General features: G+C 39.7%; 4 protein-coding genes and 2 pseudogenes across 4 annotated transcripts; 5 read left to right on the top strand and 1 right to left on the bottom strand.

Annotated features, from left to right (window-relative positions):
• Positions 1–5,277: 5,277 nt before the first annotated feature.
• On the top strand, positions 5,278–6,274 carry LOC128626027 (olfactory receptor 1J4-like; annotated as a pseudogene).
• Positions 6,275–11,755: 5,481 nt separating this feature from the next.
• On the top strand, positions 11,756–12,688 carry LOC119064713 (olfactory receptor 1J4-like). The gene has a single exon (XM_037166604.2). The coding sequence runs from the start codon at positions 11,756–11,758 to the stop codon at positions 12,686–12,688; it is 933 nt and encodes a 310-aa protein (XP_037022499.2).
• Positions 12,689–21,001: 8,313 nt separating this feature from the next.
• On the top strand, positions 21,002–21,999 carry LOC128626026 (olfactory receptor 1J4-like; annotated as a pseudogene).
• A 12,686-nt stretch (positions 22,000–34,685) lies between these two features.
• On the top strand, positions 34,686–35,621 carry LOC119064653 (olfactory receptor 1J4-like). Its single transcript, XM_037166479.2, has one exon. It carries the CDS (start codon positions 34,689–34,691, stop codon positions 35,619–35,621), a length of 933 nt encoding a protein of 310 aa, XP_037022374.2. The 5' UTR covers positions 34,686–34,688.
• Positions 35,622–54,954: 19,333 nt separating this feature from the next.
• Positions 54,955–55,902, top strand: LOC119064565 (olfactory receptor 50). The gene has a single exon (XM_037166380.2). The coding sequence runs from the start codon at positions 54,964–54,966 to the stop codon at positions 55,900–55,902; it is 939 nt and encodes a 312-aa protein (XP_037022275.2). The 5' UTR covers positions 54,955–54,963.
• A 6,047-nt stretch (positions 55,903–61,949) lies between these two features.
• On the bottom strand, positions 61,950–62,891 carry LOC119034865 (olfactory receptor 1J1). The gene has a single exon (XM_037126050.2). It carries the CDS (start codon positions 62,889–62,891, stop codon positions 61,950–61,952), a length of 942 nt encoding a protein of 313 aa, XP_036981945.2.
• Positions 62,892–72,089: the final 9,198 nt, after the last annotated feature.

The following is a 72,089-nucleotide window of genomic DNA, read 5'->3' as shown; positions in this document are numbered from 1 at the left end:
GGAACACACCCTACCCTCCAGGCCCCTATAGATGAGTAGATAGAGCAGCCCCTTCGAAGGAGCTTTGTGTTCCAGGGGAGGTCTGTGTCATGTTGTGGGAGTCTGCTGAAGCCCACACACTGCCTGGGCCATGTGCTGCTGTGCAGAGATGCTGAATCATGACAAGATGCCACAGGCGCCTGGGCCCCTCCCCCTTGCCATCTGGAGACAAGAACCCTGAGGCACCACTGACATTAAAAACATTCTTTCTTGTGACTCCAGTTGCAGCTCAACCCCTCTGGACCCCAAATAGTCTTCTTCCCAAGGGCCCGGGAGGAGTTGGCCAATATCCCAAGTGGACTGCTGCTCTAGTCAGGGACCTGGGGATGTTTCCCTCTGGGGTCTCTGGGTGTAAAAGGAGATCTTCTGCCGGTCATTTTGAAGATGACAAACAGACATGAAAATCAGCAGCAGTCCTTGGGCCACTGTGGTCTGCTCTCTCTCCTTTAATCCCAAGTCTGCTGCACAGAAAGTGAGGATCCAGGTAACAATACGAAGCACAAGGTATCAGAATCATAGCACTGGTATACATCAGAAGGGGCCCAGAAATAGGCACAGTTTTGTGTGTGTGCATTGTATGACTTTGTGTGTGTGTATGTTGCTGATTCACACACTTAATGCCTCCACCCAGGACCTATGTAAATCAGGGGAGGCTGGAAACTTCCTCAGTGATGTGAGCCTTCATTATACTTGTGTTTTGTTGTTCATGTGCTGTCTGTGAGACCTTGTGCGTCACTTGTGATTTGAATATGTGTGTCTGCTGGTGATTACAATGTGTGTGGTGGAGGATGCTTGATAGTTCTCTGTGCACTGTGTTACACGTGTGAGAATGTCTGGTGTGTGAGTTTTGCGCAGGTTTCTGTGACGCTGACCCACACTGTGAATGTATTTAACTACCCTGGGTATAAACTAGAGAGAGAAGTCTGTACGTCTCCTTTGGTAAGTGTGTGGCTGTGAAAGTGTGGGAGTGCTTTTGTGTGTAACAAACTCACACCTTGACTTGATTCACACAGAAGATGTGTAGGATAGAGACTTAAAACCTAGATACAAACACAAAGGGCAGAAAAAACACCTTTTTGATACATTTGGACTCTGTACTTGCTACAGACCTGAATCCACAGGCAGCTCCAAAAATCCCATTTTGAAAATCTTTTGAGGGCCATTTTTCAGTGATTTGAATAACACAGGAGGGCCCCCGGAAGCCCAGTGGTTTTGACACTCTTCTGCAATTTTGTTACATGGTATAGATACTAGATGCTCATTTCTGAGGTTGCAGGTGTCTACATAAACTCTTGGCATTTATTCCCACTTAAAAGGTTTGTGGCTTTGGCTTTTGCCTGTGTTGCCCATCAGCCTCCACTGTCAAATGGGAATAATTTTAATCGCTATAGAATTCTTCTAGGTAGTTCAGGGCACACTGCCAGCACTTAGGAAACTGTAGCCTTGTAGAGGTCAAGCCAGCTGACTGTCCATTTCCTGACTTCTCATGAGATGAGACTTGGTACAAAGATAGGAAAATCAGGCCCATCCAAAGACTCTCTCCCCAACCTCCTGGTAGCAGGTTCTCTTCTTCATGACACAGTGTGTCCCTAGTCTCCTCTTTCACTTGTGGCACTGAAAGAATCTGGCAGCACCTCTGCACTGTTCCCTTCCCTTCAAATTGGGTTTGTCCAGGACATGCTGAAGATCCCAGTTATTGCCTGGTGCACTTACCTGGTCAGCTACTCACAATCCATATAAAGTTCCTCTCACAAGCATGTGGACATTTTAATATTTAACTTTCACTTAATGTTTTTCCTCCCATGGGAAGAAATGGGTGGATTCTCTTCCTAATGACAGAGGATGAGAAAATCCACCTTTGAGTCCAAGCTCCACTATGTGATGTGTATGTGGAATTCTGTAAGCTATTTCACTACTCCTGATAGTAAATGAAAGAAAAAGAATCAATGTCTTCTCTGTTTCTCAGACATGGAACAAACTCTGTCAGTTGATTGAAAGTGAAGGTACATGCAACCACTTGCAAACTAAAGGGCTGCAGGAACATGAGTGGCGACCATCACTGGAGCAGAAGGACTCCCTTAAATCCTGAAATGATATTTCTTAAGGCCCTGGATCTTTTGTATATTTAAAGAGAGGGAGAAACTGTAGGATCAGAGGAGCAAGAATTCCAATAAATTTAAGACACAGGAAAGAATTGTGACCATAGCAGTTACTAAGGTCTTTGCTCCTCCTGATTATGTATATAATGAAATTTTAATAACAGCTCCTAGGACTACTAAAAATTTAATAAGGTAATAATGCAAAAAATGTATTTGCTTGACATACTATTCATTGAATGCCAATTATTATAAATGTGAAGATCAGTTCTGAGAAAGGGTGATGGTCAAGCAGGTAACTGAATTATTTCAGGCACTTCCCATGCTTCAGTGTTCCCAGTGCTCAATTGCAGATCTCAGGTGTCTTGACGTCTAGGATTACTCATTTCTAAGCCTACTCTAGGCAGAGTCAGAGAGAGATGAATGAACTGAAGTAATGTTCATTTTTTGGCAAACAGATGAATATGAACTTGACATGTTATCACCAGGGTAGGGGATTTACCCCAATGACAGCTATGAGCTTAGAAACTTTCCCAGAGGGTGAGAGCTTAGTTAAGGCAGCAGCAGCTGACCCTTCATGCTGACCTCTCATACATCTCATGTTGATTAAATTCCTGCATTGGATCTTGGTTTTACTTGGATAGTTATCCTGTCATATAAACAATTACTAAAATTTTGTGTTTATTTTATATAGGGCACTGTTCAGACATTGATGTGTCTTAAATTAGAATACTCTAATTAATTCTACAAATGTGTGGTATTGGAATCGTCACATTACATTCCTACAAGGTGAGGTCATGAGAGATTCGGCTGCTCAAGTCATCCACCTAGAAAGTGGTGGGGCCAGATTAGCAGCACAGGAAATCTGGCTGCCTTGCTTACTTTTAGTCACTACTGCCAGTGTTTCCAGAGAGCTGGCAAGCTAAGGGAAGAGCTCCTGTTAGTCCCATTTCTTCTTGCATCTCCAATGATTAGCATAGTGCCAGGAACTTGGTTGATTAAAACAGTAAGAAGAATGAATTTGGGACTTCCGCCAAGATGGAGGCATAGGTGGATGTGCCCTGCCTTCTCACACAACCAAGTTTAGAGACAACTAAATATTAGCAACAGAAAACACAGCCAGAACACGGAAAATTGAACTTTTCGGAAGTCCGTTAACAACAAATTCTTCAGACTGACCGGTAAGGGGCGAAACCAGCAGCTGGTGAAGCGGGATTGCACAGGTCTGGGTCAGCCGGACTCAGGCGCGGAATCCAGATGCAGGGTTGGACCTAGTGAGCGACCCAGCGAGCCACCAGGCGAGCGACCGCGGGGGAGACAGCAGGGGAGCGGTGCTGCGTGTTGACTGTGGTCGCGCATTTGTGCGCAGGTGGACAGGCAAGGGAGTGAGCGGATGGACCAGGGCCTGGCCGGTCCCTGTGGCAAGTGGCAGTGGAGAGCGCGCGCCATTTCCCTGCTCTGACCCCACCTCCACATGCAGCGTCATAACCCAGCGACTCTGAGTGGCCCAGCCCAGGTGAACCACCGAAGACGCTAATCCTCACCCAGCTGTGAGAAACAGCAGAGGGGGTCGCCATTTCCCCGCTCTGACCACGCCCCCACATACAGCGTCACAACCCAGCGACCTGGGAGTCCAAGGCACCCGCTTCTCACACTTAAAGGGCCCGAACAGACCAAAAATGTCGCAAGATCTCAAAGCCCCAGAGCCCATAGATCTAAGCGATGAAGAAATAGCAAAACTCTCAGACGCACAGTTTAAAACACTGGTCATCAGGATCCTCACAGAACTGGTTGATTATACCGACAAATTAGACAAATATATGAAGGCGAAACTAATTGAAATGAATGGAATTGCACAGGACACCAATAGCAATGAAAAGGAAACTGGGACTCAAATCAATGGAGTGGACCAGAAGAGAGCAAATAATGGCCAAACAGAAAAGAGTCAAGAAGCAAGAATTCAAAGAAATGAGGAGAGTCTTAGGAACCTCCAGGACATCTTTAAACGCTCCAACATCCGAATTATAGGGGTACCAGAAGGGGGAAAGGCACAGCCACCAGTGGAAAACTTATTTGAACAAATAATAAAGGAGAATTTCCCCAATCTGGCAAAGGAAATAGACTTCCAGGAAATCCAGGAAGCTCAGAGAGTCCCAAAGAACTTGGACCCAAGAAGGAACACACCAAGGCACATCATCATTACATTAGCCAAGATTAAAATGAAGGAGAGAATCCTAGAAGCAGCAAGAGCTAAGGGGACAGTCACCTACAAAGGAGTCCCCATCAGACTGTCAGCGGATTTCTCAAAAGAGACCTTACAGGCAAGAAGGGGCTGGAAAGAGATATTCCAAGTCATGAAATCCAAAGACCTACAACCAAGATTGCTCTATCCAGCAAAACTTTCATTTAGAATGGAAGGACAGATGAGGTGCTTCTCAGATAAGATCAAATTCGAGGAGTTCATCATCACCAAGCCCTTATTATATGAAATGTTAAAGGGACTTATCTAAGAAAAAGAAGTTAAAGAAACATGAACAGTGAAAGGACAACAAACTCACAGTTATTAACAACCACACCTAAAACAAAAGCAAATTAAAAGGACAGCTAGATCAGGAGTGGAAACATAGAGATGAAGATCTCAAGGAGGGTTAGCAACAGGGGAGTGGGAGGAGGAGAAGGGGGGAGAAGGTACAGAAAATAAGTAGCATAGACAGTAGATAGAAAATGGATGGGGGGCAAGAATAGCATGGGAAATATAGAATCTAAAGGAATTGAGACACATGGTCATAAACTAAAGGGGGGGGTGACGGTGGGGATGGGGGTGTAGGGTGGAGGGGAATGAAGGGGGGAATAGAACAACTGTAACAGCATAATCAATAAAAAATAAAAATAAAAAAATTTAAAAAACAATTACATGCTCAATAAAAAAAATTTAAAAAAAGAATGAATTTGGTCTGGTTTCTTGTGAAAGAAATCATGCTGGGCATTGAGAGTATGATGCTTGCTTCGGCCCCACTAGTCAATGATAATAATGGAAGGCACTACTTTTTTCAAGAGAAAATAAGTAACCTTACTGTGGAGGACAAAAATCACTCTTCAAAAAAACTCTGCCATTTTTCACTGTCCTTTCATCCCCAGCAGACAGAGGAGGACCATGAGGAGAGACAACCAGAGAAGCATGTCTGAGTTCCTCCTCCTGGGGCTGCCCAACAGGCCAGGAGAGGAGGGTGTGTTCTTCACCCTGTTCCTGGGCATGTACCTGACTACAGTGTTGGGCAACCTGCTCATCATCCTGCTGATCAGGCTGGACTCCCGCCTGCACACGCCCATGTACTTCTTCCTCAGCCACTTGGCCTTCTCTGACATTTGTCTGTCATATGTCACTGTTCCTAAGATGCTAATGAATATGCACACATGGCAACAATCCATTTCCTATGTGGGATGCATTTCTCAGTTGTATTTTTTCTTAGTTTTTGGTGGTCTTGAAAATTTATTTCTTGCCACAATGGCATATAACAGGTATGTGGCCATCTGTCACCCTCTACACTACACCACCATTGTGAAGAAGGAGTTGTGTGTGCTGCTGGTGGCTGGATCCTGGATTATCTCCTGTGGCAACGCCCTCTTGCACACAGTCCTGATCGTCTGACTGTCCTTCTGTGCAAACAAAGTCATCACCCACTTCTTCTGTGACCTCATATGCTCCTGAAGCTCAGCTGCTCAGACATCTCCCTCAATAAGCTGGTCATCTTGACAGAGGGAGGAATGCTTTCTTTCCTGCCTTTGGCTATTGTTTTGGTCTCATATATCCATATAGGGACCATCATCCTGAAGGCTGCCTCCACTAAGAAACTCTTGAAAGTTTTTTCTACCTGTGGCTCCCATCTCCTAGTTGTGTCTTTATTCTATGGGAATTTTGGAGGTGTTTACTTACTGTCCTCATAATGGGATTCCAAAGACATAATTGCTGCAGTCATGTATACAGTAGTTACCCCCATGCTGAATCCCTTCATCTATAGGCCGAGGAACAGAGATATAAAACAAGCCTTAGAAAGATTGTCTACAGGGCTAACTTACTGAAGTGAAAGTCATTAAATCTTCTTATATCAGTCAGGAGCACAGTGAGGTACATGTCCTAACACTAGTGTAAGGTCAACATCTCCCTACAGCTTTAACAGGATATGCATTCTATTGTCCCATATTAGTTTGTTAATAAGTCAATGAGGTCAGGTTTGCTACTAGGATTATTTATAATTCTTTATTCCTAATTACACTTTTCACTTCTTCATCATCTCTTATAAGATATGTGTCTGGCATGAGAGCAACAGTTAGGGGGCAGCTTTCTCCCAGAGGACTGTGAAGGCAGAGCCCATGTTTTTTGGCCATGTACTGTCACAATAAAAAGAAAAAGCTGAAAACAAAGTCTTAAGCTATAGTTAGTGTGTCACTAAAAGCAGTATGACTTCAAGATTCTGACACTACTTGCCATGTATCCAAAGATTCAGAAAATAAGTAAACACTGAGGAAAAGGGAAGTGATGCCTTATTCTCACAGGAAAAGTGTTATATGCATGGAAATGGAGAGGCTGGAAAGAACTCTCTGGTGTCAACCTAGAACTGGAGATATCACTTCAAACTCATGGGTTTTAAAAATTATAAATAGAGGGAAATTTGAATGTCAACATCTATACTGTTCCCATCCCTCATTCTTCCTGATCCACCTTCTATGGGTCAACATTCCTTTAGTTCCCTAGTTCCTAGTTATTACTTGTTCTGTTTCTTTTATGTATATTTCCTACATTGCTCTCTGAGATCATTTAGAATTCTTAGAAGCAATGAACACACCTAAAGCTTCAAAATGAACTGAATAGTTGGAATATAACTCAAAGCATAGGAATCCATGAGTTTATAATAAATAAGTATGTAAGTAAATAAACAAATAAATAAAGGAAATGAGTGGGGAATAAGGGGAGGTTTCTTCATATAAGAAAACACAACTAATAAAAATACAAAAAATGAAGAACAGGCAGACAGTGACCAGAGGGGAGAAGGAAGGAGATTTCAGAGGAAAATGGGAAGGATTTACAGGAACTAGTGTAAAGGACACATGGACAACAAGTAAGGGGGGTGGAAATGGGAGGGAGGTATGAAGTACTGGGAGGGGGGTGGGCTGGAATGGGAGTAAAAGAAAACTGTACCTGAACAACAATTAAACTTTTTAAAAGTTGTAATAAAAATAAATAAATAAAAATAAAGATACAAGAAATGATAGAATTGGAAAAATCACCATTTGGTGACTACATCTGCAAAATTTGTCATGTAAGAATCACCAATGAATGTTAAATATAGTTAGTAAAAGGTTAAGATGGACAAAACTATGATTATCTAGTTTCAAACTACCCAAATGATATCTATTAATTACAAGGTTAAAATAATAACTTTAAAAAATGGTAAATTGGCAACAGAGAACCTAGCAGACACTATCTTAGCCATTTGATCAAGGATAAAAAAACTAAGTGGAAAAATTAATATGATATGGTTTCTATTAGTATGCATTGTGGTATATCTGCTCAAACTCTAATAAACCTGAAACATACATACATTAATACATACATGCACACAGAGGGTACACATAGTAAAACCTTAAACATTGGGGAATGTGGGTAAGGCCTTTCCAGAAATTCTTGATACCATTTTTACAACATTATATATCTTTAAAATCATTTCCAAATGAAAAGTTGAAAAGTCCTTTGTCTCAGCTGGCACATGACCAAGAAGAAAGGATTCCAGGCATCACTGAAATCAAGGACGCTGTCCCCTGGGACTCCAGCCACTCTGGCTCCTGGACGCACAGCTCCCCAGAGGGCAGGCAGAATTAGCCAGAAGCTTGGGGACTGGGTGTCAGTCTCTCATTAGTAAGGGTAATTTTTGAGTCATTTCTCTAGAGCTGTTTAAACAAAATGAAAGTCTGTACAAGTGCCAAAGCCCCAGACATTTCTTCTGTTTATGAAGAAAACCCTTCAACTGTGTTGCCCTGAGGTGGCAACAGTGTGGAGCAGGTGACTCAACTCAGCAAAGACGAGCACAGGTCAGAAGAGCTGGATGTCTGAACTTGGGACATATCTGCCTGTATGCTGGTAGGTTCATGTATGAGAGTCTGTGTCCATGGCTCTGTGTCTCTGAGTCTGCATGTACTGTGTATGCTTGTGTACATGCTGTTGGATGGTTGCATCTGTGTGCACATGTGTGCACATGTGCTTGCTATGTGACTCAGACTGACTCTTTTCCCCAGTTAGACCTAACCTGGCCCCATTTTAGCCCATGTACACCAAGTTATCAGCCTCCTGCCTGTGATTAGGGACTGGATTCACGCCTATGATCAAAAGTACTTGCTTCACAGCTGAGCATTGGAGGTGACATTGTTGGTTCTGCTGCTGGACAAGAAGATGCCTGACTTCATGGGAGCCAAGGTCAGGTCAGAGAGGGCTCACACCTCTGCTGAGCAACGTGTGCTAGTGCATGTGTGAGCTGTGCCTGTGGGTGACACGCTAGTGTGTGAAAGCAGGAAGATGTACTTTTTTTGTTTACTCTGTGTGTATGTAGGGTATGATGTGTGTGACCATGTGCATGGGATGTTGGTGGTGGTTTAATGAGTGTACCTGTGACTGAGTAGGCTTTACTGCCCATGCTGATGGCCTTTCTCCAGAAAGGGGATGGGTCAGAAGTGGCAGAATCATGCCCTCATTTTTAATAGGAGGGTGTGTGCTGCCTATTATAGAGTGTGTGGCTGGTGTGCACATGTGTTATTTGTGTGTGTTTCTGGTGAGATTTTTAAATTTGTTGTGGTTGTTGTGGTTTTGGTGATGTGTGTATAGTGTCTGAGTTTTGTATGTGTGGTGAATTGAGTGTTTACCAGATGTGTCATGAGTCATGTGTGTTGATGTGCATTTCCAGTGTGTTTGCACTGAATGCAGGTGAATGGCCCATCACTGTGTGTTGTGTATGTCTCATTTTGTGTTACTTATGACTTGTATGTATGTATTGGGTTGGCCAAAAATTCATTTGTTTTCTTCCATAAGATGGCTCTCATTGTACTTAGTTGTCTTTAACTTCATTCAAACGAGTTTTGTTAGATTGTATTGTGACAGCTCTCATGCCAGTGTGCATTTTAAAACTGCTTGTCAAAGTCGGTGAATTTTTCAGCAGCCATTTTAATACTGAAGATGGGAGAAAATACCCAACATTTTCAGCATATTATGTTGAATTATTTCTAGGAAGGTAACGATACAACTGAATGAAACACACACAAAAAGGATTTGTGCAGTGCATGGAGAAGGTGCTATGATTGATTGGAAGTGTCAGAAGTGGTCTGCAAAGTTTCTTAGTACTTTTGACACTTTGGCCAAATAATTCTTTGCTGTGGGGGCTGTCTTATGCTTTGGAGGATGTTTAGCAGCACCCCTGGCCTCTATAGACCAAAAGCCAATAGCAAGAGATAGCCAACATACTCAAATATCCAAATCAATAAAGTTATTGGTGAAAATAAAAAATGTCTTATTTTACAGAAAAAAATGTAATGGACTTTTTGGCCAACCCAATATGTGAATGTTTATGAGCTGAGCCACATATTAGCTCTCCTTCCTTTAGCATGGGAAACTGGTCACAGGTAACTGAAATTTGCAAATCACCACTGTGTGTGTGTGTGATCTGCATCCATGTTCTTCAGTGTTTCCTTAAGTGTCCTCATTCTGGGGTACCATTAGCTCAATTAACCAAACTCTAAGCAAATCCCTGTTTCATAGAACAAACTGGCTGTTATTTTCATGTAGCTGGTATGCTCAGAATTTTGCAACCCTTTAGTTTTATTAAACTTCGAGGCCCCTCACCCCAAAAGAAAGAGAGAAAGAAAGAGAGATAGAGAGAAAGAGAGGGGGGAAGTAAAGAAAAATAAAAAGAGGAAAGAAAAGGAAAAGGGAAGAAATGAAAAAAAAAAGAAATAAGAATGAAAAGAAAACCCCTCCAGACATCCTGTTGTGTGAATGTGTTGTGCAGAATCACCATCAACTGGTCGTGAGATCTTGGAAAGTTACTTTAATCCTAGGCCTCATTTTCCACATTCATGTGGGAAGAATTATATTGGCATTTTGAATCTTATAGAAGCCCTGAGAAAAGAGTTATTGCATAAACAGAAGATCATGTATAGAATTTTTTGGCAGTTGAAAAGTATATAAAAATGAAAGAGTGAAGTTATGTAGTAAGAGGATTAAGAAAAGTTTGGACAACTTTGGGTCCTCACAGCTCATATTGTGCTTGATGCCCCCCCCCCAAACAATAAATGGGGAGATTCCATGTGAAATGGTTCTGAGGATGCGTTCTGATCACACGGCTCTATTAGACTGAACCCCAAGAGGTAGCTAATACACACTAATTTTTAATTCATAGGAAATAGGAGGCCCTGGCTGTTGTGGCTTAGGGAATTGAACACCAGCCTGTGCACCAAAAGGTTGTTGGTTTGGTTGCTGATGAGGGTGGGCCAGGTCCCTAGTAGGAGGTGAGTGAGAGGCAACCAATTGAAGTATCTCTTTCATATAATGTTTCTCTCTCTCTCTTTCTCCCTCCTTTTTCTTCTCTCTAAAAATGAATAAATAAAATCCTTAAAAAACTAAAAATGTGATTATCAACTATGAAAAGAGAAGACACAAGTATGCATCAAGTTTATATATTATATATCACCTGTAATATAGACAGATACGCACATGTGTGTGCACCATTTTGTCCCCCACCCTGCCATTGTGTGCCTCTAGAATTGGTATCATTTATGTTTCTATTTCTTAAAAGATAAAATATGTGAAAGACCACAAATTCTTAGTGCAGCTGTGGAGAGGTCTGAAATTCTGGCAATTTAAGTCAGGTGTGTGGATTGAATCAGGAAACGTAGGTAAAATCAATCCAGTACCCAGATATTCACCAAAATGTTCAGCACTTTTATGAAAGACAGTTTGTGGACTTTTCTGGTTTCGGAGCTATTGTGGCATCAATTGGCTTTAAAAAGCCACCAGTTCCGAGAGTGTCCCTGAGGTTACAGCTGTAGATCAATGGGACTCAGCAGATTCACAGGCAGAGTGTCACATTGTTCCAACAACTCCTCAGCAGTGGAGTCTCATGTTTACTTAAGGCACACACAACTGATTCCAGTTTTCTGGGCTCATCTTCCAATTCTGCTGCAATGAATTGTGTATTCACTGGCTGGTGTACAAATCATCCCACCATGCTCACTGAGATCTAAACTCCCAAAAATGGGGAACTTGCTTTTCCTGTTCACTGCTGCATCTGAGTACTTAGGAGAGTCCCGACACAGGCTCTGTGTTCAGTAAGCATTGGCTGAGTGAAATGGTAAACACCTCCTGCTTCTGTGCAATGAGATCTTATTGGCTGCTTATGGGTTTCAAAGATTTCCAGGGACCACACTGGGACACAGTGAGGATGCATGCTTTTACAGGTCTAACAAATTAATAAATGTGTAGAACAATTCAGGTTTTTCTTCAAAATTGTAGTATGAGATGTGATGGTCTCAATCCTGAGATTCTCAAACCTTCTTCATCTTCGGCAGACACGAGCAGCATGAGGCCTGAGAACCAGAGCAGTGTGTCTGAGTTCTTCCTCCTGGGGCTCCCTATCCCTCCAGGGCAGGAGGGCATGTTCTCTGCCTTGTTCCTGGGCATGTACCTGACCACAGTGCTGGGCAACCTGCTCATCATCCTGCTCATCAGGCTGGACTCCCGCCTGCACACACCCATGTACTTCTTCCTCAGCCACTTGGCCTTCTCTGACATTTGTCTGTCATCTGTCACTGTTCCTAAGATGCTCATGAACATGCAGACTCAGCAACAATCCATTCCCTATGTGGGATGCATTTCTCAGTTGTATTTTTTCATACTTTTTGCTACTCTTGACAATTTTCTTCTGGCAGTGATGGCATACGACCGGTACCTGGCCATCTGTCACCCTCTACACTACACCATCATCATGAGGAAGGGGCTGTGTGTGCTGCTGGTGACTGCCTCCTGGATTATAACCTGTGACCATGCACTTTTGCACACCCTCCTGCTGGTCCAACTGTCCTTCTGTGCCAACAATGTCATCACCCACTTCTTCTGTGACCTCACTGTGCTCCTGAAGCTCAGCTGCTCAGACAGCTCCCTCAATGAGCTGGTCCTCTTCTCTGAGGGAGGAATGCTTTATTTTCCACCTTTGGCTATTGTTTTGGGCTCATATATCTGTATAGGGACCATCATCCTAAGGACTCCCTCCACTAAGAGACTCTTCAAAGTGTTCTCTACCTGTAGCTCCCACCTCCTTGTAGTGTCTTTATACTATGGGACACTTGCTGTTGTTTACTTTTTGTCCTCATCATGGGATTCCAAAAACATAACTGCTTCAGTCATGTATACAGTAGTTACCCCCATGCTGAACCCCTTCATCTACAGCTTGAGGAACAGAGATATAAAGAAGGCCTTAGAAACGTTTGTCAACAGGGTTATCTTATTTAAGTAGAAATTACTAAATCCTCATTGAAGTCAGGAGCACAGTAAGGTACATGTCCTAACACTATTGTAAGGTGGGCATTTTCATATATCTTTAATAGAATATTCACTCTGCTGTCATATATTAGTCTTGTTAATACATCGATGAGCCATGTTTGCTACTCATATTGTCCATAATTCTTCATTCCTAATTGACAATTTTTCTTATCATGTATTCTAAGCAACATGCAAAATCTTATGCCAAATACACTGCAGAACTGTAATTGTCCATTTGTCTTATTCTCCCTTTAAATATGTCAGTTTTTGCTTGTGTAATTTTACCCTTAGTTATTCAGGACACACTGATGTAACACCATGATCTACTCCTGATGAATTTTTTTTGAACTGATTATTTTATGCTGGCTTCTGTTGGCTTCAAGCTGATTGTGCACATGTATTCTCAATGTAAATTCAGTAACATCATATTGGTAAAGTGCAATCAGCCATGATCAGAGTATTTTCTGTATGAAAATTGGCATGTGGTATAAAGTAAATGAATGGACCTAACAAGAGACAGACTTTAAAAAATACTTGGTACATTTATGTGATCGAATACTACTTAGCAGAAAGAAAGAAGGAGCTCCTAGCCTTTGTGACAGCATGGCCGGAACTGGAGAGCATTATGCTAAGTGAAATTATCCAGGAAGTGAAAGACAAATACCACATGATCTCACCTTGAAGTGGAACCTAATCAACAAAACTAACAAGCAAGCAAAACATAACCAGTGACATTAAAATCAAGAACAAACTAACAATAACCAGAGAGGAGGTAGGAGGGGATAATGGGGGAAAAATGGGAAAAGGTTTTCAGGAACAACTATAAAGGACACATGGAGAAAACCAATGGGGGTGTGGAATCACGAAAGGGAGGTGGGGAAGGCTGGTGTGGAAACAGAGTAGTGGGCAAAAATGTATAAACATCTGCACTTCAACAATAAAATTTTTAAAATAAATAATAAAAATAATAACACGTATTGAACAGTACACAACTTTGTTTTTAATTCAGAAATATTGCTACCAAGTGGGGGGTGGGCTGGGATGGAAGTAAAGACAGAATACTGTAATTGAAAAATAATTAAATTTTAAAAAGAAATATTGCTAGCAAGTGGTCCTACTGTAACACCTTACGAACTTCTCACATTGGTATAGGTACCTTATATCTGGTCTTTATATATATGAGTGTGTGTGTGTGTGTGTGTGTGTGCATACACACACACACAGATATAGAGATAGGGATACTCCATCTCAAAGGTAGTAAGGACTCCACTTCCACTCTCTTGTGGTTAGTATTTACATGGTATTTCTTCCCCCTCACTTTAAACTTTTCTGTGTTCTTACATCTGTGAGGTGTTTGTTGTTAAAAGTGCAAAGTAGGAATTTGCTCTTCTTATGTACAGCAACAATTATTTTATTTCTGGAGAAGTTCATCCATTGACACCTGGTGTAATCATAACATAGTTGAATTTATATTTTCTGTATTTATTACTAGGTTTTTATTTGACACATTTGACATTGATTCTCTTTCTTTTCTTAAACATATCTTGTTATTCAATCTCTTTTCTCTTATTATTCACAAATTATTATTATTATATCATTCTCTTCTGTGCTTTATACAGAAATTACTTATTACCTTCTCTTTAATTTTTTAATTGTAGTTTATTTTACAAAACATGAAATTGGCCATTTTGGACATTTGAGGTACACAACTCAGTGGCATTTAGGAGACTCATCACCAGTATATCATTCTAGAACCCCTACAGGAAACACTACATAACATCGCTGAAACTGAGTATTTTGCACCCACGGAAAAGAAACAACAAAGATATCTATGATTCAATATAGAGAAGTAGCAGGATATATTGTTAGATGAAAAAAGCAATGTGTAAAGGAGCAATTATAGCATGCTACATTTTTTGAAAAAGAAAGGAGAAATAAAATATACACATGTCTGCCCATTTGAGAAGAAATAAACACAGGAAGGATAAATCAGAAATTAATAGAATATTTATGTACAGGAGTGGGAACAAAAGACATGGAGAGATTAGTATAATTATTTGCATAGATTTGACTATGTTGTCTATTGCCACAAAATCAAAATAGAAGAGGCAGTGGATAAAGCAAAATAGAATAAAGAAAATGAAGGGACCTAACTAAATTTCAAATTAATATTATAATTAAATGAAAAAATAAATTAAATGATTAACAAATAATTCTTGAACCCAGATTTTTATGTTTACACTAACACAATAAAAAAACTGGAAAAAAAGTCTAAAACTGTACCTAGTGTGTCACTAACAGTGGCAGGAGTTCAAGATCCTGAAACAACTTCCCATGTATCCAAAGATTCAGCAAATAGGTAAACACTGAGAAAAAGGGAGTGACTCCTCTTTCACAGGAAAGTTCCTGTGTACAAGAAAAAGGAGAGTCTGAAAAGAACTCTGTGGTGTCAAACTAGAACTAGGAACATCAATTTGAACTCATGGGTTTAAAAATGTATACATAGATACAAATTTATATGTCACACATCGACAAGTATACTGTTCCCATACTCTGCTCTTTCTGTCCCTCTTGTGACCCACCTCATACAGGCAAACATTCCTATAGTTTCTTAGTTTCCAGTTTTTCCTATTTGTGTTTCCTTTTTTTAAATTTATTTTTTGCTTTTTTTCTATTGCCATTTATCCCCTTATATCCTCTTCCACCTCTATCCACCCCCTTCCTTCCAACAATCACCACACTGTTGTCCAGGCTCATGAGTCATTTTTTCTTTTTGCTTGACCCATCTACTGCATACCACCACCTGCCCAAGAGTTGTCATCTTCTTCTCTATCTGTGAATCTGTCTCTATATTGCCTGTTAGTTTAGTTTGTTCATCTCTAATATTGTCCTATAATTTTTTATCAACTGGAGCTTTAAATGAAATTTTGTGCATTGGGCCTTTATGAGGCTTTCTGAGTCTACAGCTGTCACTTCCTGGCATATAGAAACCTTGCTGCTTTTCACAGCTGGATGGTATCTAGGTTCCTTAATGGCTATGGTGCTGTAGGCTGGGGAGCCCACCTTGGAGTCTGAACCCTCGATTCTCAGGGGAACACCCTGGCCATTGATATATCCCTCCAGAATTTCAGCCACTGCCCATGGGAGCCCAGCCAGCCCTCACAAGCCTTCTCTACACTCCCTACCAGTCTCAGTGTGGTGAAGTTATTTCTTCTGTCTGTCTGTGGTTGTAAGGCTTCTTTCCAGCTCGTGTTCAGTTGCTTGCTCAGGACCATTTTCTTTAGTTGTAATTCAGATTGGTTTTGGGAGGAGGTTAGTGTAGCTACCACTGACTCCTCTGCCATCTTGAATCTATGGACCATGATTCTGTTTCTGTTCTGCTTGTTTATGTTTTTAGATTCAACTGTTGATAGTTATGTATTCATTGTGATTTTAATATTCATAGTTTTGATCCTTTTCTTAAATAAGTCCCTTTAACATTTCAAACAATAATAGTTTGGTGATGACGAACTCCTTTAGCTTTACTTTCTCTGGGATGCACTTTATCTGCCCTTCTATTAAATGATAGTTTTGCTGGATACAGTAATCTAAGTGTAGGTCCTTGCTTTTCATCATGTAAGTGTGGAGGCCAGGAGTCCAAAGTCCCCAGGGTAAAATGCCAGCCTGTAAACAGGGGAGAAGTTGCAATTTGAGGCTGAAGGCAATCTGCTGACAACATTGTCTCCTCTGGGGGGTATCAATCTCTTTTCTATTGCCTTCAACTGATTGGATGAGGTCCTCCTACATGACAGAGGGCTGTCTGCTTTACTCAAGAGTCTACCACCTGCAATGTTAATCCCACCCAAAATGAAAAATACCTTCATGGAAACATCTAGAATAATGTTTGACCCAATTAACCAAGTATCATAGCTGAGCCAAGTTAACACATAAAACAGACCATCATACTAGAGTTTTTGGGATTCAGTCTGAGTAATTTGAGAACCCACTGGAAGGTACTTGATAGAGAAATAACAGGAGCAGACTTAATTTTCTTACTGTTTCTTTAACAAACATCAAGCTTTTTGGAGGTATCAGTGACAAACAATGGACCAATTTGAACAACTCTGGCATAAGGACAGACCCATGAAACCATCCCTACAAGGTATCAGGATCATGAAGTTTCCCTAAGCCTATGCTCTGCTCCTTCTGTGCTCCGCCTGCTGTGGCCCAAGGAACCACCAATCTGTTTCAGTCATATCAGTTAGTTTGCATCTTCTAGAAGTTTCTCTAACTGGAATCATACAGAATATATCCTTTTATTGCTGCCTTCTTTCACTCAGCAAAAGCATTTGAGATTCACCTATGTTGTAATATGTATCAATATATCTTATATGCTTTTCCTCACTAGTTCATTCTTTTTATTGTCAAGTAGTACTCCACTGCATATATATACCACCACTATTTTGCCCATTCTTTTGTTGATGGACATTTGTGATTCTCCAGAGTTCCAAACCTGACTTTTTATCACACACTACCACTTTTTGCCCTTTCCCTACCATTTATTTTGCATTAAAAATGTTTTCTGAACTGCCTACTTGAATGTCTGTTCTCCAATAAAAATTTCTGTCTGTTTTATTCACTGCCATGTCTCCAGAGCATATACAACTGTCTTACTTTTGTGAAAACCTTACTAATTAATTCAGGGAATGAGTGACTGAATGAACAAATGAATTAATTCTACAAGTGCCCATTTAAACCATAGCTGATCATTAGGGATACACAGACATTAACAATAACCTCAACACTAAGTATTCTTTCACTACATGCTCATTTACCATTCCTCAACCTCACATAGATGCTACTATTATTGTTTCCACTTTGAAGAACCTGACTCTCAGAGAACTTTGATCAATAACTCAGGTGTGCTGCCTTAGTACTGGGTTGGGGGAGCCCCAGGCACATAGACTCAATCACCTTACTCCAAGACAAGGAACACAGCCTACCCTCCAGGACCCTATAGAGGAGTAAAGAGAACAGCCCCTTCGATGGGGCTTTGTGTTCCAGGGGAGGTCTGTGTCGTGTTGAGGGAGTCTGCTCTAGCCATGTACACACTGCTTGGGCCATGTGCTGCTGTGCAGAGAAGCTCAATCAGGACGAGATGCCACAGGCACCTGGGCCCCTACCCCTTCCCATCTGGAGACCTGAAAAGAAGCCTGAGGCATCAATGACGTGAAGGACACTCTCTCTTGTGACTCCAGTTGCAGCTAACCCCCTCTGGACCCCAAACAGACTGCTTCTCAAGGGCCTGGAAGTAGTTGGGCAATCATTCCAAGTGGACTGCTGCTCCAGTCATTTTGAAGATGACAAACAGACATGAAAATCAGCAGGAGTCCTTGGGCCACTGTGCTCTGCTCTCTCTCTCCTTTAATCCTGAGTCCGCTGCAGAGAAAGTGAGCATCCAGGTAACAACACGAAGCACAAGGTATCAGAATTATAGCACTGGTATACATCAGAAGGGGCCCAGAAATATGCACAGTTGTGTGTGGGTGCATTGTATGACTTTGTGTGTGTGTGTTGCTAACTCACACACTGAATGCCTCCGCCCAGGACCCATGTAAATCAGGGGAGGCTGGAAACTTCTTCAGTGATGTGAGCCTTCATTATACTTGTGTTTTGTTGTTCATGTGCTGTCTATGAGACCTTGTGCGTCACTTGTGATTTGAATATGTGTGTCTGCTGGTGATTACAATGTGTGTGTTGGAGGATGCTTGATAGTTCTCTGTGCACTGTGTTACACGTGTAAGAGTGTCTGGAGTGTGAGTTTTGCACAGCTTTCTGTGACATTGACTCACACTATGTATGTATTTAACTACCCTGAGTATTAGCTGGAAAGAGAAGTCTGTACGTCTCTTTTGGTAAGTGTGTGGCTCTGAAAGTGTGTGAGTTCTTTTGTGTGTAACAAACTCACACCTTGACTTGCTTCACACAGAAGATGTGTAGGACAGAGACTTAAAACCTAGACACAAAAACAAAAGGCCAAAAAACATTGTTTTGATACATTTGGACTCTGTACTTGCTACAGACCAGAATCCACAAGGCAGCTCAAAAATCCCATTTTGAAAATCTTTTGGGGGCCGTTTTTCAGTGATTTGAATAGCACAGGAGGGCCCCTGGAAGCCCAGTAGGTTTGTCACTCTTCTGCAATTTTGTTACATAGCTTAGATACTAAATGCTCATTTCTGAGGTTGCAGGTATCTACATAAACTCTTGGCATTTATTCCCACTTAATAGCTTTGTGGCCTTAGCTTTTGCCTGTGTTGCCCATCAGCCTCCACTGTCAAATGGGAATAATTTTAATTGCTCTAGAATTCTTCTAGGTAGTTCAGGGCATATTGCCAACAATTAGGAAACTGTAGCTTTGTAGAGGTCAAGCCAGCTGACTGTCCATTTCCTACCCTCTCATGAGATGAGACTGGGTACAAAGATAGGAAAATCAGGCCTATCAGAAGACTCTCTCCCCAGCCTCCTGGTAGCAGGTTCTCTTCTTCATGACACAGTGTGTCCCTAGTCTCCTCTTTCACTTGTAGAACTAAAGGAATCTGGCAGCACCTCTGTACTGTTCCCTTCCCTTCAAACTGGGTTTGTCCAGAAGATGCTGGAGATCTCAGTTACTGCCTGGGGTACTTATCTGGTTAGTTACTCACACAACAATATCCATATAAAGTTCCTTTCCCAAGCATGTGGACATTTTAATATTTAACTTTCACTTAATGTTTTTCCTCCCATGGGAAGAAATGGGTGGATTCTCTTCCACTATAGTGACAGAGGATGAGAAAATCAACCTTTGAGTCCAAGCTCCACTATGCGATGTGTATGTGGAATTCTGTAAGCTATTTCACTACTCCTGATAGTAAATGAAAGAAAAAGAATCAATGTCTTCTCTGTTTCTCAGACATGGAACAAACTCTGTCAGTTGACTGAAAGTGAAGGTACATGCAACCACTTGCAAACTAAAGGGCTGCAGAAACATGAGTGGCGACCATTATTGGAGCAGAAGGACTCCCTTAAATCCTGAAATGATATTTCTTAAGGCCCTGGATCTTTTGTATAATTAAATAGAGGGAAAAACAGGAGGATCAGAGGAGCAAGAATTCCAATAAATTAAGGGCACAGGAAAGAACTGTGACTACAGCAGTTAGTAGTAGGTCTTTGCTGCTCGTGATTACACATATAATGAAGTTTTAATAACAGCCCCCAGGACTACTGAAAATTTAATGAGGCAATAATGTGAAAATAATGTATTTGCTTGACATACTATTCATTGAATGCCAATTATTATAAATATGAAGATCAGTACAGGGAAAGAATGATGGTCAAGCAGGTAACTGAATTCTCATAGGCACTTCCCATGCTTCACTGTCCCCAGTGCTGAACTGCAGATCTCAGGTGTCTTACCATCTAGGATTACTCATTTCTGAGTCTACTTGAGGCACCAGATTCAGATAGAGATGAATGAACTGAAGTAATGTTTACATTTTGGCAAACAGATGAATATAGACTTCACGTGTTATCACCAGGGAAGGGGATTTACCCCAATGACAGCTATGAGCTTAGAAACTCCCCCTGAGATGGTGAAAGCTCATTTAAGACACCACCAGCTTACCCTTCATGCTGACCTCTCATACATCTCATGTTGATTAAATTCCTGCATTGGATTTGGCTTTATTTGGATAGTTATCCCATCATGTAAACAATGGCTAAAATTTTGTGCTTATTTTATATAGGGTACTGTTCCTAAACATTGATGTGTCTTGAATTAGAATCCTCTAAGTAATTCTACAAATATGTGATATTGGAATCTTCACATTACAGTCCTATAAGGTGAAGTCATGAGGGTTTTGGCTGCTCAAGTCATCCATTTAGAAAGCAGTCGAGCCAGATTAGCAGAAGAGTGAATCTGGCTGCCTTGCTTACCTTTAGTCAGTCCTGCCAGTGTTACCAGAGAGCTGGGGATCTAAAAGTAGACCTCCTGTATGTCCCATTTACTCTTGTATCTCCAATTATTAGCATAGTTCCAGGAACCTAGTTGATTAAAACAGTAAGAAGAATGTTTTTGCTCTGGTTTCATGTGAAATAAATCATACTGGGCATTGAGTGTATGAAGCCTGCTTTGGCAGCACTAGTCAATGATATAAATGCAAGGTGTTATTACTTTTTTCAAGAGAAAATAAGTAACCCTACTGTGGAGCTCAAAATCACTCTTCAAAAAAACTCTGCCATTTTTCACTGTCCTTTCATCCCCAGCAGACAGAGGAGGACCATGAGGAGGGACAACCAGAGCAGCGTGTCTGAATTCCTTCTCCCGGGGCTGCCCAACAGGCCAGAGCACTAGGGCGTGTTCTTCACCCTGTTCCTGGGCATGTACCTGACCACAGTGCTGGGCAACCTGCTCATCATCCTGCTCATTAGGCTGGACTCCCACCTGCTCACGCCCATGTACTTCTTCCTCAGTCACTTGGACTTCTCTGACATTTGTCTGTCATCTGTCACTATTCCTAAGATGCTAATGAATATGCACACATGGCAACAATCCATTTCCTATGTGGGATGCATTTCTCAGTTGTATTTTTTCTTAGTTTTTGGTGGTCTTGACAATTTACTTCTTGCCACGATGGCATATGACAGGTATGTGGCCGTCTGTCACCCTCTACACTACACTACCATCATGAGGGAGGGGCTACGTGCACTGTTGGTGGTTGGATCCAGGATCATCTTCTGTGGCAGTGCCCTCTTGCACACCATCCTCTTGGTCTGACTGTCCTTCTGTGCCAACAATGTCATCACCCACTTCTTCTGTGACCTCACTGTGCTCCTGAAGCTCAGCTGCTAAGACATCTCCCTCAATGAGCTGGTCATCTTCACTGAGGGAGGAGTGCTTTCTTTCCTGCCTTTGGCTATTGTTTTGGTCTCATATATCCATATAGGGACCATCATCCTGAAGGCTGTCTCCACTAAGAGACTCTTGAAAGCTTTTTCTACCTGTGGCTCCCATCTCCTAGTTGTGTCTTTATTCTATGGGACATTTGGAGGTATCTACTTTTTGTCCTCATCATGGGATTCCAAAGACATAATTGCTACAGTCATGTATACAGTAGTTACCCCCATGCTGAACCCCTTCATCTATAGCCCAAGGAACAGAGATATAAAGCAAGCCTTAGAAGGATTGTCTACAGGGCTAACTTATTGAAGTGGAAGTCATTAAATCCTCTTATATCAGTCAGGAGCACAGTGAGGTACATGTCCTAACACTAGTGTAAGGTCAACATCTCCCTACAGCTTTAACAGGATATGCATTCTATTGTCACATATTAGTTTGTTAATAAGTCAATGAGGTCAGGTTTGCTACTAGGATTATTTATAATTCTTTATTCCTAATTACACTTTTCACTTCTTCATCATCTCTTATAAGATATGTGTCTGGCATGAGAGCAACAGTTAGGGGGCAGCTTTCTCCCAGAGGACTGTGAAGGCAGAGCCCATGTTTTTTGGCCATGTACTGTCACAATAAAAAGAAAAAGATGAAAACAAAGTCTTAAGCTACAGTTAGTGTGTCACTAAAAGCAGTATGACTTCAAGATTCTGACACTACTTGCCATGTATCAAAAAAATTCAGAAAATAAGTAAACACTGAGGAAAAGGGAAGTGATGCCTTACTCTCACAGGAAAAGTGTTATATGAATGGAAATGGAGAGGCTGGAAAGAACTCTCTGGTGTCAACCTAGAACTGGAGATATCACTTCAAACTCATGGGTTTTAAAAATTATAAATAGAAGGAAATTTGTATATGTTAACATCTATACTGTTCCCATCCCTCATTCTTCCTGATCCACCTTCTATGGGTCAACATTCCTTTAGTTTCCTAGTTTCTAGTTATTACTTGTTCTGTTTCTTTTATGTATATTTCCTACATTGCTCTCTGAGATCATTTAAAATTCTTGGAAGCAATAAACACACCTAAAGCTTCAAAATGAACCGAATAGTTGGAATATAACTCAAAGAATAGGAATCCATAAGTTTATAATAAATAAGTATGTAAGTAAATAAACAAATAAATAAAGGAAATGAGTGGGGAATAAGGGGAGGTTTCTTATTATAGGGAAACACAACTAATAAAAATACAAAAAATAAAGAACAGGCAGACAGTGACCAGAGAGGAGAGGGGAGGGGATTTCAGAGGAAAATGGGAAGGATTTACAGGAACTAGTATAAAAGACACATGAAGAACAACTAAAGGGGTGGAAATGGGAGGGAAGTGAGAAGTAATGGGAGGGGGGTAGGCTAAGACAGGAGTAAAAGACAGAAAACTGTACCTGAACAACCATTAAATTTTTTAAAAGTTGTAATAAAAATAAATAAATAAAAATAAGACAGTGACGGGCCTGGGCGCCAGGGAGTCAGCTACGGGAGCTGGGACACTTGCAGCCCCTGTGATGGGCCTGGGTGCCAGAGGGTCAGCTTCAGGAGCCGAGACACTCGCAGCCCCTGTGCCACTGCCGTAGCAACGGGCCTGGGCACCAGAGGAGTTGGCTGCGGGAGCCAGGACACTCAGCATTGGTAGGCGACCAGCACAGGGACCAGTGCAAGGACCAGCGCGGGAGTAGGTAGAAACAGAGAACATCGAGATACCTGAAGGAGTCTGCACCACTGAACTTCACAGGTATTATACCACAGAAATTCACACCATACACCCAGGGAGTCAGAACAGATCAATTTTAGAAGCTGAGACTAACAAGAAGAGTCTCAAACAATGGGAACACAAAGAAACAATCCCCAAATGAAAGACAAAGCAGAAACTTCAGAAAGAATGTTAGATGAAATAGAGGCTAATTAACTATCAGATATTGAATTCAAAGCATTGGTTATTATGAAGTTCAAAGAGCTCACAATGAGCTACTAGAAACTACAGGGAAGCTACAATGATCTCTCTGCAAACTACAACAACATGAAAAAGGAAATAGAAAATATCAGCGAGGGACAAGAGGAAATGAAGAATATAATTTCCGAATTGAAGAACACAGTGGAAAGTTTCAAAAGTAGATTACATGAGGTGGAGGATCGGATTAGCAAGGTGGAGGGCAAGATAAAAGCATCTCACAGAAAGAGCAAGAAAATGAAAAGAGGCTCTAAAAGAAATGCAAGACAATATGAAATGTAATAATATACAAATAATAGGAATACCAAAAGGAAAAGAAGAAGAACAGGCATAGAAAACGTATTTGAAAGAGTAATAAGAGAAAATTTCCCTAATTTGATGAGAGGAAAAAGTCACACAAATCCAGGAATCACAGAGAGGCCCAATCAAGAGGAACCCAAAGAGGCCCACTTCAAGACACATTATCATTAAAATGGCAAAATTCCAAGACAAAGAGAGAATCTTAAAGCCAGCAAGGGAGAAAAAAGAAGTAACATACAAGGGAGCCCCAATAAGGTTAGCTACTGACTTCTCAATGGAAACACTCCAAGCAAGAAGACAATGGCAAGAAATATTCCAAGTAATGAGAACCAGAGGCCTACAACCAAGGCTACTTTACCCAACAAGGCTCTCAATCAAGACAGAAGGCCAAATAAAGAGCTTCCAAGACAAAAGAAGTCTAAAAGAATACACCTCCACCAAACCAGCTCTACAAGAAATACTAAAAGGACTGCTTTAAGGAAAGGAAGGAAAAGAGGGAGACAGAGAGAAACACAGGTACAAAAATGGCAATGAATAGGTACCTATCAATAATAACCTTAAACGTAAATGGATTAAATGCTCCAATCAAAAGACACAAAATAGCTGAATGAAGAAGAGCATGACCCACACCTATGGTGCCTACAAGAGACCCACCTCAGGACAAAAGACCATCACAGACTAAAAGTGAAAGGCTGGAAACAAATTTTCCAAGAAAATGGACAAGAAAAAAAGCTGGGGTAGCAATTCTCATATCGGACAAAATAGACTTCAAAAAAAGGGCCATAAAGAGAGACCCAGAAGGTCACTTCATAATACTCAAGGGAAGAACTCACCATGAAGACATTAACATCATAGATATATATGCACCAAACATAGGGGCACCCAAATATATCAAGAAAATCTTAGAGGATTTCAAGAAAGATATTGACAGCAACACAATTATAGTAGGGAATTTTAACACCCCACTGCCAAAAATGAACAGGTCTTCCAAACAAAATATCAACAAAGATATTGCAGCATTAAACAACACCCTAGAGGAAATGGACTTAACTGATATATATAGAGCCCTTCACCCCAAAGAAGCTAAATACACATTCTTTTCAAATGCACATGGAACATTTTCAAAGACAGACCACATGATAGGACACAAAACGAGCCTCAAAAAATTCAAGAAAATTGAAGTCATACCAAGCATTTTCTCTGACCACAAGGGACTGAAATTGGAAACCAACCCCAAAGGAAAAAACACAAAACACCCAAAATCATGGAGACTGAATGGTATGCTATTAAATAACAAATGGGTCAATAATGAAATTAGGGAAGAAATCAAAAAGTTTCTGGAAACAAATGAAAACGAACTCACAACAACCCAAAACTTATAGGACACAATGAAGGCAATCCTGAGAGGGAAGTTTATAGCAATACAGGCCTACCTAAAGAAGATAGAAACATCTCAAACAAACAACCTAACCCTACTCCTGCAAGAACTTGAGGAACAACAACTAAGACAGCCCAGAGCAAGTAGAAGAAGGAAATAACCAAGATCAGAGCAGAACTAAATGACATAGAGACTAAAAGCGCAATTCCAAGGATCAATGTATCCAGGAGTTGGCTCTTTGAAAAGATAAACAAAATAGACAAGCCTTTAAGTAGGCTAATCAAGAAAAGAAGAGAGAGGACACAAATAAACACAATCAGAAATGAAAGGAGAGAGGACTTCCGCCAAGATGGAGGCATAGGTGGAGACACCGTGCTTTCTCACACAACCAAGTTTAGAGACAACTAAATATTAGCAACAGAAAACACAGCCAGAATACAGAAAATTGAACTTTTCGGAAGTCTGTTAACAACAAATTCTTCAGCCTGACCAGTAAGAGGGGCGAAACCAGCAGCTGGCAGAGTGGAGCAGCACAGGAAACCTCGGTCACCCGAACTCAGGTGCGCGGAATCCAGGCTCAGGGTTGGAGCTAGTGAGCGACCAAGCGAGCGACCACGGGGAAACAGCAAGGGAGCAGGGCTGCTGGTTGACTGTGGTCGCGCATTTGTGCATGGATAGACAAGCAAGGGAGTGGGCGATTGGACGGGTTGCAGCCGGTCCCTGTGGTGAGCGGAAGTAAAGGGTGCCGCCATTTCCCCGCTCTGACCCCACCTCCACATACAGCGTCATAACCCAGGGACTCTGAGTGGCCCGGCCCTGGTGAACCACCTAAGGCTCTGCTCCTCATACTTAAAAGGCGCAAACAGACCAAAAATGGCTCAAGAAGATCTCAAAGCCCTAGAGCCTATAAATCTAAGTGATGAAGAAATAGCAAAACTCTCAGACGCACAGTTGAAAACACTGGTGATCAGGATGCTCACAGAACTGGTTGATTATAGCCACAAATTAGACAAACATATGAAGGCGAAACTAATTGAAATGAATGGAATTGCACAGGACACCAATAGCAATGAAAAGGAAACTGGGACTCAAATCAATGAAGTGGACCAGAAGAAAGCAAATAATGGCCAAACAGAAAAGAGTCAAGAAGCAAAAATTCAAAAAAATGAGGAGAGTCTTAGGAACCTCCAGGACATCTTTAAACGCTCCAACATCCGAATTATAGGGGTACCAGAAGGGGGGAAGGAACAGCCACCAGTGGAAAACTTATTTGAACAAATAATAAAGAAGAACTTCCCCAATCTGGCAAAGAAAATAGACTTCCAGGAAATCCAGGAAGCTCAGAGAGTCCCAAAGAAGTTGGACCCAAGAAGAAACACACCAAGGCACATCATCATTACATTAGCCAAGATTCAAATGAAGGAGAGAATCCTACAAGCAGCAAGAGATAAGGGGACATTCACCTACAAAGGAGTTCCCATCAGACTGTCAGCAGATTTCTCAAAAGAGACCTTACAGGCAAGAAGGGGCTGGAAAGAGGTATTCCAAGTCATGAAATCCAAAGACCTACAACCAAGATTGCTCTATCCAGCAAAGCTTTCATTTAGAATGGAAGGACAGATAAAGTGCTTCTCAGATAAAATCAAATTCAAGGAGTTCATCATCACCAAGCCCTTATTCTATGAAATGTTAAAGGGACTTACCTAAAAAAAAGAAGTTAAAAAAACATGAACAGTGAAAGGACAGCAAACTCACAGTTATTAACAACCACGCCTAAAACAAAAGCAAATTAAAAGGACAGCTAGATCAGGAGTGGAAACATAGAAATGAAGATCTCAAGGAGGGTTAGCAACAGGGGAGTGGGAGGAGGAGAAGGGGGGAGAAGGTACGGAAAATAAGTAGCATAAACAGTAGATAGAAAATAGATGGGGGGCAAGAATAATATGGGAAATATAGAATCTAAAGAACTTGAGACACATGGTCATAAACTAAAGGGGGGTAATGGTAGGGACGGGGGGTAGGATAGAGGGGAATGAAGGTGGGAATAGAACAACTGTAATGGCATAATCAATAAAAAATAAATTAAAAAAAGAAATGAAAGGAGAGAGATTACAACTGATACCACAGAAATAGAAGGGATTGTAAGAAATTACTATGAAGAACTGTATGCCAAAAACTTTGAAAACCTAGGGGAAATGGATAAATTTCTGAAAAAATATAATCTTCCAAAACTCAATGAAAAAGAAGCAGAAAACCTAAACAGACCAATAAGAGCAAATGAAATTAAAGCAGTAATCAAAACACTCCCGTCACACAAAAGCCCTGGACGAGATGGTTTCACAGGAGAATTCTACAAAGCATTTAAGGAAGAGCTAACCCCTATTCTTCATAGACTATTCGAAAAAATCCAAAAGGATGGAAAACTCCCAAACTCTTTTTATGAAGCCAGCATCATCCTAATTCCAAAACCAGATACAGACACAACAAAGAAAGAAAACTTCAGACCAATATCGCTGATTAACATAGACACTAAAATACTTAACAAAATATTGGCAAATCACATCCAACAATATATAAAAAAGATCATACACCAGGACCAAGTGAGATTCATCCCAGGGATGCTAGGATGGTTCAATATTCACAAATCAGTAAATGTAATACATCACATAAACAAAAGCAAAGACAAAAACCACATGATCATATCAATAGATGTGGAAAAAGCTTTTGATAAGGTACAAAACCCATTTATGATAAAAAAACACTTAGCAAACAGGGAATAGAGGGCGCATTCCTCAATATAATAAAGGCCATATATGAGAGACCTGCAGCCAACATCATACTCAATGGGCAAAAACTAAAATCTTTTCCACTAAGATCAGGAACAAGACAAGGATGTCCACTTTCACCACTTCTATTCAATATAGTATTGGAAGTTTTAGCCACAGCGATCAGGCAAGAAAAGGAAATAAAAGGCATCCCAATAGGAAAGGAGGAAAGAAAACTGTCACTGTTTGCAGATGACATGATAGTGTACATGGAAAATCCTATAGACTCTACCCAAAACTAATTAATGCTCGAACTAATTAATAAATTTAGCAAAACAGTAGGTTACAAAGTCAATATCCAGAAATCAAAGGCATTTTTGTATACCAACAATGAATCAGCAGAAGCAGAAATCAAGGAAAAAATCCCATTTGATATAGCAAAAAGAAAAATAAAATATCTGGGAATAAACCTAACCAAGGAGGTAAAAGACCTGTATGCAGAAAACTACACAATGCCCTGAAGAAAGAAATCAAGGAAGACACAAACAAATGTAAACATATACTGTGTTCACGGATTGGAAGAATCAACATCATCAAAATGTCCATACCACCCAAAGCAATATACAGATTCAATGCGATACCTATTAAAGTACCAATGGCATATTTCACATAGAACAAACACTTCAAAAATTTATATGGAACCATAAATGACCCCGAATAGCAGCTGCTATTTTGAGAAAGAAGAACAAAGTAGGAGGGATCACAATACCTGATATCAAACTGTATTACAAGGCCACTGTAATCAAAACAGCCTGGTACTGGCATAAAAACAGGCACATAGACCAATGGAACAGAACAGAGAGCCCAGAAATCAACCCAACTCTCTACAGTCAATTAATATTCGACAAAGGGGGCAGTAACATAAAATGGAGTAAAGATAGCCTCTTCAACAAATGAGTATTGGGAGAACTGGACAGCTGCATGCAAAAAAATGAAACTTGAGCACAAACTTACACTGTACACCAAAATAAATTCAAGGTGGATAAAAGGCTTAAATATAAGCCGTGGCACCATTAAAGTCCTAGAGGAGAACATTGGCAGGAAAATCTCAGATATTTCACGCAGCAACATTTTTACTGATATGTCCCCTAGAGCAAGGAATATAAAAGAAAGAATAAACAAATGGGGATCTCATCAAAATAAAAAGTTTCTGCGTAGCTAAAGAAAACAGTATTAAATTAAAAAAACAACCAACTGTATGGGAAAATATATTTGCCAATGATACCTCAGACAAAGGTTTAGTCTCCCAAATATACAAAGAACTTACACGACTCCACTCTAAGAAGACAACCAACCCAATGAAAAAATGGGCAAAGGGCTTGAACAGACACTTCCCCAAGGAGGACATACAGAAGATCCAGAGACACATGAAGAAATGCTCAATATCACTAGCTATCAGAGAGATGCAAATTAAAACCACAATGAGATACCACTTTACACCAATCAGAATGAGTATCATAAACAAAGCAACCAGCAGAAATGTTGGAGAGGTTGTGGGGAAAAGGGGTCCTTAGTTCACTGTCGGTGGGATTGCAGACTGGTACAACCATTATGGGAAACAGTATGGAATTTTCTCAGAAAAATAAAAATCAACCTGCCTTTTGATCCAGCAATTCCACCGCTAGGATTATATCCTAAGAACCCCAAACATCAATTTCAAAGAACCTATTCACCACAATGTTCATAGCAGCACAATTTACAATAGCCAAGAGCTGGAAGCAACCTAGGTGCCCATCAGTAAATGAATGGATAAAAAAAATTGTGGTACATATACACAATGGAATTCTATGCAGCAGAGAGAAGGAAGGAACTACTACCCTTTGCAACAACGTGGATGGAACTGGAAAGCATTATGCTGAGTGAAATAAACCAGGGGTTGAAAGACAAATACCATATGATCTCACCTTTAATAGGAAGCTAAACAACAAAACAGACAAGCAAGCAAAATAAAAACAAATACTCTGAAATAGAGAACAGGGGGACAGCGACCAGAGGGAAGGGAATTGAAGGGGAAAAAATGGGAGGGATTTAGAGGGACAAGTATAAAGGACTCAGGGACAATAACTAAGGGGGGTGTAAATGAGAGGGAAGTGGGGTGCATGGGGGAGGGATGGGCTGGGATGGGAGAAATAAACAGAAAACTGCCCTTGAAAATTAACTAAATAAAAATTTTAAAAATAAATAAAAATAAAAATGTAAGAAATGATAGAATTGGAAAAATCACTATTTGGTGACTACATCTGCAAAATTTGTCATGTAAGAATCACCAATGAACGTTAAATATAGTTAGTAAAAGCTTAAGATGGACAAAGCTATGATTGTCTAGTTTCAAACTATGTACCCAATTGATATCTATTAATTACAAGGTTAAAATAGTAACTTTAAAAAATGGTAAATTGGCAACAGAGAACCTGGCAGACACTATCTTAGCCATTTGATCGAGGATAAAAACACTAAGTAGAAAAATTAATATGATATGGTTTCTATTAGTATGCATTGTGGTATATCTGCTCAAACTCTAATAAAACTGAAACATACATACAGTAATACATACATGCACACAGAGGGTACACATAGTAAAACCTTAAACATTGGGGAATGTGGGTAAGGCCTTTCCAGAAATTCTTGATACCATTTTTACAACATTTATATATCTTTAAAATCATTTCCAAATAAAAAGTTGAAAAGTCCTTTGTCTCAGCTGGCACATGACCAAGAAGAAAGGATTCCAGGCATCACTGGAATCAAGGACGCTGTCCCCTGGGACTCCAGCCACTCTGGCTCCTGGACACACAGCTCCCCAAAGGGCAGGCAGAATTAGCCAGAAGCTTGGGGACTGGGTGTCAGTCTCTCATTAGTAGGGTTATTTTTGAGTCATTTCTCTGGAGCTGTTTAAAGAAAGTGTAAGTCTGTACAAGTGCCAAAGCCCCAGACATTTCTTCTGTTTGTGAAGAAAACTCTTCAACTGTATTGCCCTGAGGAGTTGGGCACAGTCTGGAGCAGGTGACTCAACTCAGCAAAGACGAGCACAGGTCAGAAGAGCTGGATGTCTGAACTTGGAACATATCTGCCTGTGTGCTGGTAGGTTCATATATGAGAGTCTGTGTCCATGGCTCTGTGTCTCTGAGTCTGCATGTACTGTGTATGCTTGTGTACATGCTGTTGGATGGTTGCATCTGTGTGCACATGTATGCACATGTGCTTGCTATCTGACTCAGTCTGACTCTTTTCCCCACTTAGACCTAACCTGGCCCCATTTTAGCCCATGTACACCAAGTTATCGGCCTCCTGCCTGTGATTAGGGACTCGATTCACGCCTATGATCGAAAGTACTTGCTTCACAGCTGAGCATTGGAGGTGACATTGTTGGTTCTGCTGCTGGACAAGAAGATGCCTGACTTCGTGGGAGCCAAGGTCAGGTCAGAGAGGGCTCACCAGCATACTTCTGCTCAGCAGTGTGTGCTGGTGTACAAGTGAGCTGTGTCTATGGGTGACACACTAGTGTGTGAGAGCAGGAAGGTGTATTGTTTGGTTTTCTATGTGTTACTGTGTTGTGTGACCACAAGCATGGGATGTTGGTGGTGGTTTAATGAGTGTGCCTGTGACTGAATAGGCTTAACTGCCCCATGCTGATGGCCTTCCTCCAAAAAGGGGATGGGTCAGAAGAGGCAGAATCATGCCCTCATTTTTAATAGGAGGGTGTGTGCTACCTGTTGTAGAGTGTGTGGCTGGGTGTGCACATGTGTTATTTGTGTGTGTTTCTGGTGAGATTTTTAAATTTGTTGTGGTTGTTGTGGTTTTGGTGATGTGTGTATAGTGTCTGAGTTTTGTGTGTGTGGTGAATTGAGTGTTTACCAGATGTGTCATGAGTCATGTGTGTTGATGTGCATTTCCAGTGTGTTTGCACTGAATGCAGGTGAATAGCCCATCACTGTGTGTAGTGTATGTCTCATTTTGTGTTACTTATGACTTGTATGTATGTATTGGGTTGGCCAAAAATTCATTTGTTTTCTTCCATAAGATGGCTCTCATTGTACTTAGTTGTCTTTAACTTCACTCAAACGAGTTTTGTTAGATTGTATTGTGACAGCTCTCATGCCAGTGTGCATTTTAAAACTGCTTGTCAAAGTCGGTGAATTTTCCAGCAGCCATTTTAATACTGAAGATGGGAGAAAATACCCAACATTTTCAGCATATTATGTTGAATTATTTCTAGGAAGGTAACAATACAACTGAATGAAACACAAACAAAAAGGATTTGTGCAGTGCATGGAGAAGGTGCTATGATTGATTGGAAGTGTCAGAAGTGGTTTGCAAAGTTTTGTAGTACTTTTGACACTTTGGCCAAATAATTCTTTGCTGCGGGGGCTGTCTTATGCTTTGGAGGATGTTTAGCAGCACCCCTGGCCTCTATAGACCAAAAGCCAATAGCAAGAGATAGCCAACATACTCAAATATCCAAATCAATAAAGTTATTGGTGAAAATGAAAAAAGTCTTATTTTACAGAAAAAAAAAATGTAATGGACTTTTTGGCCAACCCAATATGTGAATGTTTGTGAGCTGAGCCACATATTAGCTCTCCTTCCTTTAGCATGGGAAACTGGTCACAGGTAACTGAAATTTGCAAATCACCACTGTGTGTGTGTGTGATCTGCATCCATGTTCTTCAGTGTTTCCTTAAGTGTCCTCATTCTAGGGCACCATTAGCTCAATTAACCAAACTCTAAGAAAATCCCTGTTTCATAGAACAAACTGGCTGTTATTTTCATGTAGCTGGTATGCTCAGAATTTTGCAACCCTTTAGTTTTATTAAACTTCGAGGCCCCTCACCCCAAAAGAAAGAGAGAAAGAGAGATAGAGAGAAAGAGAGGGGGGAAGTAAAGAAAAATAAAAAGAGGAAATAAAAGGAAAAGGGAAGAAATGAAAAAAAAAGAAAAGAAATAAGAATGAAAAGAAAACCCCTCCAGACATCCTGCTGTGTGAATGTGTTGTGCAGAATCACCATCAACTGGTGGTGAGACCTTCGAAAGTTACTTTAATCCTAGGCCTCATTTTCCACATTCATGTGGGAAGAATTATATTGGCATTTTGAATCTTATAGAAGCCCTCAGAAAAGAGTTATTGCATAAACAGAAGATCATGTATAGAATTTTTTGGCAGTTGAAAAGTATATGAAAAAGAAGGAGTGAAGTTATGTAGTAAGAGGATTAAGAAAAGTTTGGACAACTTTCAGTCCTCACAGCTCATATTGTGCTTGACCCTCCCCCCAAACAATAAATGGGGAGATTCCATGTGAAATGGTCCTGAGGATGCATTCTGATCACACAGATCTATTAGACTGAACCCCAAGAGGTAGCTAATACACACTAATTTTTAATTCATAGGAAATAGGAGGCCCTGGCTGTTGCAGATTAGGGAATTGAACACCAGCCTGTGCACCAAAAGGTTGTTGGTTTGGTTGCTGATGAGGGTGGGCCAGGTCCCTAGTAGGAGGTGAGTGAGAGGCAACCAATTGAAGTATCTCTTTCATATAATGTTTCTCTCTCTCTCTTTCTCCCTCCTTTTTCTTCTCTCTAAAAATGAATAAATAAAATCCTTAAAAAACTAAAAATGTGATTATCAACTATGAAAAGAGAAGACACAAGTATGCATCAAGTTTATATATTATATATCACCTGTAATATAGACAGATACGCACATGTGTGTGCACCATTTTGTCCCCCACCCTGCCATTGTGTGCTTCTAGAATTGGTATCATTTATGTTTCTATTTCTTAAAAGGTAGAATACGTGAAAGACCACAAATTCTTAGTGCAGCTGTGGAGAGGTATGAAATTCTGGCAATTTAAGTCAGGTGTGTGGATTGAATCAGGCAATGTAGGTAAAATCCTTAGTCCAGTACCCAGATATTAACCAAAATGTTCAGCACTTTTATGAAAGACAGTTTGTGGACTTTTCTGGTTTCGGAGCTATTGTGGCATCAATTGGCTTTAAAAAGCCACCAGTTCCGAGAGTGTCCCTGAGGTTACAGCTGTAGGTCAATGGGACTCAGCAGATTCACAGGCAGAGTGTCACATTGTTCCAACAACTCCTTAGCAGTGGAGTCTCATGTTTACTTAAGGCACACACAACTGATTCCAGTTTTCAGGGCTCATCTTCCAATTCTGCTGCAATGAATTGTGTATTCACTGGGCTGGTGTACAAATCATCATACCATGCTCACTGAGATCTAAATTCCCAACTTGCTTTTCCTGTTCACTGCTGCATCTGAGTCCTTAGTAGAGTCCCGACACAGACTCTGCGCTCAGTAAGTAATGGCTGAATGAAATGGTAAACACCTCCTGCTTCTGTGCAATGAGATCTTATTGGCTGCTTATGGGTTTCAAAGATTTCCAGGGACCACACTGGGATACAGTGAGGATGCACGCTTTTACAAGTCTAACAAATTAATAATGTGTAGAACAATTCAGATTTTTCTTAAAAACTGCAGTATGAGATGTGATGGTCTCAATCCTGACATTCTCCAACCTTCTTCATCCTCGGCAGACACAAGAGCAGCATGAGGCCTGAGAACCAGAGCAGTGTGTCTGAGTTCTTCCTCCTGGGGCTCCCCATCCCTCCAGGGCAGGAGGGCATGTTCTCTGCCTTGTTCTTGGGCATGTACCTGACCACAGTGCTGGGTAACCTGCTCATCATCCTGCTCATCAGGCTGGACTCCCGCCTGCACACACCCATGTACTTCTTCCTCAGCCACTTGGCCTTCTCTGACATTTGTCTGTCATCTGTCACTGTTCCTAAGATGCTCATGAACATGCAGACTCAGCAACAATCCATTCCCTATGTGGGATGCATTTCTCAGTTATATTTTTTCATACTTTTTGGTAGTCTTGACAATTTTCTTCTGGCAGTGATGGCATACGACCGGTACGTGGCCATCTGTCACCCTCTACACTACACCATCATCATGAGGAAGGGGCTGTGTGTGCTGCTGGTGACTGCCTCCTGGATTATAGCCTGTGACCATGCACTTTTACATACCCTCCTGCTGGTCCAACTGTCCTTCTGTGCCAACAATGTCATCACCCACTTCTTCTGTGACCTCACTGTGCTCCTGAAGCTCAGCTGCTCAGACATCTCCCTCAATGAGCTGGTCATCTTCTCTGAGGGAGGAACGCTTTATTTTCCACCTTTGGCTATTGTTTTGGGCTCATATATCCGTATAGGGACCATCATCCTAAGGACTCCCTCCACTAAGAGACTCTTCAAAGTGTTCTCTACCTGTGGCTCCCACCTCCTTGTAGTGTCTTTATACTATGGGACACTTGCTGTTGTTTACTTTTTGTCCTCATCATGGGATTCCAAAAACATAACTGCTTCAGTTATGTATACAGTAGTTACCCCCATGCTGAACCCCTTCATCTACAGCCTGAGGAACAGAGATATAAAGAAGGCCTTAGAAATGTTTGTCGACAGGATTAACTTATTTAAGTAGAAATTACTAAATCCTCTTATTGAAGTCAGGAGCACAGTGAGGTACATGTCCTAACACTATTGTAAGGAGGGCATTTTCATATATCTTTAATAGAATATTCACTCTGTTGTCATGTATTAGTCTTGTTAATATATCAATGAGCCATGTTTGCTACTCATATTGTCCATAATTCTTTATTCCTAATTGACAATTTTTCTTATCATGTATTCTAAGCAATATGCAAAATCTTATGCCAAATATACTGCAGAACTGTAATTGTCCATTTGTCTTATTCTCCCTTTAAATATGTCAGTTTTTGCTTGTGTAATTTTACCCTTATTCAGGACACACTGATGTAACACCATGATCTACTCCTGATGAATTTTTTTGAACCGATTATTTTATGCTGGCTTCTGTTGGCTTCAAGCTGATTGTGCACATGTATTCCCAATGTACATTCAGTAACATCATGTTGGTAAAGTGCAATCAGCCATGATCAGAGTATTTTCTGTATGAAAATTGGCATGTGGTATAAAGTAAAGCTTTTAACAAAAGAGACAGACTTTAAAAAATACTTGGTACATTCATGTGATAGAATACTACTTAGCAGAAAGAAAGAAGGAGCTCCTAGCCTTTGTGACAGCATGGCCAGAACTAGAGAGCATTATGCTAAGTGAAATTATCCAGGAAGTGAAAGACAAATACCACATGATCTCACCTTGAAGTGAAACCTAATCAACAAAACTAACAAGCAAGCAAAACATAACCAGTGACATTAAAATCAAGAACAAACTAACAATAACCAGAGAGGAGGTAGGAGGGGATAATGGGGGAATAATGGGAAAAGGTTTTTAGGAACAAGTATAAAGGACACATGGAGAAAACCAATGGGGGCGTGGAATCACGAAAGAGAGGTGGGGAAGGCTGGTGTGGAAACAGAGTAGTGGGCAAAAATGTATAAACATCTGCACTTCAACAACAATAAAATTTTTAAAATAAATAATAAAAATAATAACGTATTAAACAGTACATGACTTTGTTTTTAATTCAGAAATATTGCTACCAAGTGGGGGTGGGATAGGATGGAAGTAAAGTCAGAATACTGTAGTTGAAAAATAATTAAATTAAAAAAAGAAATATTGCTAGCAAGTGGTCCTACTGTAACACCTTATGAACTTCTCATATTGGTATAGGTACCTTATATCTGGTCTTTATATATATGAGTGTGTGTGTGTGTGTGTGCATACACACACACAGATATAGAGATAGGGATACTCCATCTCAAAGGTAGTAAGGACTCCACTTCCACTCTCTTGTGGTTAGTATTTACATGGTATTTCTTCCCCCTCACTTTAAACTTTTCTATGTTCTTACATCTGTGAGGTGTTTGTTGTTAAAAGTGCAAAGTAGGAATTTGCTCTTCTTATGTACAGCAACAATTATTTTATTTCTGGAGAAGTTCATCCATTGACACCTGGTGTAATCATAACATAGTTGAATTTATATTTTCTGTATTTATTACTAGGTTTTTATTTGGCACATTTGACATTGATTCTCTTTCTTTTCTTAGTTAAACATATCTTGTTATTCAATCTCCTTCCTCTTATTATTCACAAATTATTATTATTATATCATTCTCTTCTGTGCTTTATGCAGAAATTACTTATTACCTTCTCTTTAATTTTTAATTGTAGTTTATTTTACAAAACATGAAATTGGCCATTTTGGACATTTGAGGTACACAACTCAGTGGCATTTAGGAGACTCATCACCAGTATATCATTCTAGAACCCCTACAGGAAACACTACAGAACATCGATGAAACTGAGTATTTTGCACCCATGGAAAAGAAACAACAAAGATATCTATGATTCAATATAGAGAAGTAGCAGGATATATTGTTAGATGAAAAAAGCAATGTGTAAAGGAGCATTTATAGCATGCTACATTTTTTTGAAAAAGAAAGGAGAAATAAAAAATACATATGTCTGCCCATTTGAGCAGAAATAAACACAGGAAGGATAAATCAGAATAATAAGAATATTTATGTACAGGAGTGGGAACAGAAGAAATGGAGAGATTAGAATAATTATTTGCATAGATTTGACTATGTTGTCTATTGCCACAAAATCAAAATAAAAGAGGCAGCGGATAAAGCAAAATAGAATAAAGAAAACAAAGGAACCTAACTATATTTCAAATTAATATCATAATTAGATGAAAAAGATAAATAAAAATGATTAACAAGTAACTCTTGAACCCCGAATTTTATCTTTATACTAACACAATAAAAAAACTGGAAACAAAGTCTTTTTTTAAAATTTTATTTAGTTATTTTTCTTTTTTTTAATTAATTTTATTTAGTTATTTTTCAAGTACAGTTTTTTGTCTATTTTTCCCATCCCAGCCTCCCCCACCCCTTGCTCCCCACCTCCCTCCCATTTCCATCCCCCTTAGTTCTTGTCCCTGTGTCCTTCCTATTTGTTCCTCCAAAGCCCTCCCCCTTTTTTCCCCTTAACTTCCCTTCCCTCTCCCCTCTGGTCCCTGTCTCCTTGTTCTCTATTTCAGTGTCTTTGGTTTTTTTTTTCTGCTTGCTTGTTTATTTTGTTGTTTAGCTTCCTGTTAAAGGTGAGATCATATGGTATTTTTCTTTCAATGCCTGGCCTATTTCACTCAGCATAATGCTTTCCAGTTTGGAATCAAAGTCTTAAACTGTAGCTAGTATGTCATTAATAGTGGCAGAAGTTCAGGATTCTGAAACAACTTCCTATGTATCCAAAGGTTCAGAAAATAGGTAAACACTGAGAAAAAGGGAATGACTCCTCTCTCACAGGAAAGTTCCTGTGTACATGAAAAAGTAGAGCCTGGAAAGAACTCTGTGGTGTCAAACTAGAACTAGGGACATCAATTTGAACTCACGGGTTTAAAAATGTATACATAGATACAAATTTATATGTCACATATTGACAGGCATACTGTTCCCATACTCTGCTCTTTTTGTCCCTCTTTTGACCCACCTCAAATAGGCAAACATTCCTGTAATTTCATGGGTTTAAAAATGTATACATAGTTTCAAATTTATATGTTACACATCGACAGGTATACCATCCCCATACTTTACTCTTTCTGTCCCTCTCCTGACCAACCTCAAACAGGCAAACATTCCTATAGTTTCTAGTTTTTGGTGTTTGTGTTTCCTTTTTTTAAATTTATTTTTTGCTTTTTTCTATTACCATTTATCTCCTTATATCCTCTTCCACCTCTATCCACCCCCTTCCTTCCAACAATCACCACACTGTTGTCCATGCCATGAGTCATTTTTTCTTTTTACTTGACCCATCTACTGCATACCACCCCCTGCCCAAGAGTTGTCATCTTCTTCTCTGTGAATCTGTCTCTATATTGCCTGTTAGTTTAGTTTGTTCATCTGTGATACTGTCCTATAATTTTTTATCAACTGGAGCTTTAAATGAAATTTTGTGCATTGGACCTTTATGAGGCTTTCTGACTCTACAGCTGTCCTTCCTGGCATATAGAAAGCTTTCTGCTTTTCACAGATGGATGGTATCTGGGCTCCTTAATGGCTCTGGTGCTACAAGGTTCATAGCAGCACAATTTACAATAGCCAAGAGTTGGAAGCAACCTAGGTGCCCGTCAGTAAATGAATGGATCGAAAAATTGTGGTACATATACACAACAAAATTCTATGCAGCAGAGAGAAAGAAGGAGCTCCTACCCTTTGCAACAACATGGATGGAACTGGAAAGCGTTATGCTCAGTGAAATAGGCCAGGCATTGAAAGACAAATACCATATGATCTCACCTTTAACAGGAAGCTAAACAACAAAACAAACAAGCAAACAGAATAAAAACAAAGACACTGAAATAGAGAACAAGTGGGCAGTGACCAGAGGGGACAGGGAAGAGAATTTAAGGGGGAAAAAGGAGAGGGATTTTGAGGAACAAGTATGAAAGACACAGGGATGAGGACTAGGTGGGGAGGAGATGGGAGGGAGGTGGGGAGATGGGGCAGGGAGGCTGGGATGGGAGAAATAGACAAAAAACTGTACTTGAAAAATAACTAAATAAAAATTTTAAAAAATGGCTATGGTGCTGTAGGCTAGGGAGCCCGGCTTGAGGTCTGAACCCTCGATTCTCAGGGGAACACCCTGGCCATTGATATATCCCTCCAGAACTTCAGCCACTGCCCATGGGAGCCCAGCCAGCCCTCAGACACCTCCTCCACACTCTCTACCAGTCTCATTGTCGGTGAAGTTATTTCTTCTGTCTGTCTGTGGTTGTAAGGCTTCTCTCCAGCTCGTGTTCAGTTGCTTGCTCAGGACCATTTCTCTACAATTTAGTTGTAATTCCAGATTGGTTTTGGGAGGAGGTTAGTGTAGCTACCACTGACTCCTCTGCCATCTTGAATCTATGGACCCTGATTCTGTTTCTGTTCTGCTTGTTTGTGTTTTTAGATTCAATTGTTGATAGTTATGTATTCATTGCGATTTTAATATTCATACTTTTGATCCTTTTCTTAAATAAGTCCCTTTAACATTTCAAACAATAATAGTTTGGTGATGACAAACTCCTTTAGCTTTACTTTGTTTGGGATGCACTTTATCTGCCCTTCTATTAAATGATAGTTTTGCTGGATACAGTAATCTAAGTGTAGGTCCTTGCTTTTCATCACTTTGAATAATTCTTGTCAATTCCTTCTAGCCTGCAAAGTTTCCTTAGAGAAATTAGTCAGTAATCTTATGGGAACTCCTCTGGTGGTAACTATCTGCTTTTCTTTTACTGTTTTAAAGATTCTCTCTTTATCTTTAACCTTTGAGAACTTAATTATGATGTGTCTTTGTGTGGTCTTCTTTCTGTCCATCTTGTTTGGGACTCTCTCTGTTTCCTAAGCTTGTATGTCTATTTCCTTCACCAAATTAGGGAAGTTTTCTCCCATTATTTTTTCAAATAGGTTTCCAATGTCTTACTTTTTCTCTTCTCCCTCTGGTACCCCTATCATGAGAATTTTGGTACACTTGAAGTGGTCCTAGAGGCTCCTTACCCTATCCTTATTTTTTTTGGCTTCTTTTTTCTTTTTGCTGTTCTGATTAAATGTCTTTTTCTTTCTCATGTTCCAAATCACAGGTATGATTCTAGTCATCCATTCCACTATTGATTCCCCCATTAAATTGTTCTTTATTTCAACTCATGTATCCTTAGCTTTGGATTGGCTCACTTTTATGCTGTTAAAGTACCCTCTGAGTTCCTTCAGTATCCTTATGACCAGTATTTTGGACTCTGCATCTGATAGATTATCTCCATTTTGTTTAGTTCTTTTTCTGGAGTTTTGTTCTGTTGTCTCATTTTGGCCATATTTCTTCGTCTCTTCATTTCAGCAGCTTGCCTCTATTTGTTTCTATGGATTAGGTAGAGCTGCTCTGACTCCTTGTCTTGGTAGTGTGGCCTAATGTAATAGCTGTCCTGTAGGGGCCCAATGACTCCTCCTTCTCTCTTAGGCAGGCTGGGGACCCCAGGTGCACTCTCTGTGTAGGCTGAGTACTTCTTTCTCTTGCAGTTGAGTATTGATAGCTATTGACAGATTAATGGGAGGGATTTGCCCAGGCCAGTCAGAACTGGTAGAACTGGCTGTGATCACTGGCTACCAACCACTTCCCTCTGTGGCTTGTAGAGGTGGTGGTGTTCCAATTGGTCTGTAACTGTCCACTGGGTGCACAGGCTCTGGGGGTTCTCAGGTGATACAGTCCAAGTTCAGCTACCATCTGTATTCTGTCTGGGACCATTTGACATAAGCTATAAAGTGATCTGCAGATGGCTGCTGATAATGCAAGTCCTAGGGTCTCTTAGGCAAGAGGTAAGGGAGTTGGGCTCATCTGTTGCTTTGAGCAGATTCAGAAAGGTTGGAAGTCTGCACCTACCTAAGCCATTTATATGGGAAAGGCACTGTTAACAGCTTGGTGGGTCCATTAGTTGTATAGGGCATGGACTTAGGTGATCACCAGGCATAGGCAAAGCATGTGAATCAGGTAGCTTAAGTCTAAGATATGGTGCCACCACACTGTGTCTTTGTAAAACAGAAGGCTCATAAAAGGAACAATGGCTGCTGCCAGAATAAAGCTGACCCCAGTTTTCACCCTGATGCCAGATGCTTCAGTTCCTCCCCCTATGCCACTGGTGCCCTTCAATCTGCTGCCCCAATGCTGGAGCCCTGAGGGACTGAGTTCAAGAAGATTGTATGCAGTGCAAGGCCCTTTAAGAGGAGAGGCCTAAGAATCCCACGGCTTCTTCTGCCAAACCAACTGCCACTCATTTTTACAGCCAGAATTTATGGGGACTTATCTTCCTAAGAAGATACCAGAAACCAGATACCACTGGTTCAGATACCACTGAAACCAGAACCCCTGGCAGGGGAATTTGGTGTTGGGCTGGGATCCCTCACTCCTGAGGCATCCCTCCCTTCTTTTATCCACTACAGGTGTGGGACCAGCCTACTCTTCATTTCTAATTCTCCAAGTCTTCAACCCTCTATCCCTCCCACCTATCTGGAGGAATGTGGTTTCTTTACTTATGTGTTTGACTTCCATAGTGTATGATTTTCTTACAGTCCTGATTGATAGCTGCTCTGTAATTTAGTTGTAGGTTTGCTCTGGTTTTGTGGGGAGATGAGCTCTGTTTACCTGTGCCTGTGCCTACATCTTGACCACATGTCCTCTGATCATGTGGTTTTTACTCTTTGTTTTATGTGGTGAATCACATTTTCTGATTTACGAATGTTGTATCAACCTTGCATTCCCAGAATATATCCTAGTTGATCAATGCGTATTATCTTTTTGATGTCTTGCTGTATTTGGTTTGCTAATATTTTGTTGAGGATTTGAGCATCTATGTTCATCTGAGATACTGGCTTATAATTTTTTTTGTAGCACCTTTATCTGGCTTTGAAATTAGTATAATACTGGCCTCATAAAATGAGCCTGGTCCCTCCTTTTTAATTTTTTTGGATTAATTTGAGAAGGAGAGTTGTTAATTCTTCTCCGAATGTTTGGTAAAATTCACCAAATTTCAGCTTTGGTAAAGCTAACCAGTTCAGGGCTTTTGTTTTTTGGGAGATTTTGATGAGCTCTTCAATTTTACTTCATGTAATCTGTCTATTCAAACTCTCTTATTCTTCCTGATTTAGTTTTTTAAGATTGAATGTTTCTAGGAATTTCTCCATTTCATCCAGGTTGTCCAATTTGTTAGCATATAGTTGTTCATGACATTTTCTTATAATCTTTTGTATTTTTTTGTTGTCAGTTGTTATTTCTCTCCTTCATTTCTGATTTTATTTATTTGGGTCCTCTCTCTTTTTTTCTTGATGGGTCCAGTTAAAGGTTTGTCAATCTTGTTTATCTTTTCAAAAACCAGGTTGGATTAAACATCATTTATATCATATTTTAGACTTTATTCAATTTACTTCTTCTCTGATCTTTATTATTTCCTTCCTTCTACTCACTTTGGGCTTTGTTTTTCTTTTTACACTTAAGTTCCTCTAAGTGTAAAGTTAGATTGCTTTTCTTGAGTTTTTTCTTATCTTGAGATAGGCCTATAATACTAAGAATTTCCATCTTAGGATTGCTTTCCCTGTGTTCCACAGATTTTGGGTTCTTGTGATCTAATTTTCATCTGTTTCAAGGTATCTTTTGATTTCTTCCCTGATTTCATTTTTGACCCACTCATTGTTTAATCTCGTTATTTAGATTACATGTCTTTGTATATTCTTCCATTTTCTTCTTGTGATTGATTTCTAGTTTCACAGCACTGTGGTCAGAGAAGATGTTTGATATGATTTCAATCTTCTTAAATTTACTGAGACTTATTTTGTGTCCAAATATGTGGTCTATCCTAGAATATGTTCCACGTGCACTTGAAAAGTATGTACAAGGTCTAACCAGAAAAAGTTGAGCCATTGTTAACATAATGAGAAATCTTTGCAGAACACTAATATCACCTGGCTGTGCCCTGGAATGAGCATGCATGAACAATGATGATTTCACTGCATCAGTCCAGTGGGGTAGTAGACACCACTGAGTGACCAGATGTACTGTGTGACTTTTGCATTCAAAATAACTGAGTGAGTACAGCAATGAATCTGCATCAAATTTTGTATGAAGCTTGAACATCCCTCTCTCTTAACTATTTGGATGATTCAGAAGGTCGTAGCTATGGGCAACTGGTGGTTGGCAGCTTCATCACAAAAATGTACCCACTCCCATATCACATCTCATGCATAGCCTTTGGGCTAAACATGCTATCACACACTGACTCAGTGCCCCATACAACCCAGATTTCATGCCCTGCACCTTCTGTTTTTTCCCAAAGAGATTTCAGATCATTGAAAGAGAAGAGATTTCAGACCATTGATGAGATTCAGGAAAATAGGATGGGGTAGCTGATGGAGTTTGGAGGAGTTGTGAGATTCCAAGGTGCCTACTTTGAAGGGGACTGAGCCATCATTGTCCTATGTAGAATGTTTCTTGTACCATCTTCAATAAATGTCTGTTTTCATATCACATGGATGGATACTTTCTGGATATACCTTGTATATTCTGCTGCTTTGGGGTGAAATGCTGGGAAGATATCAATTAAATCCATTTGATCTAGTATGTTATTTAAGGATGCTGTCTCCTTGTCAATTTTCTGTCTGGAAGATCTGCCCACTGAAGTCAATGGAGTGTTAAAATCCCCAACTATGACTGTATTTCTGTCAATCTCTCCCTTTATGTCAAGAATTGCTTTACATATTTAGGTGCTCCTACATTGAGTACATGAATTTTACTAAGGTTATATCCTCTTGCTGGATTGTGGCCTTTATCATTATCTAATGTCCTTTTTGGTTTCTTGCTATAGCCTTGGTTTTAAAGTCTACTTTATCAAATATGAGTATTGTGACACCAGTTTTTTTCTTTCCATTGCCATGAAATATCACTTTCCACCCCTTATTTTAGTCTGTGTGTATCTTTCATTTTGAGGTGGGTCTGTTGGAGACAGCATATATATGAGTCTGGTTTTCTTAACCTTTCAGCTACTCTGTGTGTTTTGATTAGAACATTTAAGTCATTTATACTTAAAGTGATTCTTGATAGATATGAATTTATTGCCCTTTTATTTTTAACTATTTTTCTGGGGGTTTTCTTCTTTTTTTCTTTTTCTTACAGCAAGCTCTTTAACATTTGTTACAACTCTGGTTTGGAGGTAACACTCCATTAGCTTTTTCTTGTCAGGGAAGCTCTTTATTTCCCCTTCAGTTTGAAATGATAGGCTTGCTGGGTAAAGTAGTCTTGGTTGCAGGTCCTACTTTTCATCACCTTGAATATTTCATGCCGAGTTTTTCTTGCCTGAAATGTTTCTGTAGAGAAATCAGATGACAGTCTAGTGGGTGCTCCCTTGGAGGTAACTGTTTTCTCATGTGGCTTTTAAGATTCTCTCGTGTATAAGATTTGCCATTTTAATTATTATGTGTCTTGGTGTGTTCCTCTTTGGTTCTATCTTGTTAGGGACCCTTTTTATTATTTGTGTGTCTTTTTCCTTCACAAGGTTAGGGGAGTTTTGGGTCAAGGTTGGGAGCCTTTGGAGTTGAACAGGGGTGAGTCTGAGAGGATGGTAGGTAGTAGGTTTAGCAATATCAGGAGACCAGATCTGTAGGACACTTACAATCATAGTAAGTGTATGAGTCATGGGTCTCCAAATAAATAGAACCAATCGGGTGTGTGTGTGTATGTATGTATAGGAAGGCAGATTTACTTAAAGGAATTTGCTCATGTAACTGTGCAGGCCAGGAGTCCAAAGTCCCCAGGGTAAAATGCCAGCCTGTAAACAGGGGAGAAGTTGCAATTTGAGGCTGAAGGCAATCTGCTGACAACATTGTCTCCTCTGGGGGGTATCAATCTCTTTCCTATTGCCCTCAACTGATTGGATGAGGTCCTCCTACATGACAGAGAGCTGTCTGCTTTACTCAAGAGTCTACCACCTGCAATGTTAATCCCATCCAAAATGAAAAATACCTTCATGGAAACATCTAGAATAATGTTTGACCCAATTAACCAAGTATCATAGTTGAGCCAAGTTAACACATAAAACAGACCATCATACTAGAGTTTTTGGGATTCAGTCTGAGTAATTTGAGAACCCACTGGAAGGTACTTGATAGAGAAATAACAGGAGCAGACTTAATTTTCTTACTGTTTCTTTAACAAACATCAAGCTTTTTGGAGGTATCAGTGACAAACAATGGACCAATTTGAACAACTCTGGCATAAGGACAGACCCATGAAACCATCCCTACAAGGTATCAGGATCATGAAGTTTCCCTAAGCCTATGCTCTGCTCCTTCTGTGCTCCGCCTGCTGTGGCCCAAGGAACTACCAATCTGTTTCAGTCATATCAGTTAGTTTGCATCTTCTAGAAGTTTCTCTAACTGGAATCATACAAAATATATCCTTTTATTGCTGCCTTCTTTCACTCAGCAAAAGCATTTGAGATTCACCTATGTTGTAATATGTATCAATATATCTTATATGCTTTTCCTCACTAGTTCATTCTTTTTATTGTCAAGTAGTACTCCACTGCATATATATACCACCACTATTTTGCCCATTCTTTTGTTGATGGACATTTGTGATTCTCCAGAGTTCCAAACCTGACTTTTTATCACACACTACCACTTTTTGCCCTTTCCCTACCATTTATTTTGCATTAAAAATGTTTTCTGAACTGCCTACTTGAATGTCTGTTCTCCAATAAAAATTTCTGTCTGTTTTATTCACTGCCATGTCTCCAGAGCATATACCACTGTCTCACTTTTGTGAAAACCTTACCAATTAATTCAGGGAATGAGTGACTGAATGAACAAATGAATTAATTCTACAAGTGCCCATTTAAACCATAGCTGATCATTAGGGATACACAGACATTAACAATGACCTCAACACTAAGTATTCTTTCACTACATGCTCATTTACCATTCCTCAACCTCACATAGATGCTACTATACTGTTTCCACTTTGAAGACCCTGACTCTCAGAGAACTTTGATCAATCACTCAGGTGTGCTGCCTTAGTACAGGGTTGGGGGAGCCCCTTGCACATAGACTCAATCACCTTACTCCAAGACAAGGCACACACTGTACCCTCCAGGACCCTATAGAGGAGTAAAGAGAGCAGCCCCTTCGATGGGGCTTTGTGTTCCAGGGGAGGTCTGTGTCATGTTGAGGGAGTCTGCTCTAGCCATGTACACAGTGCTTGGGCCATGTGCTGCTGTGCAGAGAAGCTCAATCATCATGAGATGCCACCTGGGCCCCTCCCCCTTCCCACCTGGAGACCTGATCAAAGCCTGAGGCATCACTGACATTAAGGACACTCTCTCCTGTGACTCCAGTTGCAGCTCAGCCCCTGTGGACCCCAAACAGGCTCCTTCCCAAGGGTCCCGGGAGCAGTTGGGCAATTATCCCAAGTGGACTGCTACTCTAGTCAGGGACTTGGGGATGCTTCCCTCTGGGGTCTCTGCGGGTAAAAGGAGATCTTCTACTCATCATTTTGAAGTTGATGAACAGACATGAAAGTCAGCAGCAGTCCTTGAGCCACTGTGATGTTCTCTCTCTCCTTTAATTCCCAGTCTGCTTCACAGAAAGTGAGTATCGAGGTAACAATACCAAGCACAAGGTATCAGAATCATGGCACTGGTATATATCAGAAGGGCCCAGAAATATCCACAGTTGTGTGTGTGTGTGTGTGTGTGTGACTTGCTGACACACACATGAATGCATCCACCTAACCCATGTAAATTAACAAAGGCTGGAAATTTCCTTAGTGATGTGTGCCCTTATTTTCCTTCTGTTTTGTTGCTGGTGTGCTGTCTGTAAGACCTTTTCTGTCACTTGTGATTTGAATATGTGTGGCTGCTGGTGACTACAGTGTGTGGGGTAGAGGGTGTTAGATAGTTCTCTGTGAAATGTATTGTACATGTGAGAATGTATGTGTATGAGTTTTACGTAGAAATCTTTGACATTGACTCACACTGTGATTGTATTTACCTACCATGAGTATAAACTGGAGAAGTCTATTAAGTTTCCCTTTTAAACTAAGTAAAACTTGCTTAGTGGCCCAACATATGGTTCACCTTGGTAAATGTTACACACACTTAAAAAATGTATATTCTGCTATTGTTGGGAGGAATGCTCTACTAATGTCAATTAGGACAAGTTGGTTGATAGTGTTGTTTTTTCATATTATTACTGATTCCTCTCTATTTGTCTTTTTTATTTTTGATAGAGGAATGTTGATATTTCTTATTATACTTGTAGATTTGTCTATTTCTTTTGAAGTTCCATCAGAATGTGCTTCTCTTTTTTCCCCAAACCTGTTATTAGGTGGTTATATATCTAGAATTTTTATGTTCTCTTGATGAGTTTACTCCTTTATCATCATGAAATGATGTTCTATTTCCCTGGCAATAGTCCACTTTTAAGTGGACTAATTTGTTTCATATTAATGTTGCCACCCCAGGTTTCTTTTTATTAGTGTTTGCATGATGTACGTTTTTAAAAGATTTTATTTATTTATTTTTATACAGAGAGGAAGAAAGGGAAGAAGGAAGGGAGAGATACATCACTGTGCAAGAGAAACATCAATGGGTTGCCTCCCATATTCCCCCAACCAGGAACATGGCCCACAACCCAGGCATGTGTCCTGACCAAGAATTGAACTGGGGACCTTTCAGTTTGCAGGTGACACCCAACCCACTGAGACATACCAGTCAGGGCTGCATGATATATATTTTTTTATCCTTTAACTTTTAACTTGTGGGCCACAATATTTGGGTCTTGCTTTTTGATCCAGTTTGAGCATCTTTGCCCTTTAATTTGTGTTTTTTTTTAATAGCTCACATTTAATGTGATTATTGATAGGATTTGGTTTGATTCTACCATTTTGGTATTTGTTTTCTATTCATCTCATCTGTCTTTTCATACACTTTCTTCTTTATTTCTGCCTTATTTTGGATTAACTGGGGCATCTTTTATAATTCTACTTTATCTCCATTACTGGTTGACTAGCTGGGCATATTTTTGTGGTTGTTTTGGAACTTATAGCAAACATTTTCACTCTATTACAGTGTAATTCAAGAAATACTACACCATTTCTAGCACAAGCAATTTACAATATATACTGCCATTTCCACTCTCCTAAACTGTGTTATTGTCCTCATTCATTTTACTATTACACTTTTCTAAACTCCACTATAGATTTATTCTTTTAGATTTAAACAGTTAATTATATTTTAATGTGACTTAAAATTAACAGCATTTGCTTTATATTTATCCACATGTTTACTATTTCTGATATTCTTCACTCAGATTTCAATTAAAATGATTTTCTTCTGCCTGAAAGCCTTTCTTTACATGTTTTTTGGTGATGAATATTTTCAGCTCTTTTACACATGAAAGTCTTTTTTTAAACCTTTATTTTTAAAATTTATTTTACTTCACCTTCCTTTACATCTTAGTACTCTGAGAAATGTTGCTTCATTGGCTTCTGGCTTGAATACTTTACAATGAGAAATATATGCTGTTATTCTTATCTTTCTTTAAAATGTATACCTTTTCCTAGTATACTCTCAAAGTTTTCTTTTTATCACTGGTTTATAGGGTACAAAAAGCTGTACATATTTTATGCATATAACTTGATAAATTTATTTTTTTTAATTTATTTTTTAATTGATTATGCCATTACAGTTGTTCTATTCCCCCCTTCATTCCTCTCCACACTACCCCCCATCCCCACCATTACCCCCCTTTAGTTTATGACCATGTGTCTCAAGTTCTTTAGATTCTATATTTCCCATGCTATTCTTGCCCCCCATCTATTTTCTATCTACTGTCTATGCTACTTATTTTCTGTACCTTCTCCCCCTTCTCCTCCTCCCACTCCCCTGTTGCTAACCCTCCTTGAGATCTTCATTTCTATGAGATTAAATATACACCTGTGAAATCATCAGTACAATATATTCCATAAACATATGCACCCTCAACAAATTATCAGCAAACCAAATTCAACAACACCTTAAAGGATTATACAACATGATCAGCTGGGATTTATTCCAGGGATGCAAGGATGGTTCAAAATCTGCATACCAACCAGTGTAATACACTACATTAACAAAACAAAAGATAAAACCACACGATCATCTTGATAGATGCAGAAAAGGCACTTGACAAAATTTCAACATCACTAATCATTAGAGAAATGCAAATCAACACCACAATGAAATGCTACTTCAAACCCATTAAGATTATTATTATTTAAAAAATATAGGAAACAACACATGACAATGATGAAGTTATAATTCTTGTACATTGGTAGGAATGCAAAATGTTACAGCCACCATGGAAAATATCATTAAAGGTGAAAGTAACCCATGTGTCCATTGACAGATGAATGAATAAACAAAATGTTGGTATATATGTATATATAAAATAAAATATATTATTTAGCTGTATAAATTGTAATACATGCCAAAACATGGATAAACCTTGAAGATATTATGCTAAATGAAAAAAAGCATGACCTAAAACAGAAAAATATTGTATGTTGCTACTTATATGAAGTACCTGGAAAAGTTAAGTGCACAAAGACAGAAATTAGAATGGTTGCCAGGAGCTGGGGGACTGGGGAATGAGTAGTTACTGTTTACTGGGTATGGAGTTTCAGTATAGGATGAAGAAGAAATGGTGGAGACGGAGAGTGGTGATGGCTGCACAATAATGTGAGTACTTAAAATCACTGAACTGTACACTTAAAAACCATTCAAATGATAAATTTCACATTATGCATATTTTACCACAATAAAAGGGATTAAGAAAAATATACCATAAAAACACTAATCAAGAGAAAATTAGAGTAGCTATTTTAATGTCAGACAAAGCTGATTTCAGAACAGAAAAATTATCAGGGATAAAGAGTGCTAAAATTACATAATGGTAGAGAGGTCAATTCACCAAGAAGAAATAACTATCATTAATGCATAGGCACCTAGCAAGAGTGTCAAAAAACTGACAGAATGGCAGGGAGAAATAGACAAATACACTATTACACATAGTTGGAGAGTTCAACACCCCTCTATTAGTAAGTAACAGATCGAGCAGGCAGAAAATCAGTAAGGATATAGTCGAACTGAACAGCATGATCAATCAACTGGATCTTGCAGCAGACCCTGGCCAGAAGAGTCTGTCTGTTGTGGCTTATGGTGAGAATGAATGTACAGGCAACAATAACCTTGTGGACAAAAAGGGAACAGGCACAACCACTCTCTCAAGGGGAGAGTACCTATGGATGCCTCAGCCACTCCCACAAAAGAGGAATGTCTCGACCCTTGCCTAGACAGGCTTTTATTGTTTTTGGGGGGGTCTTACATCAGAGAAAGATTTATTATCTATTATATAGAATATTATTGTCTACATTTTAGGTATAATCAAGAAAATGAAAATATCATGCAGAGGGGAATGGCAATGAGCTGATTAGCTCTGTCTTTGGGACAACTCATACAGGCTTTGGAAATTATCTTGAAGATAGACAATACATACTTGTTGGTTTAGACTAGGGTGATGGAGTTTTAGTAAGAGCAAGCCATAACAATCTGTATGCATTTTCTAGGCCTGATTCCCATGGGAAAACTCGGTTTGAAGGTCTGGATCCTGCCCATTATTTCTGTTATTTAAAATAACAGAAATCATACAAAGTATGCTCTCAGACCACAAAGAATTTAAACTAGAGATCAACAGCAGAAGCATAGTTGGAAAATCTTAAAATATTTGGAGATTAAATGACACACATCTAAATACCACATGGGTCAAACAAGAAGTCACAAGACATATTTAAAATATTTTAAACTAAATTAAAATGAAAACACAACTTGTGGAAAATGGTGGCATGAGGCAAAAGCAGTGCTTTGAGGAAAATTTATAGCATTAATATGTATATATTAGAAAATAAGAAAGCCCTAAAAGCTTCCACCTTAGATTAACTAGAGAAAGACAATATAAACTTAAAATCAAGAGATGAAAAGAAATACAAAAATTGGAGCAGAAATAAGTAAAACTTAAAACAGAAAGTTAATAGACAAAATTAATGAAACCGCCTTCTCACTATGTCTTCACATAGCCTTTTCTTGGTGTGTGAATGTGGAAGGAGAGTCTGAGATCTTTGGTGTCTTCTTATAAGGACAGTGATCCTATTGGTTTAGGGTTCCATCTTTATGGTCTCATTTAACCTTAATTATGTTCTTAGAAGCCCCATCTCCATATGCAGCCACACTAGGGGTTAGGGCTTCAATATATAAATTTTGGATGAACACATCATCATTCTGTAACAATGCATATAGATAGAAAATCTTTGTTTATGCATTTTTCACATTATTGGAGTCTTACTTTATTTAATTTATGTAATTCACTGTGGCATTTAGTTACTGTACAATAGTTCTTATATAAAATATCTCATTTTAATTGTCAATGAACTTTTTTTACATTGTTATAATACTGTGAACAATGTTGCCATGAACCCTCATATTTATGCCCCCAACTGGATATGTGCAAAACTTTTTAGAATATAAAACTTGAGAGGGACTGCGCAGTCCAAGACAATGAAGATCTTTCTATTGTATAACATAATGCCATACTGTTTCTTTATTAGAAAAAATAAAACTTCTTAAAAAGTACACATGACTGTCAACAAAGAGCAGCTTCTAACATAATTTTTCTATTCTATTGCTGTATTTTTCTGTCTATAATGTGCTCCTGTGTATAATGTGCACCCATGTTTTTTGACCCAAACTTTCAGGAAAATAATCTTTCATATGAAAATATGCAGGTTAATTGTAGCATTATAATTGATTGCTTTTAACACAAAGCAGAACAAATTAATAACATGAATATTCACACATCTTTACCTAAAATAACAAGCACATGATATTTATCTTCTAGGTGGCTTTGAAGAAATGGAGTTGGAGATTAAATAAATTTGGAATTAATTTTGTAAGAGGTTCAGTAGAAAACAGCTCTCGAATGGTCATTCTAAGGCATTGTGAGAAAACTGTACCAGAGAATGCTGACTCCATAACTTTTGAGAGGACCAGGATATACAGAAACCACCATCCACTTCCTAGGCTACCATTGTGATGAGGGGATATAATGGTCCTCATTCTTTTGTTTGGTGAGTGTAAGTATTAGCATGTTTTTGCTATTTTTGAAATAGCATAGGGTTCAGAAATAAGAGATTTTCATTGACACACTCAACTTCCAATTTGGTTTGTTACAAACTTGGAATTACATTTTCCCTAATGCCAACTAAGAAGGAAAAGGCTTTTTGGAATCACCAGGTTCCTGGTTGCTGCTTTGAGATTATTATCATTCCAAGGATGAACTCTCCAAGGATGAACTCTCCTATTGCCCGCTATCAACAAACAGTTCTTCCCTCAAGGGAACTGAAGGCCAAGAAGCAATTATTTCATTTGTCTCTAATTTGGAGGTGGGGGTGTGGAGTTAGTCACTCACCCTACCTGGACTTTTTCTCTATGATTTCTAAAGTTAGAACTCACACCCATTGCTCAGAGTTGTAAACAAGTGTGTCTATATATCTGTGTCACTTGGTTTTCAACTGATAATTCTCCCTGTTGTGATGCATCTTTGAGACCCTTAGAGACTCCACCTGCTTCATTATATTATATTCTAAAGGAAGAATATTCCCATGCCTTGTAGCTGAAGGCATAAATGCTCATCACCTAAGAGGCAATGAAAGGTCAGGAATGGAATTCACATTCAGTAATGTGGCTGCATGTGTTTGTGTGTTTGTGCGTGTCCATTGTAAGTTATTGATCTCTAGCTTGGCTCCACACACTTCACACCAGATAAGAGCAGAAAACTCCATGTAGTGACCCTTTCTCAGTTCTCAAAGAGAAAAACCTTAAAAGATTTTATTATTTATTTTTAGAGAAAGGGGAAGGGAGAGAGAAAAGAGGGAGAGAAACATCAATGTGCAAAAGAAACTGGCTCTCTCTTGCCCACCCCCAACCAAGACCTGGCCTGCAACCCATGCATGTGCCCTGACTGGGAGTTGAACCAGCAATCTTTCTGTTTGCAAGCCGGTACTCAATCCACTGAGCCACACCAGCTAGGGCAAAGATAGGAACTTTTAGACTGAATAGATGTTTACATAGAAGGTGGATTCCATTTTTTAATAAATAGCCCATCCTGTTCTCTTTCCCTATTATTTTTTATATTCACATGGGCAAATCTAAGATTAGCTGCCCTGAAAAGAAAGACAAGTGATAGCATTGGAAAAGTGTAAGAAGTGTTAGAGGATGACAAGAAAAGTGTCAATTATGAATCACTGGCATAAAAACTAGGTTAGGAATTGTGAAAAAGAAAGTGTTATTTGATAAACTATGCTGAACACTTACAAAGTTTATTCTTCAGCAGATCCACGATATGACTGAAAAAACAAAGTATTTCCTGGTATTCTGAGAACCTGAATAAGAGTGATCTGGTAAGAACTAGGGGGAATATGGTGGGAATGTAGAAGAGAAACAGACTTTTTCTCCATGTTCCAAAACAATTTCTTTGGAAAGAGTGTTGCCAGACTGAACATGTTGAGGGGTGAAAAGGAATTTTCTTAAAGGATGGACTGATGGCTATGTAACAAAGTACGTCTCTAAATCTACATTATTGGCATGGATTCTTGTCCTCAATGCCCTTGTCTTGAGCAGCTACATACAATGTTTCCACCAAGATACCAACTCCTGGTTTCTGGGAAGTCCAGAGCATTCCACTGGGTTCTTGTCTTGGCCTAATCAATGGAAATAAAGCAGTGTCATTAATTAAGTATTGTTGGAAATAGAAAAATATTATAAATCAGTCAAAGTATGTGTGAGAGGCATGAGGAAATTTAAGGAGAACAACAGACCACTTGGAGAGTCTCTACTAGTGTTACTAATAACTGGTTACAGACCTAGCCTTGCACCCTAATTTTCTAGTCTCAGATTTCTGTCATGAACTCTTGGACTCTTCAGACTTGAATTTGATCTGCTATGATCATCATTCTGATGTTTCCTGATATCTCCAAAAGCAATTCTGCTGGTTTCTAGGTGAACATAAAATATCCTGACGTTAGACCATCACTAGCACACTAGTGGGCGAAAGGCATGAGCTATTCAGGTTAAAATCATGTACTGACTAACTTTCCTATTTCTATTACATGGTAGTCATAATGATTTCACATTTCCATCTCTTTTTTCATCTATAGCAAAACAAAAGAAGACCATGATGAGGGAGAACCAGAGCTGCGTGTCTGAGTTCCTCCTCCTGGGACTCCCCATCCAGCCAGCGCAGCAGGGCATATTCTTTGCCCTGTTCCTGAGCATGTACCTGACCACAGTGCTGGGTAACCTGCTCATCATCCTGCTCATCAGGCTGGACTCTCACCTACACACGCCCATGTACTTCTTCCTCAGCCACTTGGCATTTACTGACATCTCTTTTTCATCAGTCACAGCTCCAAAGATGCTCATAAATATGCATACTCAGGATCAATCCATCTCACATGCTGGATGCATTTCCCAGGTATATTTCTTTTTATTTTGGGGTGATCTTGACAGCCTCCTTCTCACCTCAATGGCCTATGACAGGTACGTGGCCATCTGTCATCCCCTCCACTATACCACCATCATGAGTCAGAACCTGTGTATTTTGCTAGTAATTGTATCCTGGGTCCAATCCTGCGCTTCTGCCCTTTTGCATACCCTTCTCCTGGCCCATCTCTCTTTCTGTGGGGACAACACTGTCCAGCACTTCTTCTGTGATCTCTCCACCTTACTTAAGCTGTCCAGCTCAGATACCACAGTTAATGAGCTGCTCATCCTCACTGTGGGGGTGGTGGTGATTACCCTGCCATTCATATGCATCCTGGTTTCATATGGCAGCATTGGGGCCACAATCCTGAAAGTCCCCTCCACCAGAGGCATCTACAAAGCCTTGTCCACATGCGGCTCCCACCTCTCTGTGGTGTCTCTGTACTATGGGACAATTATTGGGCTGTACTTTTTTCCTTCACCCAACAGCTCGGACAAGGATGTCATTGTGGCTGTGCTATACACCTTGGTCACTCCCATGCTAAATCCCTTTATCTACAGTCTGAGGAATCGGGATATGAAAGGGGCTCTGGGAAATATACTCAGTAGAGGAATATGTTCCCCTCGATGATCAGAGTTGTCTTAGTCATTGGATAGAAGACCTGCTCCATCCTGCACACCACAATGTGAGCATCCTTTCCTGCCTGAATTGGTGCTTCATAACAAGTATTCATGCGGCACCCATTCTTCTGTCTTTGTTTCAGCTTGGACTTAGTTTTCTTCTCTGTTTAATTTTCTTGTTCATTTTAGAATTATGCAAAGGGAATATTAAAAACATACCTGCACTGCTATTCTTTTCTAAATGTCTTTTTTAATTTTTCATATAATATCCTTTGTCCTATAAATATCTTAAATGTTTATGCAGCCACAGTTTTATTTTCTTATAGTTTACAAACTTTAACAAAATACTCCTGCTGGCAGTTTCATGATTTTATATTTGTGTTTAATTTTTAATACATTTGGAATTTATTTTTATGAGTGACATTAATTAAAAATTGAGTTTTATTTTTGTTTCTAGCTTCTTATCAGTTGCCCAAATCTTTGTTTTCAGTTTTGTTTATAGAGTGATGGTATATCACTTTTTCTTTTCTTAAATTGAGTGGGCATGGTCACAAAATGAAGTAAGGTGTTTTTCTATAAAGGGCAGGAAAACAGTCTAGAAAGGACTGGTAAAGGCCCCAGGTGGTAAACTCAAATTTGGGGGGAGCCCTGTGTGCCCTAGAATGACCAAATGAGAGTGAAACATGGAAGAGAACTAGAGATTTTAAAGCAGCTTTCAGATTTCCTGCCAAGATGGAGGCATAGGTAGATACACAGTGCCTCCTCACACAACCAAAATAAGAACAACAAAAATTTAAAAAGAAAATAACAACCAGAACTGAAAATAACAACCAGAAATGACAGAAAATTGAACTGTATGGAAGTCAGAAAACCAAGGAGATAAAATAGACACATTCATCCAGACTGGTAGGTGGGGCAGGGTCAGGCAGCCAGGTGGAGAGTGGTTGTGGCACAAAAAGTGGTGGCACCGGGCATTCAAGGCACCCCGAGCACACAAGATGGCAGTGGGAGGACCCTGGGTGCACAGGAGGCAGCTGGCAGACCCCGGGTGTGGGATGGCAATGGGCAAACCCAATGAGGCAGCAATTGTGAAGCGTGGCACTGCATGCAATGCAGCTTGCTGACTGGGTGGTCCCACATTTGTGCGCAGATAAACCAGGCAAAATTGGGGAGTGAGACAGACTGCACAACCCAGGGTCCCAGCCCTGGGAAATAAAGCCTCAAAACACTGATTGAAAAACACCTGTGGAAGCTGAGGCTCAGGGAGAGACTCCCAGCCTCACAGGCAAGTTCATTGGGGAGACCAACAGGGTCCTAGAACATATACAAGCCCACCCACATGGGAATCAGCACCAGAAAGGCCCAGAGTGCTTGGGAGAAGTGGCGTAAGGGACTGAAATCTGACAGATAGCTGAGCAAGTGCCATTGTTCTCTCTGGGACCCCACCCCCACATACAGTATCACAACCCAGCAACTGGGTTGCCCTGCCCTGGTGAACACCTAAGGCTCCACCCCTCATATGTAACAGGCACCTTGGACCAAAAAAAAAAAAATGGCCCAAATGGAAGAACAGATCAAAGCTCCATAGCAAATACAACTAGGTGACCAAGAGATAGCCAACCTATCAGATGCACAGTTCAAAGCACTGGTGATCAGGATGCTCACAGAATTGGTTGAATTTGTTTGCAAATTAGATGAACAAATGAAGGCTACACGAAGTGAAATGAAGCAAAATGCACAGGGAACCAATAGTGATGGAAACAAAACTGGGATTAAAATCAATGGAGTGGACCAGAAGGAAGAAAGAAACAACCAAACAGAAAAGAATGAAGAAACAAGAATTCAAAAAAATGAGGACAGGCTTAGGAACCTCCAGGACATCTTTAACTGTTCCAACATCTGAATTAAAGGGGTACCAGAAGGGGAAGAGGAACAGTCACGAGTGGAAAACTTATTTGAACAAATAATAAAGGAGAACTTCCCCATTCTGGCAAAGGTAATAGACTTCCAGGAAGTCCAGGAAGCTCAGAGAGTCCCAGAGAAGGTGGAACCAAGGAAAAACACACCAACGCACATCATAATTACGTTAGCCAAGACTAAAATGAAGAAGAGAATCCTAAAAGCAGCAAGAGATAAGGGGACAATCACCTACAAAGGAGTTCCCATCAGACTGTCAGCTGATTTCTCAAAAGAGACCTTGCAGGCAAGAAGGGACTGGAAAGAAATATTCCAACTCATGAAATACAAGGCCCTACATCCATGATTGCTCTATTCAGCAAAGCTTTCATTTAGAATGGAAGGACAGATAAAGTGCTTCTCAGATAAGGTCAGATTCAAGGAGTTCATCATCACCAAGCCCTTATATGAAATGTTAAAGGGACTTATCTAAGAAAAAGAAGATAAAAAACATGAACAGTGAAAGGACAGCAAACTCACAGTTATTAACAACCACACCTAAAACAAAAGCAAACTAAGAGGACAGCTAGATCAGGAGCGGAACCATAGAAATGGAGATCACATGGAGGGTTAGCAACAAGGGAGTGGGAGGAGGAGAAGGGAGGAGAAGGTACAGCAAATAAGTAGCATAGACAGTAGGTAGAAAATAGACAGGGGGAAGGGCAAGAATTGTATGGGAAATATACAATCTAAAGAGCTTGTGACACATGGACATAAACTAAAGGGAGGGAATGGTGGGGGAGGAGGTATGCAGGGTGGATAGGGAATGAAGGGGGGGAATGGGACAACTGTAACGGCATAATCAATAAAATATATTTAAAAATTAATCTTTAATTTATATTTGCCTTAATTACTGAATCTTTGGTAGCTCTCAAATTTAGCACTTGAAGCAAAATTTTCACATGTGTTTCATTTGCCTCACTCTAATCTTGCCCTAATTAATCAGTAACACTTCTTTAAAAAATCACAGTTAATTTGTATTTAAGTACTAGAACTAACTCTTAGCCTTCTTCCAAAATAACTTAAAACATTGTTGGTGAACTTGGCCAGGTGTTTTAAATTTCCAATGGACTTTAGAAAGGAGTAGGAGCATTTGTTTAGTCCAATGAATGGAGCTGCTACCAGCAGTTAGTGCTCAGTGGCCAGTCCTGCTGAATGGCTTGAAATGCACAAGACACACTGCCCAACAAAAAATTGCCCTTTTCAAAGTGTTAAGAATACCCTCACTGACTGGCTTATTTCACTTAGTGTAATACTGTTTAGGCCCATCCATGCTAGAAAGAGTATGAGTTTCTTCCTTTTTTCACAGACACGTCACATTCCATTATGTAAATGTACCCCATCTTTTTTATCCATCCCATCTACTGATGGGCACTTGGGCTGGTTTCAGATTTGGGCTATTTTTAATAATGCTGCTATGAACATAGGGGTACATTTATTCTTTCTGACTGTTTTTTCAGGATTTTAAGGATATATCCTCCAATACCATATGATCTCACTCACATGGGGAACCTAAAGAACAGAATAAACTGATGAACAAACAGGACCAGAGGTATGGATACCTGGAACAGGCTGACAGATCCCACAGGAAAGGGGGTGTGGGGTGGGGGACTGAAGATTAGCCAAAGAACACAGAAATATATATGCATAGCCCATGGATACAGGCAACAATGTGGTGAAGGCCAGGGCCAGTGGGGGCTGGGTGGAGGGGGACAAAGGTGGGAGAATGGGGATGTCTGTAATAATGTTAACAGGAGAAACCTGGTTCTTCTTGCTGAAGCAGTAAAGAATTAGAGATCAGCAAGCCTTTTAGTATGCAGGCAAAGTTTATTAGTGCTAAATTCTAATGGGAGAGCAAAAGCAAGGGTGGCAAGAGCCTGGGATGGCCAAAGGTTGGGTGACCAGCACCTGGATGACCAGAGGCCGGCGAGAGAGTTCTTTGTTCTGAGGAATATGAAAGTTGATATACATGGAGCCATTTTAGAATAGAACAAGAGCAGCCATTTCAGAGAAACTGCCTTGCACATCTTGCTTCTTGAAATCTTGCACTGTTCAGGCTGGACAAGATCTTTGGACTGTACCAAACCTGCACTGTCTTACAATTGTTTGTAAAGCCAGCAGGACAGCAGACATCCTGACCGCCAACTCATGGTTCTAGACTCTATGTGAAGACAGAATCAGTAATCAATCTGGTACAGGCAAGAGTAGCTCAGGTTATTAGAACCAACATGGATTCTACTTCCTTCCATGTAATCATTCCCTTCCTTTTATTATTAAAGCCCTTTGTATTCACCTGTAATAGGGTTACCATTTGGATTTCTGCCTGAATCTGTGCTGCCCAAATTGCAATTCTTTGATCCCAAATAAATGCTTGTTGCTTTTCATTTCAGTATTTTAATTTTAGGTTGACAGGAATAACCTTGGAAATTGGATGCTATTGTCTACATGGTGGGGCAAAAATAGGTTCATGATTGTTTATATGAAAAATAATACAATAATTAATCAATAAGAATACAAAAATACATTGTTTCATGTACTTACAACTGTAACCTATTGTACTTTTGCCACACCATGTACATTTCAGGAAAATAAGTGAACTTATTTAATAGATTAGGCATAGTGAAGCTCTTGTCTATCTTTCTCCAGAGGGAGCTTAAAAAGATAGAGGAAGCTGCAATCCAGGGTCTAAAATACAGGTATTAGAGAAGAAGGATGAAAACTTGAAATGTTCTTCCCAAATTTTACACCTAGAAAATTCATTCATGATGAAGCTCAAATTATAGCTCCTTTTCAATACTCCTCTATTTTTTTGTTAAAACTAATTACTCTAAAGTGATGTCAGCAGGAATGGCAGAGTAAAAACCCTGAAATATACCTACTCTAACAAAAAAAATAAAATCTGAAAATAAAATATCTAAAAATCCTATTAAAACTCAATTCATTTCCTGAAATTTTCTAAGAACTTAGGAGTTATGAGGTGAACTGTGGGGACTAGGAACACTTGAAGATAAAATATTGGATAAAAAATTCTACACATTTTTGAATTCATAGAAATACTTACTTGTTCCATCTAAAAGTAAAAAGTTTTTTTTTACTTTTGAGTGATCAATCCATCACTCATAAAAATCAAACATCTTTACTCTGTGTCTTAAAACTCACTTTGGCATCTGGTGTCTATAAAATCTTGGTTCCTCAGTTGGAACTTCCAGTTTAACATTCTAAAACATGCTGCTCCTCTGCCTGGGATCATCGGGATAAGATAGAACTTTGTGTGTCTGCATAATTCTGATTTGTTCAGTCTCAGGTAAAGCAGCACCATCTCTGGGAAGTTTTGCACATGTTCTCTGCCACTAGGCTGAGCTAGTTATTCCTCCTCAGGACGCAGTGTTCTCCACAAATGATTATAATCCTTGGCTGAATTGCTCTGAGGTCAGCTAGCCAAGATGCAAGCCTTCCTTTCACTAACTTCAGTCCTACAGTGTTTACCTCTTTGAGCCTCAGTTTTCCCAACATACCTCTTAGAGCTGTTCTCAGGATTAAAATAGATGACATTAAAGTATATTAAGATTTTAACTGGTACCTGAAACAACGGATGTGACATTTATGTTGTTGCTGAGTATCTGACTGTGTTGGGGAGAAATGATGTGTGAGATGTATTCCTAAAGGACAAGAAAACAGTGTGTTAATAATTATGTAAGGAGAATAAAATTTAATATGCTCTCCCTGAAGGTTCTAGAAGGGCTCGGGATCCCTAGATGTTTGGGTCCTGGGGAAGGAGAAGCTGTATTAGCACCAAAATAGCAAATTCTTTAAAAATGGAGATGTGAAAAACCAAACACATTTTACAACAACTTAAAAATTGGGAGAAGGACCAGTCCTGACAGCTTCAGATTAATGACACCAGTCAAAGTGACACAGCATCCTCAAAGTCTTACACTCCCCACTATCTGAGAAAAGAGAAAATTAAGTCCCATAAAGCACATCTTGTTTTACTCATCCCCCTAACAGGTCTAAGAATGTCATCCAAGGTTGTGAGTGACAGCTGTAAGAAGGAAGACAAGTGAGTTATATTTTCAATAATTTGTATTTACATGGCAAGTATCAGTTGGGAGAATATGTTTTCTTATTCAAGAGTTTTCTCAAGGCCCCTTTCATGTCTTTATTTCTCAGGCTATAAATGAAGGGGTTCAGCATGGGAGTTACCACTGTGTACATCAATGAAGCAATTATGTTATTGTCATTGGAGCTGTTGGATGAAGGAAGAAAATAAAGACCAATAATTGACCCATAATAGAGGGTCACTACTGAGAGATGAGATCCACATGTGGACAAGGCCTTATAGATGTTACTGGTAGAGGGACCCTGGAGGATGCTCACCCCAATGTGGCCATAAGAAACCAAGATGCATAAGAATGGAAGCATAATAGCTGTTAATCCCACAGTAAAGATTACCAGTTGGTTGAGGGAAGTGTCTGAGCAGGACAATTTGAGCAGGGCATCAAGGTCACAAAAGAAGTGGGGTATGGTGTGCTCAGCACAGAAGGACAGCCGGGCTAGGAGGAGAGTATGCAAAAGAGCACAAGCACACGCAATGACCCAGGACCCAGCCACTAGCATGACGCAAATGTGCTGACTCATGATGGTGGTATACTGCAGAGGGTGACAGATGGCCACATACCTGTCATAAGCCATTGAAGTGATCAAGAAACTGTCCAGGTCCGCAAAAAATATGAAAAAAAACACCTGTGAAATGCAGCCTTCATAGGGGATGAAGAGGTGCTGGATTAGCATGTTCATCAGCATCTTTGGGACAGTGACAGATGAGAAACAGATATCAGTGAAGGCCAAGTGGCTGAGGAAGAAGTACATGGGTGTGTGCAGGCGGGAGTCCAGCCTGATGAGCAGAATGATGAGCAGGTTGCCCAGCACTGTGGTCAGGTACATGCCCAGGAAGAGGGCGAAGAACACGCCCTGCTGCCCTGGACGGATGGGTATCCCCAGGAGGAGGAACTCAGACACGCTGCTCTGGTTCTCAGGCTTCATGCTGGCATATTAACTAGAGGGGACTGGTGGAGAAAGTTGAAAGGAAAAGGTAAATTTTCTCAGAATTAAAAAAAAATGACTGTTGTGACATAGCATAATAGAAATGTTCTTTTGGTTCAGGAAGTATCTTCATCCTTATTTTCTTACATTTGTTGTATATTTTGCTGAATGAATGCAGAAAAGTATAGGATATAATATACAGCCACTTTCTTTCTCAATGTGGTCCCATTCTCTGTAGTACTAACAGTTAATGTTTGTTAAACATTGTTCTTGTGCACTGTTTTAAGAGTTTACATGCAGTAGCTGACTCAACAGTCTTAAATATATGAATGAGGTAGGTGCTGCTATTATTTCTACTGTTCAGATGGGAGAGCTGATGCTGACAGTCTCATGTTCACAGCAATAAGAAAAGGAGAAGCTGCAATTTGGACCCAAACATTTCAACTCCAGAGTTTGTCCTCTGGAGACAAAGCAAATTATTTGACATCAGAATCTCATTGGCCTCCACAATTTTGCATGTCATGATCTGTTTAACTCTGTATCCCCTGCTTGCCTACATAATCTATAATTATTTCTAATCTGTTCATTGGTTGTGGACCCAGAATCTATCACAGACAATTAATACATACACAGTATAAATTTGTCAATGAAATAAAAGATGTCACATCCAATTAAATTCATCATGGCAGCTTCTTCAAGAAACATTATCAGGCCTTATTCAAGACCCCATTTAAGCCTAATACTCTTGGGGCCCCATGTTACTTAGTTGTCACATGGCATCACACTCAAAGAAGTGCAACAGAAAAGCCAAAGGTAATTTTAAAAGGGAATTCTAATCTTTTCAGTGTCTCTAAAATAGCCTATGATAGATCTATTTTCTAACCTAGATCATTAATTATTGAAATATCTATGTAACATAATTTTTAAAAGGTAGGAATTCACTATAACATGTCAAAGCTTACTATAAAGCTATACTGATTACAACGATGATGTATTTTTACAAAGATATACCAATAAAACAGTAGCAGAAAACAGAGAGCCTGGAAATAAGGCACATCTATAACAAGCACTTTACAACTGACTGACTGGCATTATAAATCAGTGAAAACAATACAGGCTCTCCCATCAACGATGCTGAGGCAGCTGTCTTTCCACAAGAGAAAAATAACATCCTATCACTACCTTACATTGCACGTTTAACAGTCTCAGATGTATTAAAAACCTAAATGTGAGAAGCAAAAATTTCAGAATCATTAGAGAAAAATTTGTAGACTATTATGATCTTAGGGTAGTAATACATGTCTGAATCAAGACCTCCAAAGCATACAACATAAATATAAATGTGACTGCATTAAGAGAGAGTTTCTTTAGTACAACCACTACTGCTACTGTAGGAAAGCCACAGAGAGAGAAGCTGTAGATGGTAGAATATGTACCGTCCTGAGTGAGCAAAAAATCATCACTCGGGGTACATGCAGAATTCCTTCAAATAAATAAGGACGAGGCAAAAAATACAATTAATATATGAGCTAGAAATTCACAGAAAAATGAAGTCAAAATAGCCAATACATATATTAAAAGAGGATTTACTTTCCAAGCAATGAGAGATGCAAATGAAAACAACAATGAAATACCACTGATAAAATTTTTAAATATATATGAGAACATCATGCAATGACAAGCATGTGAAGAAAAGAAACTCTCAGACATTGCTGTTAAATATTTATGGTAGTTCTTCTACTTTGAATATATCTTATAAAGTTGAAGATTTATATTCTCTTTGGTGTACTATTTTTTCTCCATCTATTCTGTAGAAAGATCCTCACACTTCTTCACAAAGAAAAATATCACATTAATATTTGCAACTTTGTAATAGTTAAGAACTAAAACAACTATTTGCCCAATAGTCAATAAACTAATAAACTGAGGTTAGTTTATTCCTGCAACCAATCCTACCTAGCAGTAACAATGAATGGACTTTATACCACAGTGTCCATATGGACAGATTTTTAAAAATAAATTCTGGATTAAAACAGAGGCAAAATTGTATTTACAATACATTGTATCAAAACACTTAACAACACTATATTATTTATGGTATATATGTATGTGATACAAGTATAAAACACATAAAAAGTATTAAAAGGTATTAAAAAAAACTCTGTGATAGTGGTTTACCCTACCAAGAAATAGCAGGGAAGTAGGAATGGTGGACAGAGCTTTGGCTGTGTCTATAGCATTCTGGGTTGCTTGTTTTAACTGTTGGAAACAAATGTGAAAACATGCCAATATTTGTTAAATCTGAGTGTGGGTACCTGTAGTCATATATCTTTTTTAAACACTAAATAATCAAGATATTGTTCTGAAAAAAGCAGAAACACTTCTAAGGTCACATTCTCCAGAAAATGTTATTGTCTGAGAAGGGTGAGCTGGAGGGTGGAGAGTAAAGCGTGTTCAAACATAGGAGAAATCTGCCTAGGTAAGGTAATTCATGAAAAATATCATCAGTTTAATGCACTGTACAGCTTGGTAATATTTATATCTTTAAAAGAATGACTTCATAATAATCATTGTTAGGAAGGCAGTAGATCTATTTTTCTTATCAATTTCCAACATTCCTTTAATCCTATCCTTTCCTGCCAACAGTTTATAAAAGTTTTACTACTAAAGTTTAATGGAACTACTTTGACCAACCACTATAGCCAATGGGCAAGTTGTCAATCCCAAAGGCCAAATCTTCTGCTCCTAGGCCAGCTGGTCAAGTCTAAGAAAATTATCGTCATAAAGATGCTCTAGGGAAGCAGAGAACCCATGCCCTGATTCTCTCCCATTCTCTCCCATTTAAAGAAGGGGCAAAGACTGCTTCTGTTTCATTCCCACCTAAACATACACTCCTTTAACTTGACCTTATCCAACATGAGGAAAAGAAGCAGAAGCAAGAAGCTAGTGTCCAGAGGTCTCATGACCACTTTGTCAAGTGGATTCAGAAGGTAACAATATACAGCCAACCTGGTTCCCCTACCTCAACCTGAGTGAAAGGAACAGTGTAATCATGAACCAACTTAGTCCAGTAAGTAAAAAGTCAGTCAAATGATAGCTTTCAATGACTACAGCAAAGCAGCCACGAGCTGGCTCCCTGTAGTATCTGGAACCAGATATCAAATCAGAATATTAATGAATGCTTAATCATGAGGTCTCTCAGAAACAAGTGAAGATAGTGTGCTACTTAGTCCTAGAGGCAGAGAAGACTTTCTGCAGATTCTAGCACCTCAGACCCAAACCTGACCCCACAACCTTCATGGATTGTGGGAAATGACTGATGGAACACTCTTAAATTTCTTGAGATTTTTCAGACTCTCTGAGTCAGGTTTTCTCAGGGACATGCAGAACTACACCTGTGTAGTATGACTTCCAGAACATTAAGCCTTCCAGGTGACCCTACCCAAAACACCTCCCTCAACAGCCTGCTGGTACCTTAAACACTTTCATTAAGAGCAAAAAGGCTTCAGATCCCAACTACAGATTCAAATTAAAGGTGAGTATTTCTGGGAATCACAGTCCTCTGTTGACCATTCTCACTGAGGTGGAATGGCTGGAAGCCATATATTTGGGGGGCCAGGTCTGGTAGTCAGACAAGGGTAATGACCTCCACAAAGTGAGGAGGGGTCAGAGTGAGGGTGGGGGTTACAGGCAAAGTGAAGGCAGAGGCTACAGACACCAAAAACAAATTTACTCTTTCCAATTTGGCTGAAATGGCTGAAGTAGGGCTAGAAATAGTCAAACTGTTAATAAAATCTGATTTTGCTCCAGTTGCTTTCCAAATACTTCTCACCTCTTCCTATAATCTTTCAACATAAGCATTCTAATTCTCATGTTGGGAAGAAGAAAATTGGGACTCAGTGATGAAACTTGCCCAGTGCATGGTGAATCTGGGAATTGATACTAGGTTCTGACTGGCTTCAAAAACGAAACTCTTCCTACTATACTATGTGATTATATTATAGACCATATCCTCAAGCAGGACAGTACTTGTTGCCTAGAAACACTCTAGAATGTTAGGAAATAAATCAGAAAGTTTAAGAATGAATGAAAATCTATGGTTTCAAGATATTTGCCTAGGGACTTCTGGCCAAGATGGAGGCATATGTAGACATACTGCGCCTCCTCCCACAACCAAAATAAGAACAACAATTTAGAAACAAAATAACAACAAGAACTGACAGGAAATTGAACTGTATGGAAGTCTGACAACCAAGGAGATAAAATAGACACATTCATCCAGATCGATAAGTGGGGTGGAGTCACATGGCCAAGCAGAGACAGATCATAGCACAAAAAGCTGTGGCACCAGGTACAAAAAACACCAGTGTACAGGTGAGGGTTGGCAGACCCTAGGCATGGGGTGGCAATGGGCAGACCCAGTGAGCCGGTGATTGTGAAGTGAGGCACAGTATGCAGGGCAGCTGACCAGGCAGTCCCACATTCACGCACAGATAAAACTAGGAGAAACTGGGGAGTGACACAGACCACACAACCCAGGGTCCCAGTGCCAGGAAATAAAGCCTCAAAACACCTATTGAAAACACCTGTGGGGGTTGAGGCTGAGGCATCGGGAGAGACTCCAAGCATCACAGGAAAGTTTATTGGAGAGATCCACAGGGTCCTAGAACATACACAAGCCCACCCACCCAGGAACTAGCCCCAGAAAAGCCCAGTTTGCTTGGGGCAGAGCAGTGGAGGGGACTGAGGTCTGACAGAGAAGCGCAAGTACCATTGTTCCTCTCTGATCCTGCCTCCACATACAGCATCACACCCAGCAAATGGGTTGCCTCACCCTGGTGAACACCTAAGGCTCCCCCCCTCATACATAACAGGCATTACAAGGCCAAAAAAAAAATGGCCCAAATGAGAAAACAGATCAAAACTCCATGTTTGCAAATTAGATGCACAAATGAAGGCTACACTAAGTGAAATGAAGCAAAATGCACAGGGAACCAACAGTGATGGAAACAAAACTGGGATTAAAATCAATGGAGTGGACCAGAAGGAAGAAAGAAACAACCAAACAGAAAAGAATGAAGAAACAAGAATTCAAAAAAATGAGGACAGGCTTAGGAACCTCCAGGATATCTTTAACCGTTCCAACATCCAAATTATAGGGGTACCAGAAGAGGAAGAGAAACAGTAACAAGTGGGAACCTTATTTGAACAAATAACAAAGGAGAACTTCCCCATTCTGGCAAAGGTAATAGACTTCCAGGAAGTCCAGGAAGCTCAGAGAGTCCCAAAGAAGGTGGAACCAAGGAAAAACACACCAAGGCACATCATAATTACATTACCCAAGATTAAAATGAAGGAGAGAATTCTAGAAGCAGCAAGAGATAAGGGGTCAGTCACCTACAAAGAAGTTCCCATCAGACTGTCAGCAGATTTCTCAAAAGAGACCTTGCAGGCAAGAAGGGGCTGGAAAGAAGTATTCCAAGTCATGAAAGGCAAAGACCTACATCCAAGATTGCTCTATTCAGCAAAGCTTTCATTTAGAATGGAAGGGCAGGTAAAGTGCTTCTCAGATAAGATCAAATTCAAGGAGTTCATCATCACCAAGCCCTTATTCTATGAAATGTTAAAGGGACTTATCTAAGAAAAAGAAGATAAAAAACACGTATAGTAAAATGACAGTAAACTCACAATTATTAACAACCACACCTAAAACAAAAACAGAAACAAACTAAGCAAACAACTAGAACAGGAACAGAACCACAGAAATGGAGATCACATGGAGGATTAGCAACAGGGGAGTAGGAGGAGGAGAGAGGGGGAAAAGGTACAGAGAATAAGTAGCATAGATGGTAGGTAAAAATAGACAGGGGGAGGGCAAGAATAGTATGGGAAATGTAGAAGCTAAAGAACTTATGACACATGGACATGAACTAAAGGAGGGGAATGTGGGTGTAGGATGGAGGGGAATGTGGGTGTAGGATGGAGGGGAATGTTACAAAAAAGATATGTGCCTAGATGGCAATGTCAAAAATAATGACAACAGTAATAATGTTAATAAAAACAACTCATTAATTTCATATTTATTGTGGAATATAGGCCAATTCCTGTGATATATAATTCATATCATATTGGCCTAACCATACCACAAAGAAGGCATTATTTTTATTTAACCAGTTGGAAGCTAGGGCTCTCAGTATTAGTAATTTGCCTAAAACATTCAGCATGAAAAATATGGACAGGTCATTCAATCCCAGATTTATCTGATTTCAAACCCATGTTTCTAACTACCATACCACATTTTCTTGAGCAGATCATAATCTGACCAAAATAAGATACCTGCTACTTATTAAAGAGAAGAAGGTAGGATTTGTAATTCCCCAAAAGCCTTTGAATAGATGTATTGTCTCAGTCTTTAATCAGATGATCGAAAGTAAATAGAGAAACAAGGATACCAGCTACTGAATTTACAGACAACTGCTCTTTACAAAGACAATTTCTCAAGGCTTCAGGAAAACTGCAGATAAGACCCTGGTAAACATTTTTTATGAACTGCCTAGTTTCAACCAATAAGGGAAAGGTTAAGGCAACTATTATACACATACATTGGAAATAATACACATAGTTAATAAAATGAGTTCATGAAAAGCTTATGTTATAATATTTAAAAGAACATAATAGAAAATAATATACAGGCATATTTACAGTTATTTGTGGGAAAAAATACAGCCTATTTTTTTAACCTGGAAGGTTGTTGTGCTCATAGCTTGGATGCAAGCAAGATACTCTGCAAAACCGTGAAAGAGAACATTTTCCTAGAGAGGAAAGTAAAAATTCCAAGGAATTATAATTATTATATCCACCTAAGTTACTCACGGTAACACAACAAAATTGTATAAAAGTGCCTTGCACAAATCATAAACACACACACACATTGCTGAATGGAACCTACAAGTACTGCCCTCACCTAGATCAGTAGTGATAAATTCAAATACTGTCAGCTCCAAGGTAGGAACTAATATTTCATTTTGTCTCTAAAAGGCTTAGAGCTGAGAAAGAAAGAAAAGTCATAGACTCAACCCTGATGTGAGGAGGAGGTGTGCTCGCTCTTTCAAACCAGATCCAGGCAACGACAAAGATATCCATTTGTATTGGCCAGGCTTGGAACCCAGGAGACCAGGGCCACAAATTTTTGGTGAGGGACAATTTTGGAGTAATTATTGTATTTCCCTTAACCAATCCCAGTGGAGATGTGCTTTAGTCAGAGACTAAAGATAGTCAACTCCTTTGGGAATGTAAATGAGAACTTTTATGTTTTCAGAATAATTTATTTACAAAAAAAGTTTCACTTCTATGACCTCATTTAACCCTTACAATGATTCTTGAGGTAGGTAGCATTCTCTCCATGTTATTGCATTTGAGAGTGGCTCAAAAGAAAATGGCCAAATGAGGATTCAAACCCAAACACATTAACTTCAAATGTAGTCTTGTTCCACTGCACCATGGAGCCTCCCTGGTAACAGTAGTTTCTGTAGCACATGGACTTCTTCCTTCTCAAATTCAGTCTGGAACTGGAAGGAGAGTTGCTACTGATCCCTAGGGGAAAAACACTTATCAAAGAATGGTTGGGTTTCTATCTCTCAGAAGACTTTTTTCTTTCTACAGAAACACCTGAATGCATGCAGGGATATTTTTTGACAGTTATGATACATAACAATAGTTGGCACATCCTCAGGTTTCAAAATCTATTCTTTAACAACAGGTGTGAGAAGCTTTCTGAAACCTACTTCATTAAGACTGGCAAATATAGAGAAGCATTACAGAATCAAGGGGAGGAGATAGCATTTTATTCTTTATTTTTCAATAATTCATTTATGCATAAAAAGTGTGTACCTACTATGTAGAAAGAATTTGGTGAGAATTGTGAGTATATATTTGAAAACACAGGCTTTTTTTTTCCTTTCAAAGGGCCCAATCTAGTGAGTAGGAGAGACAAAATGGTGTGGGTCAAATGCTATAATGAAGTCTGTAATGAGTGCTGGGTGCTATGAAAACACAGAGGCAGGTTCAAACCCAAACTTAAGGTCAAGCAGGTAGGGTTGTAAGATGTTATACAGAAGCAGACTCACAAGACAACCAAAACCAGTAGAAGGTGACATGGACAGTGTAGAGAAGGAACACTTAGAAAGAGAAAAAAGAGAGGAACAGAAAAAGACAGAAAATGATAAATCTGGAAAACTATTAACAGAAAAATTAAAATGGCTAAAAATGTTCACTTCGACAAGGGAAGAGGTTCAGGATGAAGTCAGAGAAAGTAGGAATGAATCACACAGAACCTTGGAAGCCACTTTGGGTAAAGTACAACCTGTATTTTATATAAAAAGAAAGGGAGAGCCAAAGAGGAATTTGATCAGAATAGTGACAGTGTCATGATAAAAACTATCACTACAGGTGAAGAATGGATGATAAGCATGTGTCTGCAGTGGATGGAGGGAATACTGGTAAGGCAAAGATGGAGTGACAAATGCAAGACCAGAAGCAAGGAGACTAGGAAGTGGTCACAGCCATTTAGGTAAGAGATTAAGGAAGTATATCTAACAGAGATAATGGAGTTGGAGAGAACTATATGTATTTAAGTTTACTTCAGAGTCAGAATCTAAAAGATGTGGTAGGTAATTTTGATGTGAGCTAATATTGGTCAGACTATAGAAAATGAGGGGGGGTGGGAAGGACCTAAAAAACCTCTCTTTGGATGTATGGCTTGGCTAGCTGAGTGCATGGTTGTGCTATTTACTGTTAGGGAACACAGAAGGAGAAAGAGATCTGAAAAGTTTTTAACACACTAAGCATGAAAGACCAAATGGGTCATTTATAAGAAAAAAAACTCATGAAACAGGTGGATATATTCTGGATAGAAATGGACATTCATAGACCACCAACACAGGAAAGAGTGAGATTTCCTAAAAAGAAAGAAAAGAAAAGTTGACAAAAGAGGGCAAGAATGAAGTGGAGAGAGGAAGGAAGGAAAAGATAACAGGGTTGAGAACAGACCATTAAGAACATTGACAAAAGAAATGGCAGAGACTTCCGGCCAAGATGGAGGGTAGGTGGAAATACTGTACCTCCTCGCACAACCAAATTTAAGGGAAACAAAGATTTAGAAACAAAAACACAACCAAAACAGACAGAAAATTGAGCTGT

The sequence above is a fragment of the Artibeus jamaicensis genome, unplaced genomic scaffold (assembly GCF_021234435.1).
Source record: "Artibeus jamaicensis isolate MK-2021 breed Jamaican fruit bat unplaced genomic scaffold, CSHL_Jam_final scaffold_1964, whole genome shotgun sequence".
Classification (NCBI taxonomy): domain Eukaryota; kingdom Metazoa; phylum Chordata; class Mammalia; order Chiroptera; family Phyllostomidae; genus Artibeus; species Artibeus jamaicensis.
This window is presented reverse-complemented; position numbering and strand designations above follow the sequence as displayed.

Excerpts from the sequence above, each read along its gene's own strand:
- LOC119064653 (XM_037166479.2), top strand. The coding sequence starts at position 34,689 with ATGAGGCCTGAGAACCAGAGCAGTGTGTCTGAGTTCTTCCTCCTGGGG.
- LOC119064713 (XM_037166604.2), top strand. The coding sequence starts at position 11,756 with ATGAGGCCTGAGAACCAGAGCAGTGTGTCTGAGTTCTTCCTCCTGGGG.
- LOC119064565 (XM_037166380.2), top strand. The coding sequence starts at position 54,964 with ATGATGAGGGAGAACCAGAGCTGCGTGTCTGAGTTCCTCCTCCTGGGA.
- LOC119034865 (XM_037126050.2), bottom strand. The coding sequence starts at position 62,891 with ATGAAGCCTGAGAACCAGAGCAGCGTGTCTGAGTTCCTCCTCCTGGGG.